This window comes from Pezoporus flaviventris, unplaced genomic scaffold (assembly GCF_033815535.1).
Source record: "Pezoporus flaviventris isolate CSIRO_AGI_PZ_B2104156 unplaced genomic scaffold, CSIRO_AGI_Pfla_v1 ptg000002l, whole genome shotgun sequence".
Taxonomy (NCBI): Eukaryota; Metazoa; Chordata; class Aves; order Psittaciformes; family Psittacidae; genus Pezoporus; species Pezoporus flaviventris.
This window is the reverse complement of record NW_026892550.1, coordinates 74,383,130-74,454,763: the sequence shown is the minus strand read 5'-3', so window position 1 is coordinate 74,454,763 and position 71,634 is coordinate 74,383,130. Positions and strand designations below refer to the sequence as shown.

Below are 71,634 nucleotides of genomic sequence, written 5' to 3'. Positions count from 1 at the left end.
TAAGCAGCTGTCTCTTTCTCCCTAGCACATGAAGTAGGGATGGGTGAATTCTCTTCTTCCTCGGAGGAAGAAGAGCTGCATCTTGGTTTTACAGTACACGAATACTTGACTTCCAGGGTAAGCCAGGGTGGCAAATGCTTCCCAGTGTACTGTTTGGATTCCAGGAGGGGAGCACTGCAAACTATAGCACAGTATTTGCCCAGCCTCCACGTGGATTTGGCTAAGTCTTGAAAGACTTTGTGGGTTATGACATTCCCCTAAATGTGCTGAGCTTTCTTTAACCTTTCATAAAACATTGTGATCTTTATGGACTGTATCATATTGTGCAGTAATGTGCTTTATTGTCCACAGAATAAGCTTTTCTTAAAGATAATTGGAAAGCTGGAAATGGCTGCTATCGGCTGATTTTTTTTTTAAATACATTATTTCTGAAATGGGCCTGGTGTAATAATGACCCTATCTGTTCAAGATTTAAGATTTGTCTTGGCAGAGAAAATTGATCCATTTCACCTTTGTCTAATGGAAATTTTTATCTGGGATTATCTGTTTATGTAAATGAATGTTCTTCTGAAAAGAGAACTTGAGGGGGCTGTAAATCTCAGTGACACTTTAGTTTCATGGGGGGAAAATTGGAAAGGATTCTAGTATTTATCTGGCTGAAATTGGTTATAAAAACAAAATTATCTTCATGTTCCTGCTGCATCTGATGTTTCCTGGAATTTCATTACCTTTTTGAATAATGCAGCATTATACCACATTCAGGATTCTCTGCCATTAGCCCCGAAATTGTTGGGGGGGGGGGGGGTGTCACTTCTAAGCATTGTAATTACCAGGCAAAGGCAGCCTGTTTGGGGCAGGGGGATTCTGATTCAGTGCCCTAATGGGCACCAATTAGCACAGCCACATTATTCATAGCTTCTGTGTGGAGCACTGAGAATACACCACATGACAGTTTTTTCTTTACCAGTTGTTTGGGTTTGGCTTTTGTTTTTTTTAAATTGAGGAGTGAATCTAATTACAGGGGAAAATGTCTTTGGCTAATCAGCTTTTGTTTACATTTTGCAGAGCAGGACTGTGAATGTAGCATTTAAAGTAAGATTTTGTACATCATCTTTAAAAGTAGTTTCACTCTTAAAGAGATACACTAGTGGGTTTGCCAAGTTTCCTCTTGAGATCTAGATGCCACAGAACTGACCGGGCTGGATCCTTGCTGGAATAGCCATGCTAAAGCACAAAATCTGGCTTGTGGTGCTAGCCATGAATGTGGCTGTCAACCATAACTGCTGTGAAATACTCCCTCTTTGCTGGCACTCAGTGAGACTGACAAAGAACAGAGAGCTGAGCTGATTCTGTAACTATTATTGTGTTTAAAAAGGCACTAGACAAGAAGGTGCAACTTTTTGGATTATTTTACAGTTAAACCAGCTGAAAGCTGCACATCGTTTCACATGAAGCAAAGCTACTTTGTAGGTATCTTTGCCACCTTTGCAGACCAAAATGGATTTTGATTTTGACATGATGCATGACCGAAGGGAGAAGAACATACACCAGACATGCATTTAACATCTGAAACTTTGGGTTGCTATCACTTACGATCACATTGCTGCTTTCCTGGAGCAGAGAAGCAGTTTGTATCTTCAGGCTGACTTCAGGGTGACTTGGGCCAAAGGCTTCAATGAAGACAGGATTTCCTCTCTGCAGTTAGAAATCACAGCTGTACTTTGATGGTGTACTGAGGTGCATCAGGACTTCTACAGTCCAGACTAGCATAGCCATTAGTACTAGAAATCATAATAAACCCAAGTTATTAAAAAGGGACAACCAGCATGGCTTTCACTCTGTGATATCTGGCAGATTTCTCCATAATCTTCCATGTCTTAATGTTGCTTTATTTTCTTTCTATCAAACTTGAGGCAGCAATGTTCCCTCCCCAAGTTCTTCTGTGACTTTCTGCTCCATGTTTCAGGCAGTCATTTCAGTTGGAAATATACATTATTACCAGCTCATTAAATCCAAAAGAAATGAAGTGGAAAATTACAGAACTCTGTGGATTACAGTGCACCCAACTCAAAATAGAAGCATGTGATTAAAACCAAAATGTGCTCCATTTAGAAAATGGATTAATAGTTCGGGGCCCAGCAGGCAAAATATCATGTGAAATGTGTTTTCAGAGTTGGACTAATGGAAATGAAATCTCACTAAGGGTGCTCAAGGTGGGCCCTCTACAAGTGCAGGACTTGCCAGTACCCATGCTCCAGGAAAAAAAAAAAAGGAAAAGATGTATTTGTAGTATAAAGGAATGTAAAGTAAGTGTAAAGTTGAGAGAGGCAAGACTTTCCTTTGCCTCCCTTAAAATGTAATGCACATCAAGTTCTTGGCAGAACTTTGAACCCTTATTTGTTTTCTTTGAAGTGAACAATAATAACAACAGTGAGAAATAACAAGTAAATTTCCAGGCAAAAGGTATCTTTCATTTTCTTTTTTTTTAAAGTGTTTCCTCTTTTTTTGCTCCAGTTTATGTAGCCTAAGCAGAATGAAAGTGGGTGAGGCGTGAAACAGGTCTTTTCCATCTTCTGTGTGTCACTCTTTAGTACTGAAGAAGAAAACAGAGAGTTGAGAATGGGGAAATGTGAAAAGACAGGTAGGTATTTTGCAGTACAAATAAAACTAGAGCTTGATTTCCTTGTGGCATTTCAGCACATCTTCCAGGCTTTGTAAGCTGTTCCAAGGTTTGGCTAAATCTCACTGTTCCTCATAAGATGCAGAAAAAAGAATTTTACAAAGTCTGGAATGAAGTGTATTAAACGCTGAAACAAAAATAAAGATCATATAGTTAACTGTACAGGATTGTTCTTCTGGTTTGACCTACAACAGTTGTACATCGATGTTTAAGTGCTGCTATTAGCTTGTGCTTTGTGTGCGAGCTTGAACCACAGAAACCATCCAGAGGAACCTTAACACACTTGTGAGGTGGGCTGATGCCAGCCTCATGAAGTTTAACCATGCCAAGTGCAAGGTCCTACACCTGGGTCGGAGCAATCCCAGGCACAGCTACAGGTTGGGCAGAGAAGAGATTCACAGCAGCCCTGCGGAGAAGGACTTGGGGGTGTTGGTTGATGAGAAAATGAACATGGGCCGGCAGTGTGCACTTGCAGCCCAGAAAGCCAACCGTATCCTGGGCTGCATCAAAAGGAGCGTGACCAGCAGGTGGAAGGAGGTGATCCTGCCCCTCTACTCTGCTCTCGTGAGACCTCACTTGGAGTGCTGTGTGCAGTTTTGGTGTCCTCAGCATAAAAAGGACATGGAACTGTTGGAACAAGTCCACAGGAGGGCCACGAAGATGATCAGGGGACTGGAGCACCTCCTGTATGAAGATAGGCTGAGAAGGTTGGGGCTGTTCAGCTTGGAGAAGAGAAGGCTGCATGGAGACCTCATAGCAGCCTTCCAGTATCTGAAGGGGGCCTATAGGGATGTTGGAGAGGGATTCTTCATTAGGGACTGTAGTGGTGGGACAAGGGGTAATGGGTTAAAGCTTAAGCAGGGGAAGTTTAGATTGGATATTAAGGAGGAAATTCTTTCCTGTTAGGGTGGTGAGGCACTGGAATAGGTTGCCCAGCGAGGTTGTGAATGCTTCATCCCTGGCAGTGTTCAAGACCAGGTTGGACGAAGCCTTGGGTGAGATAGTTTAGTGTGAGGTGTCCCTGCCCATGGCAAGGGGATTGTAACTAGATGATCTCAAGGTCCTCTCCAACCCTATGATTCTGAACAGGGTTTTGACATGACTGAGGGGACAGTATTGCAGAACTTGGTCAGAATTTCGGTTTTCCTTAGATGTGATGGATCTTGTGTCTCCCTGGCTTCCCTAGCAGAACACAGTATGCCTTCAGCTCTGCTTCCCTTCTCTGCAGCCTCCAAGAGCAGTTAACACACAATGGAGAAAGGATAAAGGCAAAAAAAAAGTGGACCATCTGTAGATGCAGATGGGATTTGTGGATGGTGTGTAAGTTGCAGTCACTGAGTAAGCAGAGATGCCCAAAATATGTCATCCACATTGACCAATCAGGCTGATAAGGGGAGCATTAGCCTGCTTGGATGCTTGTGGGTCTTCCAGGCCCACCCCAGCAACTGTGTGCTCTCACTGAAACTCAGGCTCTTTGTCACTTTTCTTCCCTGCAAAGCCAAGCTGCTTTCACTTCAAAAAGAGCTCATCAAACCCAGTCTGTTTTCCATAGAAAGTTTTTTATTTCTGTTGAGTGTCCCAGGTACATGTTGTCCTGTGTCAGGAGAAAGAAGAGCCAGCTCTGCAGTGCTGGGAGATGGTGGTTTGGCAGAGCTTTCTCTCAAAACAGCTTTGATCAGTGCTGAAGGGGCAGGTGGTTTTTCTGCACACCCATGGGCTAGTGTGGATAGATAGAAGGTGGGAAGAGGAAGAGTTAACTGCTGGTATGTGAATTCCCTGCATGAGCAGAACCTCAGTGAGGGTGATGAGCTCATGCAGAGGTCCCTCAGGTGGAAATTGTACTATCAGGATCTTTTTAAAACCTGGACAGTGTTTCATGCATCTTCACATGGGGATCAGGCCAGGGCTGGCAAGAGGATGGATGCTGATCCCTTAGCACATTTTTCATGTTCATATGCTTGCAATGGCTTCTGCTCATGTGAAAAAAGGCAACCTGCGTTCACTCCTATAAGGAAGCCGTCAAGTGTTAAATGTTCAGGACAGAAGGTGGGACAAGGCTTATAACATGTCAAGAGTACTGTCCAGGGTTGTTGAGTTGCTGAGTCGAATTATGTGCCAGTTTGTCAGCTATAGCCAAACCTGATCCCAGACCTGTCAGCTCTGCAGTGGGGTATCAGAATTTACTTGAATGATTTATATCAGAATAAATGAGATCAAAGCAAGCCATCAAGCATAGTGAGTTGTAAAGCTAGTTCAATACACTGTTGGTTGCCAAGTCCCTGAGAGGTTTTTAGGGTGTCTGAGTATGTGATATCTTTCTAGTGAACTCTCAGTAAAAGAAACGGTGTGGAGAGGAGGGTGGAAAGACAGGAGAGGAGAGTGCAGTGCAGCTGTTTTTGCTGGTGTTTCTGTGAAGCAGTGGGCAGACACTTGCCAAATGCAGCTGGAAAAAAGCACCAAGGGGAGGTTTGGCTACAGGCTGGGTTCCGTCAGAGCAAGTTTTCTTCAGGTGGGGCTTGAGATTCAAACCCCCATGATTGCTGTTAAAGGTCCATTTGGGTCGTTAGATCTTGACAAAGGAAAAATGCCAGCTCGGGTCCTGCATGGCATGCCCACCCAGCATGCCTAGGCTCTAGTTAGGCATATTGCATTTATTTGCTCAAGTATCCAAAGACAGTTTTTATTTCAGAGAGGGCAGTTGTGACTGTGGCAGTTCAGCCTTGCAAGCATTTTCTCAGTTTGTGTTTCATGCCACTTCTTTTAAATGGGCCTGGTGTTTTGTGAGCTGTAAAGAGTCTCTGAGCCTGCTTATGCAGGACTGCAGAGCAACAAACCTCCTTGTAATGCCTTTCAGGATGGCTCCATTTATATTAATTGTGTCACTGAAAATACTCCCTTTTACTTAGGGGAGCATAGTCTGCCTCACAAATCATCCGGATAAGATGAACTGTATCCACAGCTGATAGCATTTTTTTTAAGGTATGGATTTTTTCTCTGGCAACTTTAAAACAGCACCCACTCTTCACTCTCTTGCAGGAGCTGGTATAGAAAGCTGCTGCAGTTTACTGGCTGGCTCTGTTGTTACACAGCAGAAGTGGTTAGAAACAAAACCATGAGTGTGGCCTAGAGCCATTCAGAACTTTCTCTTTTCATTGCTATTACATTACTTAAGGGTAAACTCAGGTACCATTGTGTTTGGTGAAATATAGCACGATGACCATGCATTTGTTTGTGTTACTTACTCTCTGCTAGGAACACTGAAAGTGCAAGGGCCACCACTGAAATGTCCATCAGGGCTGTCAGGCAGGTTTCGCCTCAGGGAGTGTTTTGTGTGCCTGATAACCATGGGGATGTGCTGTCTGCATCCATGTCACTCATTGCCTGGCCTCCTGAGGAGAGAAACAGAGGCAGCGAGGTGAGTGGACTGATGGAGGGTGGGCAGTGAGAGCTGGGGGCAGAACTGTTCTCGACCCCTGGGGCTGCCAGTTCACATCAGAAGCTTTTTGCTTTCATAGAATTATAGAATCATAGAATGGTTAGGGTTGGAAAGGATCTTTCTTGTCTACATGGGCCTGTGATTCCCAGAGCGCTTGTGTACAGTCACCAAGCTGTCTGCTGTACAGTCACCAAGCTGTCTGCCTGCCCCCTGGCTGGCACTTGGACTGACAATGGTGGTTTGGCACTGCTGTCCATTCTTCCCTGCTGACTTGGACTGAAGGTTCCTCCTCACAGCCTGCTCTGGTTCAAGCTTCCACAGTCACTATGAGTCTTCTCCACTCCCTCCAGTCTTTGGCTTTGGGCCCTGTTCCATGTTGGGCGAAAGGCTGTAGAGCAGTACCGATAGCAGCAGCCTGTGTCAGCTTCTGGGTGTTGCTGTCCCCTCCCACTCTTTGCTACTCATTCCACCTTCCCTGGCTCTGTGCTTTTCCCCTACCTCCTCCAAAGCCCCCCTTCTCTTCCTCCTACAGCCCCTTCCTCACCCAACCAAGTCTTAGGTTCTTCCTGCTTGTAATTTGTCGCTAATCAGCTGTCAGTGTTGGAGCAATGATGAGAGGTTCATCTCTTGCTGAGGGTAATGGCCTTAAAAGTCACAGAGTCAATGTCAATGGGATCGCTCCAACTCAATCAGAGACCTGAATGAGAAATGGCCCCCACTGACATTAGCACTCATTTTGAGCCCAAGCATCTGGGCCCTAGTAAATAACCATCAGTGGGTGGGTCTGGGGGACAGGTCATTAGCCCCACAAAAAATAAATATCGTTTCCCTTGATGGCTGCGAGTAATTTAGCTCAGACGAGGAAATTTCACCCTAGATTAAGTATGATGAGCCAATATCAGTCAGAGGAGGCCAAACAGTGAGAGCTTGATGAGATAGAGGGAAATTTATATGCAGCTGGCTGAATGCAAGATGAGTTTAAAGAAATGATGTTCTCTTCCACTCTTTAGCCATGTGAAATGCCAGGCACTGTGTTCCCTGCAACCCCCTCTCCACACTCCCAGGGCTCCACCAGCCTGTGGGCAGACATTTGTGCAATGCTTGGACTATCCATTGCCATCCCCAACAGCACCAGCCTCTGCTTCCAAACAACTGGCTCTCACACTGACAGCTTTTGCATGTGATGCCTCAGAGTCAGAGCGGCCTCAGCTTCTGGAGAGGAGCTTGCCATGGCTGCGGGCTTGCACACACATCACAGCCATGGCCAGCCCTGCAGATCCAAAAACAGCAACAGGGCTTAATTGCTCTGGAGGCCCTCAAGGCCCATCCCTGTTCCCTTTCCTTTACACAAGGGGCATAATAAGCCTGCCCCTGTATGTTTGCTCTGTATGTGCTTTTTTTTTTTGTTACTGATGTAACACATCAATCTAGGACATGATATGCTCGATGGCTAATAATTCCACCCCTCCCCAGCCCCTCTTTAGTGGGAGCACACATTGGGAGTCATGTTTTCTGTCTGCTGGAAGCAGTAAGCAGGCAGCTTCTCTGTCCCTCATTGGCCAGATGTATATACTAGAGCTGTGGCTGGAGGCTGGGGCTTGTCCCACTTTGTGCCCTGAATACAGACCAGACACACTGCAGTAACTAGTTCAGCTCTCCCTCTTTGTCAGGTCTTTTAGCTGGACTCTGTGGGTGACTGGGACAGGAGCGTAGGATGAACCCGATGAGTTGGGATGTCAGAGGAAAACTGAAGCGGGCCAAGAGGAGACAAAAATCAACAGACACTGCATGAAGAAGTAGGTTATTTTATTGTAGGTATGAAACAGGGACCTGTGAATGGAAGGAAACAAGAGGCCTTGCTACAACCAGTACACCTGTTGACTGTCTCTTAGGAGGCCAGTTTCTTGGTGTTAGAGCTAAGAACAGGAGTCGGTCTAGTTATGTGGGAGAGCTGGGTTGCTTTGTCCTTTATTTCTACCTACCTGCTGCGTTTCCTTGTGCCTGAATGTTTGTCTTACTTGGCTTATGTTTTCTGTTGCCCCAGTAAAATACTTCAGCAATGACAGGCCAACAGAAATAGCAGCTGGACTGGGAATGCTGAAGGACATTTACATCTTGCAGGGTTTCCGTGCTCAACCCCCATATATGACCGTCAGTCATTTATATAATTCATGCAGAGGAGTGTCAAAGCCAGTTTTATCATAGCTGGCTGTGTGTCCCATTCTTATCTCTTCTGCTTCCCCCACGCGCCTCTTGTCGCGGAATGTCCCAGCTCACACAGCAGAGCTGGTGTGGATTTTTGAGATTGTTTAGATATGTGCATGGTAGCCTTAAGGCTGGCAGAAAGTCATGTTCTTAACAGTGGAAGGAGTTTCTATCTGACTCATGGAAGTTTCTGTGGGGAGCAACTGAAATATGCTTGGTGTATTAGTTTATTCCATGGTTTACCATGTTACTTTTTGATAAAAAATAGAATTGAGTGTTTTGTTCTAGAAAATGTTCTGAGATTTTAGCTTTTTAACCCACATCAAGGTAAAAACTATTTATCTATCAATCTGACTATTTTTTATTTTATATATATATATAAAATTATTGGAAACTCCTAAGGCATTGAAAATCTGCTATTATTATTCTGCTATTATTCTACTATTATCACATGACTCAGAGGAATAGGAAGAAGAAGAGGTGAATTCTCAACCCTGGACCTCAACTGAGCTACGGAATATGCAAAAAAAATTTTACCCACCAACCAGAGGAGCACATCATCACCTGGTTGCGCTGATGCTGGGACAATGGGGATGATGGTCACGAAATAGAGATGGACAGGTTATTAATGAGACTTCCCAGCATTGTGATGACTTGGAATAAAGCTGAAGATGGATACTTAATCAATGCAGGAGAAATTCTTACCAGCAGTGGGCAGTGGGACTTTCAAACATTAGGATACACATTTACCTGGTGATATAATATTGTTAGCTGAAGAGAAAGGCTGCTTATAGGGGAGGAAGTGGAACTGGTGTTTTCATCTAGGTGAAGCAGTATACCCAACAGAAATAAATGTGGTTACTGACCTGGGACCTCTTTGTAAAGGTGTGGAAATTTTTGTATACTTCTAGCAGCAAATGGAGCTGAAAAGTCAGCCCTAGAACATAGAGGATGTGATTTTGACATTCAGATTCTTGGTGATGATGTGAATGTGAGCCTCTCTTCTCTCTAATGCTTAATGCTTGCTTTGCACATTCTTTGCCTCTGTCTCTTGAATTTGTCCAGGTCTTAATGTAGCAGACATGTGGGTTCTGTTGCTAAATATTTTTACATGTAGTTTACACACAATAGCTTTTTCTCTCTCTCCTCTCTGTTCTGAAGAAATCAGTTGGCAGGACTTCTTGGGCCTGAGCACAGATCCCTTTGGAGGGTGCTGGTCTGTGTTTGGAACTATGGACAACAACTGTATCTCTGAGGATCAGTGCCTGGGATGGGTCATAGTTATGTGGCCTGTCTGACACTCAGCAGCAGTGCACTGGTGGTACAAAGATGGCCCCGTGCCTGCGCTGCTCCCTTGCCAAAGCAGAAATTGCCATTCCTTGGTTTTTTTTTTCTGCCCTGGTGCCCTCTCCCTCCCTGTCTCTAATCATTCTCTGTGCTGCAGTATCTGTCTCCTGATCTCTTATGTTGGTGCATGAGCAAATTGATGAGCATAGCATTGACAAAGTCCTGATGGTAGAGAGGTTGATGATGAATTGGGGGCCATTATAGCAGGTATTGTGTGTATTCTACCAGCTGACACTGAACTTCCCTTCTAATGCCAGTTGCCTTCTATCATCTGGTAAACGGATTGGATGCAGACTTCTCCCAATTAAAGGCAGTGAGGTCATATACTTCCTAATTACAAGCTAGCCCATTGTGTCTAAATGTGACAGACGTGCTTGGGAAATTGCTTTTAATGCCTAAATAAACATAATGAACTAAATGGCAGATTTGAATCCTAATTGCAAGAGCTCAGTCTCTTGAATTCTGCACTGACTTTCTGATAGCCACTTGTCCTGCTGACCACCCCCCTTTGGGGTGCTTTGTTCTTTGCATAGCAATACTGTTATGTCTCATCTGGGCCCTCACCCTTTCTCTGGGACATTGGTGTTTTACAAACATGCCGCAGGATCACACAGTGGAGAGCAGTGCAGCCCTCCTAGAAGAGGAGGAAAGGGTTGCAAAAAGAGAGACAAATTAAGTCTACACCAGCAGCCAGAGTAAGTGAGTGACTAGGTCTAGGGCAATGCAGGTAGCACAGCACAACAAAGGATACTTAAATAGAGAAACTCTGAGTATTCCTGAGGAATCACAAGTACTGCCATCACCATCCAGATGGGGAGATGTCTCTGCATGGGTGAATTCTGCTCTCTGGTATTTAGGAAGAAATCTGGACTGTTCCCAGACAAGCAAAACCAGTCACTCTTAATTCAGATCACAAGCATAATGTTGCCTTCCATGCTAAAACTTTGAGCAGGAGAGGATAAGACCTATGCAGATAATCAGGAACAATCTTTTTAAGATACATGTATGTCAAATAAGACACTTAGTGCTGGACCAATGGCAATGTAAGTGTTGTGTTTTATCTGAGGCCGAAGGCGAAAAGCTCGGTTTCCCAGGCTGCTTGCTACTTACTGCTTATATTAGTTTCTATTGGTAGTATTCCCTGCAGGATTATCTAAACTGGCTAAAGCCTCAGTTGCCATTTTCCTGTGTTTTATAATGGCTGATAATATTCAGTGCTCACTAACAGTCACAAATGCCTGCTGTGCCTGGCTCTGTTCTGCTTCTGCTCTGTTCATTCCCTAGGGCTAAGTTTGTATCTGAAGGTTTGACTCTCAGTAAGGCAACTGGGTTTGTCTGTGAAAATCAGTAACCCTCCTAATGATGTCCAGAATAGGTGATGCCATTGCAGGATGAATGTGGGCAAGTTTTGGCCATAGTCACAACTTGTTCTCCAGCGCTTGTGGTCTCAGCCAGCTGCTTAGATGTCTGCCAGCCTTGAGCAGGATGGCTAACAGGCTGGAGGCCATGCCTCCAACCATGTGCTTTGCTAATGTACAACCTGTTTTCTTTGAACCAGTTTAGACTGACATGCCACAAAGTCCTGAAGCTTTCACTTGAAGGGTCCCTCCAAACCCAGGGATTCCGAGCCCTTCCTGGCTCCTAGACACATCTGCCCAGGTATCTGCTGGGAGCAGAGCTGAATGTATGTTTGTTCCAGCCCTGTTTTCCAGCAAGGTGTCATGCTCAGTGTGGAAATGCCAGCAGAATCATACAGGTACCTTGAGTTAAACCTGAGCAGAAGGATTTTGTGACAGTACAACAGGGGAAAAGTTTTGGGGATTTGAAGCAAGGAATAGGTGAAATGCTAAAGTCAGAAAAGACTTGGGTGAGGAGAGTGGGTATTGTCTTTGTCTTGTGTCATTCATTCTCAGTGTCTGATTGTCACGTGAGCCATCCGTAGTGTATCCTATTTGATGGGTGCACAGCATTTGCTGGCTTCAAAATAATACATCATCTAATCAAACTTTCAGTTGTTCAGAAGTTGTTCAGCTGCCTTCCCATGAGCAATGGGGAGGTGATGATTTTAAATCAGTGAAATTGGTAATGGACATGGTGGAATTTGTGGTGAAGACTGGGTCCCAGGCTGTTTCAGGCAAGGAATATCATCTGGTCCATTTGAAACACTGCAGCAAGGCAACGTCTGATGGATCCTGTTTTAGCATGCCCTGGAATATGAATAAAACAGAAGTATGTGCATGACTTTAAGACTGCAAGCAGCTCTCTTGAAACCAGTGCTGGAGGTTATATGCCTGCATAAGCACCCAGCTGGACTGAGGCTTGACCTGACAGATATTTTCCTGTGGAACAGATCAGCATTATTTGCCTTGTGCTTCATTGCCTGAGTCATTTAATGCTGCCTGAACAGAGAGTGCTGTCTTCCTGCCCAGCTGTAGGGACAAGCTCTCTGGTGTGGGGCCAAGATGATTCCTTTTGCAAGCTGTTTTTTATCTTGTGAACTGATGGGTGTCAGACTTACAGTGGTGTCAAGACAGATGTGAAGTGCTTGGGACTTGCAGTAATGTACTGTGCCCTGTTGTTTTATGTTGATAGCATGCTGGTACAATTTACATCAGCTATTCTGTCTTACCTTGAACTTTAAGGTACAGCAGCTGTTTATTTGTATTTATTTACAGCAGCTGTTTATTTGTATTTATTTACAGCACTATAACTATTTGGGCTATGCTTTTGACAAGCACTCACATATTCCGTGGTGCTCTGCATCCTCTTGGACTCTGATAGACCAACGGCAAGACTAGCGACAAGACACTTGGCAGAAAATGGCCAGCTTGAGCTAGTCAGAGATGAGGTCAGCTCTGAAGGTTTGGGATACACTGCTTTTGAAATGAGATGTTCGTTCTCTCCAACCTGTGTTTTTTCCAGCTACCTATTTTCACTTGCAGAACCTTAACTGCCTTAAAGAGTGTCAGTGCTCCTTCATATGTGGTTACAGTAGATTAGTATGTACAAAAGTTACTGGTCAAGTGGAAGGTGCACAGTCTGAGTCTTTTTTGTTTGCTTTTCCCCATGAGAAGCTGGGTTAAAAGTTAAAAATGTGAATAAAATATGGGGGCATTCATAGCTAGGTGGGAGCTGTCGCTGAATCCAAGCTGCTGTTGAATCCATTGCTGAATCTGAGCCCTAGATCAGGTGTGCTGAAGCATGAAATGAAGTCTTTATTACCCCAAGATGTGTGCTATGTACTGGCATGGGAGAAGGGCTGTTTGCTGCAGCTCTGCAGAGGATTTCTGTCCTTTGCAAATGATATAACATCAACGCTGTTTATTTGGCATGAGGTAAGGACATTAAAATGAAAACCAAGTCTTGCCAGTAAGGGCTTCATTCCTAGGGGGTAGATTTAATACCATAACCAATCCATTTTAAATGACCTAGCTGCAGCAGGCACAGAGTTTTCTGGGAGATGAGGAATGCTCAGGCAGGCAAAATAAGAGCTCTGATCTCTCTCTAACTTTTTGTAAGGCTAGGTGAATTCTGTGCAAATACAGGATGCTCTTTTCCATGCTGGATGTATTTTCTTAGCAGTAATGAAAGTAAGATTTCCTTGATAACTTTGGAGATGAGTCTTCTGCTGTGCTGCGGACTCCTTGTGTGAGCTTGGGTTAGTCACTTAGGTCAAAATCCTCAGGTGTATTTACACATTGACAGTGGTTTTCTGTGGCATGCAGGGGCTGAAGTGCCTTTGACAGTCTGGGTCCTACTCTCTTTAGCTTCATTTCCCTGGCATACTCGAAATTTACCCAGGCAATCCTGCTCCTGTCTGAGATCTGTGTTTTCCTCCCTCATCAGAGTGTTATGACAATAAACACAGCAAAGATTGCAAAACGCTAACTTGATAATAGGAGCCATATAACTATCTGACATGGATAAGCTGCTCTTTTGTGCATGTGGCTGGTAAGAAAAAGTGTTATTTATCCTTGCAGCATCCTCTGAGAGTCAAAAACTCTCTCTGGGCTTCACCTTTAGGCTGATTACTGTCAGCCCCGCAATCATCCTCTGCTTTATTCCCACATGCTGTAACCCACACATTAACTCTTTTTCTCACTTGAATTTATTTAGTGGCCACTACCTCCTTTTCTGCATCATGTGTAGGACCCTTGTTTTTATCTCTGCAGAGCCCCATTGTACAAAAGGAAGTTTGCTGTTTGTTTTCAGTTCATATGGTCACTCTGAGCCCCAGTTGACCTCTCAAGTACAGACTCTGGACTGAAAATCAGGAATTAGCAGGCTTCATCTTCTCCTTTGCAACCAACTGTGAAGAGCGTCAGCAGGAGGTTGGCTTCAGGGAGAGGCAACGTATTGGAATGCATTGCAAAAGACACTGTGCAAGAAAACATGGCTAAGTAAATGAATTATTGTTTTTATTCCTGTAGCTGGAACTTGCTTTCCAGCAGGGTTGGAGGGCCCGAAGACCCTGCTGAAGGAGAGACCTCTCTTGGGTGTTGTCTCATGCAGATATTTTCATTCCCAGGTGTCCCATTCTCTGTGAGTGGCACTCGTGAATCCATTTTCCTATGCCCTGTCTGCCTTCTCTTGAGTGTGTCCTGGAGAGCTCCTTACCTGGGATAGAGGAAACAGTGGGTACCACTAGTCATGAGTCTTACTCACGCCAACAGTGAAGGTTGGTGGTAGCCATGGTGGTGAAATGCTGATGAAAGGGGTAGCATTTGCACCTCTGGAAGCAGCTGAAGTTTTAGCAATAAAGGCAAAACTTGGCCTGTAAGTGACAGCAGGCTCCTGTGCAGGGAGTCGAGAGGAGTTATCTGTAAACTCTTCCAGCACTGTATGAGTTTGTGACCAGACTCAATGGTGTAGACCATGCCCACTCAGGGATAGATAGAAGTCATTACTGACACCACCATCAGCGTGTGGATGCTGGGAGAGGGTCTATCTGATATTAATTCTACCTTACTAGTGTAAGGCTACATTATGGTTGGGTATTCACCTGTTTTGTTTCTGTATTTTCTCCTATAACCGATCTTTCTTTTCTAAATGTTTTCACATACTTCAGTAAATATATTTGTCTTGTATTTATTACCCTGTGCATGTGTGCTGTTTGTTCTGTTACCTATTTTGAGTGCCCTACAGAACACTGTAAGTTTAGTCTCTCCATCCAGAGAAATTGTTTCCAGTTTTGGATCCTGCAATGCCTGTTTTAACTCCTCATGCTTGACAATAGTGTAAAAGCAACTGTTCAACTCAGATCTTGATCAGTTCAATTTTCAAAGGAATGCTTCAGAGCATGCTGTTGGTTTTAAGACATTCAGTCCCAGTGACATCTTTATGGCTTGCTTGTAAACAGAAAGGTTTCCAATAGAAAACCCCTAATTTGGCCAGTTTCCCTCTACACCTTCAGGCTGGATTCTGCAATCAGATACAAGCTTCTTAATAAAGCTGTTGTCCCCAGGCTGAGGTTTTACCTAAGCAGGTGCTATATGAAGTCTGAGTATTTCAGTGCTTGTCCCTGCAGCAAGCAGCCTGCTCAAAATGCAGGTTACCAAACATTGAATCCAATAGCCAGCACAGAGGAAAGTATCCTGCAGAAGGTAAGAGGTCTCAGCTAAGATATTCTTAAATTTCAAGTGCTGCTATCGGCAGGAGAGCATGGTAGTGCTGTCTCTACATGTCAGCTTTAGGAAGAGACTGCCTGTCTCCTGAATCGCTGTCCAACCTAACAGCAGATCATCCTGTTTTTGAAATGATGGCATTTTAATCAATTGGAAAAAGCAGCTTGAACTGGCAAAGTTCCTCTTCTTTCTCCCCCATTTTTTCTCCCCTTTCCAGCACTCTTTCAGTGCAGTGAAACCATGGCCAGAAAGATTTTGCAGAGAGCAGTTCCAACAATATTCTCGCCAGAACCCAAACACCCTCCGCTCCTTATTTCTGCCAGCAGCAAATTTTTAAGAGTGATTTATAAAGTCTCAGGCCTGGGGGCTTTGTAATGGAAATGCTGACAGACCCTTAACTGTAGCATTGTGAAATGCAATGCTGTAATGCTGTGACTAATATTCATGAATCCGCCATAATGCTGGGTATTATCACTCATTACCATTGTAAGAAAGGGGTGATTAAACTAATAGTTATTGAGAGACATTGCTGGTGACAGGAGGCAATGATTAGAATGAACTGACTTCAATATACAATTTAGAACTGGGAATAATGGGATGTGGCAGGAAGCCAATAAGTGAACATGGCCCACAGCTCTGATCAATGAATTACTTTTTCTCTGCTTTACAGCAGTACATGGTGTTTAATGAAAAATCAATAGCCCCCTGTAACTCAAAACCTTAATCAATCCTTTGACCTGAAGCTTTCCTTTTTTTTTTCTTGTTTCCCTTCCCTGCCTCCCTTCCCAGAGAAGATGTCTTCAGCTGACCACACAGTTCAATTGCAGGTACAGTACTTCACGAGGTTCACAGGAGGAACCTGACACAGATCTGCTGCAATTGATACCAGCTGCAACAAGTATATTTGTATGGAAATGAGGGTTGTATGGATGAGGATGGACTTGGTCAGATGTGGCTGCAGCCTCGCCATCCTCCTGCAGGTCCACAGCTAAGATTGGAAGGTGAAATGAGAACTCTTTGCTTCTGCTTTACCCTCTCATCACTAGCCACAAGGAGTTTTATGGCTATTAGTCCCATGTAGGCCCAGGGCAAGTTGAGAATTGTTGGCCCTTGTCTTCAGGCTGCAGACACTTGTGCAACCCAGAGTTAAGACACTGTGCTGTGCTGGTCCTCCCATTGGTACACACTTGGGCAAAGCAGGTCCTTCAGATTCAGCAGAGCTCTGTTGGTTGACACCATTGGATCTGACCTGCTAAACCTCCACTTCATGTTAAACCTCACTTCACTTTAATGTGAATTAATTCAGCTTTGTTTTGAGGACAGAGATGGGGGCACAAGTGAGAGAAAAACACTGCAGTTGAGTTTCTTTCGGTCAGATAAGTCAGAGCCATGCTTTTGGCAGGTAGGTGGGTTGTGTCATCAGTGCCTTAGACCTCCTGTGCCTGTCAAGGCTGTCAGAGGGGTTTTCTATTGGAGTTTTGCTGTGAAGTAGAAGAGGTGTTGCTGGTAATGCCATCTATCCAGGGTCTCACTGGGCTAAACTGGTAGGAGGTGCAATGTCGGGCTTATGTGCAGTTGCTTCTGAACAGGAAGACAGTCTGGTGTGTTTCAGCAGTGCCTTGTCAAAAAGGATAGTGAAGCTGATGAGCAGCATGTCCATCCCAAGGATAACCCATTTCTGTGAACCAGTAATAAAACCCTACTCTCAGCAGAGTCTGGAAAGAACAGATTTTGGAAAGCTACGGTTTTATTTGAGAGCTACTTGAGCAAGGGTTTGTTCTTTTTGTGTGTATGTGTCTTTCTTCTCCCTTGCTGGCTTGCCCTAGTCTTGTCATCAACTACCAGAATCAGACATCTTCTCCAAGGAAAGAAAATGAAGCATCAACAATGGCAAAGACCTGTGTACTGCAGGATTGTTCTTAACAGCCTGTTCCTGGCTGGTTTACTCAGCCTACTTCTAAATGATTCAGTGACAAAATGTCACCCTTTTTCATTCCAAGAAAGCTCATAAATGGGAAGGTTTTCGCTCGTAACTTAAGCTCTAAGATACCATCTCAGTATGTTAGTTTTGGTCCCTCCTCAAGCACTGACTAAGCAGTTTTCATCCTTGATGCATTAGAAAGATAAATGGCTTAAGCTAAAATTTACAGCTTTTCTCTGGTTCCTCACTCCCCAGACCCACCCCTACCCCCCTTCTATTTGTTGTAGCACATGAAGGAAAGAGAGCTAGCATGTCTCTTGGGTTTGACGGCTCCCTTCTGCTTCTCTGTCTTCTGTGGCCGCTGCTTTGCCTGTTAGCTGAATGGCTGATTTCCTGGCACAGAGACAATGCCAGTCCCTTGGCGGGGAGCTATGCACACGCCGTATTGCCAAGCAACACTTTCCCATGGGTTGTGTGTGCCACAACTCTTGCTTGGTGTCATGTGTTGCAGTCTTTGAACTTTTCTTTCCATCCGGTGAAACAGTATATGACTCAGGACGGGAGAGTGAGTGGGTAGAAATGGGATCTTGGTGGCAAATGCTAAGATGGAGGGACCAGGTTTGCTCTGGGGCACAGCCTTAGTCAGAAAAGCATGTGTGTTTTGGTCTGTTTCAGAGCTTTGGGTGAAAGATGGACTGTAAAAGAACATTCCATGACATAAGCATCAATTGCTTCCCTGTCCAGTGACCTGCTGGGCTGGCATCTGTCACTGCACTTTGCATGCCTGGGCTGAACATGGCAGGTATGGCCCTGTAGGCAAGCTGACCTTAGGGGAAACCCAAGCACTCTGACAGCTCTACACTACTGCTTAGGTTCCCCCTCTTCATTCTTCTCTCAACAGTGCTTTCCCTAAAATGACTGGTATTCCCTGTGTAACATCTTACTGGCCTCTTTGCATTGAAAATGCAAGTCTTGGTTTGAGGAAAACCTCCTTGTATGTACAGACTGCTATAAATTCTGGTAGCCTGAGTAGTTGCACTGTTGTGCTGTGTCCATGCAAGCTAAGCAGTTTCTGCTGTGGTTTCTTTTCTCTCCCCTAGTTCCCAGAACTTGTTGCTGTTTATTCTGAAGGAGGACCGGACAAGGGCTTTGAGATTTGGCTTCAGGAAAGGTGATGCCTTTGACACGAGAAAAACACAAAGAGTGAAGCCAACTTCCCTCAAGAGCTTGCTCCCTGCTGCCACCAGAGCCACATTTGTGGCTACGAATTGTCCACCTGGTCACTGGAATGGTGTGTACCAAGTACCACCTCAAATGCAGCAGGGAAGAAGTAATAATGCCACTAGTAATGGCTTTGTGGGTCAGAGAGGCAGTGAAACTCTCAGTCTGGATGTGGCAAACCTCATCGTGCTGATGGAATGAATGAATTTGCAATAACACTGCAATTGCTGCAATGGCAGCTTGTCAGACGGCTGCTGGAGCAACGAGAGCTCTCAAGCTGTGGTAAATACACTCTGCATCGCAATTCTCTAACACACTATGTCCTATCCCCAGCTCCTTTGTTAAACAAAGAGAGCCAGCTCCTTGCTGGTGTAACTGGGGTAGGGCTGCTGACTTGGATGCACGAGGGCTGAAGTCTGGCCTGCTTCTCTGAAGTCTCGCCATCAATCTCTTCATCTCTTCTCATGCCATTTCAAGATGAACCTGTATTTGTACCTTCTGCTGCGTGACTTAATTGATTTCTATTTTTTTTCCTAAATACTATTTGTTAATTCACATTGTGTATTTGGCCGACCAATTATATGCATGGCCATATTGTGTGACTGTAGCAGTCTGGTGCAGTGCAAGGAATGCCACATCATGTGAGACGCTTCATCTCCATGAGTAACCTAGTCACTGTAGTAAATGAATACATGAATACAGTACACCCAAAAGAGATTAAATGCATTGACCGGTTCCTCTAGTCACCACGCAAATGTCATTCTTTTTTAATTCTCCCCCCCGCTTCTTGTTTTCCTGACACCTTTTGGTCCTCTTTTCACTTCTCCCCTTTTCCCTTAAGTAGAGATGACACAGATCAATACCTTTGATGGAAAGTAATAATCAGGCCTATTAAGTGACAAAGGTTTACTCTGTAACAGCTGTGCTGGCGGGAGAGGAGAGCTTGTCTGACTAATGAATCATGAAACAATCAGGCAGTAGCCATTTGTGTTTAGATCTGTAAATATGGTGTGGTTCAAGTGCCAGACCATCTCCAGCACTCCAGCTGGGGGCACAGATGGTCCACATTCAGAACAGCACAAGTGTAAAGAAAAGCTTCCCCCCCCGCCTTCCCCCTCTCCTCCTCTGTCCCATACTGCCCCTCTCAAAGGAGCAGATCAGCTCGCTTGAGGATAAGCTTCTGTTGGGGGCAGGAGTCCTAACATTGGCCTTTCTCACTGAGCAGCTCCCAGCAAAGTCTTTGCTCCATTATTTGCCCAAGGCTAAAAAAATGCTAGGAAAACCCTCCAATCCTATATGCCATATATAGATCCAAAACTCCTACATTTTGGACTTTTTTTTTTCCTTGCTTTCTACCATTTTGATTTCTTCTTCATGCTGCACTGACAGATTTCCTTCTGAGAGGCATGATGATGTCAACATGTTAGGTCCTAGAGGGCAGCAAGTGGCACATCAGGGATTCAAAGATGAATCGCAGGAGCATGGGCCCAGGGGGAGAGATAAAGTTGTCAGGAAGTCCACGCTGTTGCCACTCTCTTGACTTGAACTGAGACTGCTGCCTCCAGTGCTGGCTCTTGGTGCAGCTCTTGGCCTCTTGCGGGAGGCTGGGACTCTCACCTGACACTGAAGATGCTTCTGATTTCCCCCCTATCAAGAGCTGGTAATGAATCTCTGTTCAGAGTTTTCTCAAGGCAAGGCAAACAGCAAACCAAGTGTCCCTCTTTATGCAGCATAAAAGGGGTTCCATGTTGACAAGTTTCACTGTGTTAAACATGGTGAATTAGACCTGGTTTGCTGCTGTCTTTTACACTGATGGCACTCCAGAGAATCCAAACAACGGGGACAGCATCATACAGAAATAACAATTTCAGGCCACAAAAGTCTCCCTTTAATTTGCGTGTGCTGGTGGATGCTTAATTGCCATTGCAAGTAAGCTGACTACTCTGGAACATTCTTTTTCTTCCACAGCATGTATAGGTGTTTGTATGTATGTGCACTTGTGTGTGTTTCTAACTATGTGCAATACATTTGCCTTCTGTCAGCTCCTTATTCCCAGCCCTTTGGAGCCATACCTCAGTTAGGCTTAGTGAAAGAGGGTGATGCTGCAGTGGGGCTGTTGCTATTGCACATATGTATTCTTTGGACAGGCTTCTGATTTCTTTTGCTGCTAATGGGTAATTTAGCAGAAGATGAAACAAAGAAATAGCTTTACGTATGGCATACCAAGATGCACTGGCTGGTAGAAACAGGGTGAGCGTACAGCTAACTGATTGCCTGGGAGTAGCCCTTTTTGTGTGTCTGAGACAATGTTTGCGTAACTATATGTCTGTCTTTACCAGGCAAGGATTATGGGATGTACTTGAAAGCATTTAAAAATGGTTTTGTTGTCTTTTTGTTGTCTTCTAACGGGGGAGATGGTGGTGGGATACCATTGTCTGCATAGGTCAGTGAAAGGAAAGGATGAATGATGAGCACTGTGATCTGTTCTTCAAACCTCTCTGAAGAAGGCAGTACTGGCAGAAGTGAGGGCATGACTTGCCATTCTTATTTTAGTACTTATTTTGGGAGTATCAAGTCAGCTAACATCTCTGCTCTCTGCTGATTTCTTTTACAGATTGCCACTCCCCCAGAAACTTTCTGGCTGCTGAGGGAAACATCCTTCTAGAGCATGCCTTTCCAGCGGGTCCCGCCTGAGGCTCCAGCTTTGCCTAAGCAATCCTGAATGATTTTGCGCTTGTTCCGTGCTACACCTCCCGTGATTATTCCTGCTCAGACAGCACTGCACTGCAAGCGTGAGTCAGTGAATGCATTTCAGTTGTTAGTAATTTATGCTCATTTCACTCTTGCGGTATAAATAACAGGGCACAAGGCAGTGAAGAGACTCATCCCTCTTTTCATGTGAAAAAAGCAGATAAGTTTTCTGTGCTTGCATTCTAACTGCATCTGACCCTCTTGGCAGCCTACATGGGCCAGAAACACATAAAGCCATGTGGTGTCCAAAACCTCCCGGGTAGGTCACCCCACCAGCTGCTTGATGGTTGAGACATGTGCAAAGAATGGAGCACACCACAGGCACTTGTCCTGTAAAGTCTGCTTTCTGCTGTGCAGTAGGAAAAATATCTGAGGGGCTCAGTGAACGGATTTCTGCTGGCAGGCCCACTAGTTGAAGTTGGTCTTCTCTTCCCTACAAAGGGTCAGAATCTAGATGACATCATGAGCACTCCCTGCTCAGTACAAATGACCTAAAGTGTGGTGGAATTCAGTCACCTGTGTTTTGGACTGCCTGAGGTGCACTCTGTGAATTTAGTTATGCTAAAGGACTGTACAGACCTGTTTGAATTGCATAAATGTCAGCAAAGGAGGGTGATAGCTGGCTTGGCTTGAGATGGGTTTTTGTTCCTCAGTGTCCTAGTGGGAGGCTGGTTTGGACTCTAATCCTCTTCTGTTGTGAGTGAAAAGGGCTTTGGTGCTGATGTTACTGCAGACCAGCATGTCTAAGTGCAGTCCATTCACAGAAAGTTCCTGAACCCAGAAACAAATATCTGTATCTCAACTGAACTGGGGAGGAGTGTATTGCACTTGGAAAAATACTTTAATTCAGATGCCTTTATAAAAAGGCTATTTGAAGTGTAAAACGAGGCCAAAGTAAGCAAAAAGCCCTAAAGAGAGGCAGGAAGACAGCAGAGTCTCTGAGGTTCTGGGTAGCCATATGGCCAGAGGTACAGCTTCTTGTCTGACAAGGGCTCGGCCCATGACGTTTGCCCTTGCAGGGCTTTTTCATGAGTGTTTAAAAGTCCCTCATCCGTGATAACTCAGAATGACATAGTCTGAAATAGGGATAAAGGGCAAAAGGGGAGAGGGAGTGCACCTTTTTCTTTTTCTTTTCTTTTTTTAAGCCATTATTTGGAGTGGACAAAGAAGCAAGTTTGCCAAAACCCAAAGAAATACAGATTTTTTTTTGGACTTCAACAATAGTACTATTCTTTCCAAAAATCACATTATGTCCCACCTCATTTGAGCTGGTGAATGGTTGTGTCATGCAGGAAGGTGGATGAGAGAAGAGAGCCCCCAGACTCTTTCAGCTAGATCACTGCAATCAATAAAGCTCACAAAAGTAATTATTCTGTGATTTAAGACCTGCTCTTCTGTTTTCAGTATTATTTGCTTGCACTGATCAAAATGCTTTGGAGAACAAAAGGAAGTTTAAACTCATGTAAAAATAATTTCTCCAGGAAGTGGTTTTCATCCTGCTCTTGTTCAGTAACCCTTCTTTCCTTTCTTCTTCTTCTTCTTCTTCTTCTTCTTCTTCTTCTTCTTCTTCTTCTTCTGGGGAGGAGGATAATTTCTTTTTCTTTTCCTCAGGAGCAAGGCTTAATTTTGCATTTTGAAGGCATCTTCATAGAAAACGTGACTGGGGCCATGCGCAGCTGGCTTGGGAAAATTGAGTTTCAACTGAAACTTCCCTGCTATTATCTTGACAATCTTCTTATTATCAAAGCATGCAAATATTAGGTAGGACAATGAGTGCTCCCAGCAGGGAGGAACAGAGCTTGGCCATCAGAGGAAGGGGGCCACTAACAATTGTGCTCCCTGTTGCAGGAGCCATAATAATTTAATATTCTCATACTGGGAGTCTCCATATTCTTGGGCCTGCAAAGAGCCACTGAGCATGTTGTTTCCTTTTGGCCAAACCACAAGGGCCATTCCTTGAACATTTTGCAAGACTTCAAATAGAGGATCATGCTGATAATGACTTCAGGGCAGTTTTTTTTTTTAATTTTATTTCTTTTTTTAGCCTAGGAATAAATGATTTAACTATTAAACTCAGCCAGGCTTCTAGCTTTCGAATATGATTTATTTCAAGGTTGTGTTAAACTTGTTAGTAGATGAACCATTTTTCTTCTTTTGCCAACCTGCTTAGCAAAAAATAGGGAAGACAGATTAGCTAAATGTCATTGACTTGGTGTATTTGAAGTGTCACATATTGTAATCATTAACTCCCAGCTGCATTATCTGGGTATGAGGTTTAGTTTTTAGGCTGTGTTTATTCTGGGCTACTGAAATACATCAGCATATAGCAGGACATGTTAAATGTCTCATTTTAAAGACAAATAGCTTGGCAAATTGGTCAATTAGGTGATTTTAACGGATGTTCATGTTTCTTTGTACAAATGTGCTAGCTCCTACAGGAGTCAGACATCAGGACTTCCATCTTCCTGGAAGACAGGCCCTTTGAAACCAATTAGTTCTATATCCACTTGAAGTCCTGTTCTGATGTGCAGAGGAGGAAGTGTGCAGAGAGGGGGCTAAGCCTGTCAAAGCTGGCTACTTGAGGTGAAGTAGCACGTGAAGCAACAGCTCAGTCATTTCCAGCTCTCAGAAACCTGTTTGTTGCTTTTACGTAGAATACCAAGGAAAGAGAGTCCTGGGACAAAACTGCTGTCTTCATTAGGGCATTGATTTACCTGTTTAGAGTATCAGAAAGCTCAATAGCAATTTTTATTGATCAACTGAACTAAAGGAGCAGGGGTGATATGTGAAGAATTGCAGGCAGTAGCTGCCGCTATCTCATCATTTAAAAGCTGTTATGGGGAGTTACCTCTTTCTCTTCCTCACCTTGCGTGCATGTCTGTGCATATACAGAGTGCACAACATTTTGCAAGTAGATATGCACCTGGAAAATGTTAAAGATAGTTTAGGCAAAGTTCACCAAGAAATATAGTGTTACAGTTTTAAACACATGCTGGAGATTCCCATGACCACAGGGGTCCTGCCTCTTGTTTAACAGCGTGGTGGTCTGAAACATCAAGGTCAGAGTGCATCTATTGGTCTGTGTATCTATTGTCTGCATTTCTAACTTGGGCTGGTGAAAAGGATTATCATGTCTGAGACAACCTTCTCTTCCAAGCCTGCACCATTTGAAGCCTGCTCATGAATTATTATGGGGAGATACTTATGCTGGGTGGCCATTTAGAGACAAGGAAGAAAGGCCTCTTTCTCCCAGAGTGGGTACTGGGAGCAAGGTTTGGGTTAAGTTAGCTGGGGCACCGGGGTTAGCACCCTTGATCTTCTTTTGTTCAAAATTGTGGGATTTTTGGCATGCAGAAAGCCAGGGTAGGGAATTCCTGCATTTCCACAGGGTTTACCAGTGTCCCGGCAGCGGGGATGTCAGCCTCTGTCTCTACAAGATTGCCGTTCTTTTTTATCACAAAGGTAGGACTTCTCCTACCTTTGTGAGAAGAGTAGATCACACTGACCGAGGTGAACATGGGCTTGCAGGACGTGGGGTGATGGAGACCATGTGGAGAAGCACTTGCAGAAATTTGTCTTTTTTGATATGCCTGTTGTCATGAAGAAAACATTTTGCAGCTTGTTCTTGTGAGTTGCCATGTTTGCCTATCCCTGTTTGACTTTGGAAGTCAGTGAAGGCATAGCTGGAAAAAGAGAAGGGGGTAGGTTGTTGCTGCCAAAGAAAGGAATGCTTGAGGAAATTGAAAAGCAGGATATTGCTTACAGGAAGAGATAATAGGCCCTTTTGTACCACTGACCTTTTCCCTTTGTTACTGTCTGTAACTGAAAACAGTTTCAGGCAGGAAGTAGATTTTTAGCTATGGATATTGAGTGTTGCTTCAAGGAAGTCACTGTGGCTGTCTGCAGTGTCCCCGGACTGCCCAGTTCTGCAGTCCTATGGTCAGGAGAGTGTTTTTTTTAATGTATTTATTTATTTTACTCTGTGTGAACTCTTCACAACTTGATGGGGATAAGGAAGGCATTCCTCCTGCAGGCAGGTTTCTCTTGCAAACCATCACAGCAGATACCGTCTGAACCTGCTGTCTCTGGCTGGCTACTGTGGCAGGCAGGATAGCAGGCTGAAAGGACCTCTCCTCAGCACTAGCTTGTCAGTTTCCACAGCCTCACAGCATAGAACAGCAGGTTGAACTTATATTAAACTCCCCACGGAGACTGTCAGGGTTGCATTGCAAATGAGACTTGTGCAGGTACGTTGGAAGTTAGTTGCGTTCCCTTGCAAGTGACTTCTGAGGGGGAAACTTGCTGTATACTGATGAGGGACACAAGGCTATGTTAAATTGGTGCATTATACTGCTCATAGCATGTAAATTGGGGTACAGTTTGGTCCCTTGGGTCCAGTGGTTTGATCCCGTAGCAGTGAAAATTAGGATGGTTGATCTCATTGTAGAGTGAGAGAATGCAAGAGGAATTCAATAAGGCTTACTAAGGGATTTCTGTTTGCTTTACCACCCCCACCCCCCCCCCCCCAGAAGTAATTCTAGACAACAGTGAGTTTGAAAAACATTCCATGTACTTAGACATCATAGTGATGAATTTGGTGTAAGCATCAAGGGAAGGCAATGTGCAAAGGATGAAAAGAGGCACCCTAGGCTTACATGCAACCAAATCACATTAAGCTGAAAGAAAATCTGTCCTAGTGCTTGAAACATAGACCAGGATGGAGGGAGAGGAGAATTGCAGCAAATCTGACATACTTTTGTGAGTGTCTTCCAGTGGGGTTTGGAATACATGCTGCTGCTGTGAGGGTGGTGAGGCACAGATTGCCCAAAGAAGTGGTGAATGCTCCATCCCTGGCAGTGTTCAAGGCCAGGCTGGACAGAGCCTTGGGTGACATGGTCTAGTGTGAGGTGTCCCTGCTTGTGGCAGGGAGTTGGAACTGGATGATCTTAAGGTCCTTTCCAACCCAAACCAGTCTGTGATTCTATGATTCTATGAGCATGTGAGAATGACTGGAAATTCCTTGAATGTTTCTCAATCTGCATGTGGAGTCTGCTTTGTAAATCATGGAATTGTTTTCAAATCCCCAGCAGATGCCTAAGGCACTGCTGGCAGGGTAGGGGTTAACTGGGACATCACCTCTGGGTCCCACTATTTGGGCTCATTTGCCATGGTGTGGCTTCCAGCCCATATCAGAAACTTGAAGATGTGAAAAAGATGGAGCGAAACCAATGCAAAGTGGGCTTAAAGTGACTGCTCTTCTAAATTACAACTGCTCAACTAAATATAACCCGAAAGTAGAATTTATGCTTTGCACTCCTCTGCTTTTTTATTGTGGTGAGAGAAAAGCCAGGAACTCAACGGGCTGTAACTTTAATAGGTCATTCCAACCAGTGCTTACCTTTACAAAATCTTGATAATACCAAAAAGACAATGCAGCGATCAAAAGCAGTGATGAGATTTTTTAGCAGCATTAACCGTCATGACCTAGCAAAATGAAAGAAAATGGTTTAACAGAACTGTCAGATTCAATATAGCTAATAAAGGCATGGATAAATGTTTATTACATACTGGAGACAGATCATTTCTGTACAGAAATTGAGGATGACCTTTACTGATAACTCATATCTGCCTGATATCCTGAATAAGAAAAAGAGAGGGGGAGAGAGGGCTGCACTATGGCTGATATTTATGAAAGGTGGAAAAAAATTACAATTTGCAGATGATTATTTTTAGGAAAGGGCTCTCAAGAAAATAAAGATATGGAACTGCTCATTCTGCAGAAGAGATTTCAGTCTCTGGCTTGGCTGTGTCAAACTTAATGAGTTTGTCTGACCACAGGGGACTGTTTAGGAGACTTGATTTTCATACATTTTGTATCTGTATATATTTGTGTGTGCATGTGCCTGTGTTCAGGGGAGTACAAGTTGAATTCATATTGATTTTTCTCTCTGTTTAGGATGTTCCACAGTTACTTGGGTAATGCTGCTGTGAGCTGTCTTCCTGCCAGCCAGGTTTCTAAGCTGAGTTGAAAGCAGACTTCCAAGAGAAACCAGCTTCCAAAAACTTCCATTATGAGTCAGTGGTCAGACCTGTGGAGGAAAATCGGAAATTCAAGCCATTTATTTTGGACTATAAATGCAGTGTAAGCTTTTTGAGGCAACTTGCTCTCTTCCAGTTCCATACAAAGAAGCGCTTGAATATTTGAGATGCAGGTAATTGCAGTGCTGAACCTGTCAAATGAGGCTGCAGCAGCCCCACCTTATCTGACAGCCCTGCAAATATGGGAGTCAACAGACAAGTCACTGGGCTGCCTAAAGCACCAGGGGGGCAGTAACCCAGTGGGTGGGCTAGCAGAGTTCTGCCCGCAGGGAAATCGCTTTAAACACAGCCTTTTTTCCACTCTGCCTAGAGTTCAAGCACTGAAGATGTTCTCAGTGTGATGCAGAAATTCATATGCTGAAACCACAGCTGTAGCCATGAGGGCTGGCCTCTTCCAGAGCACAGGAAGCATCAGCAGCTGCCTGTCAAAAAACTGCCTGGAATGAGATGTGAGTGAAATCAGAATCAGGACTACTATATGCAGTTGATCATAAATAATGCTGTCTTGGTAATGGTTGCCATTAGTTATGAACTTAAATCATTTCTAGCGTTTCCATGTTGGCCAATTATGCTACAGAAATTATCAAGTAATCCATAGCACATTAGTTTTCTGTAATGCCATTGTTCAGAGGTACTCAGGTCACCAGATCCTCACCAGGATGAATTATCATTGCCCTCTGAAGCACAATGGTGCTGTGCTGATTTACACTGGCTAAAAAAAACTGTCGCTTTGTCTGCTGGAGTTGTAGCAGGAGCTAGTTGAAATCACAGCTTTGCAGGGAGACTCTTAGGACCCACCTGTATAGAAATAATAGTAGGTGTGTTTTTTCTCTCCCTGTGCCGATGACTTATTAGATGACAACAGTAATTTCTAGGTCTGGTGGTAGTTCAACAGTAAACTGAAATTGTACTTTAATAGTGCAATTTAAAGGTAGGAAAAGGAACACGTAATTAATGGTTTCATCTGACTTCAGAAACAGAGAAACATATCAGATAAGGACATTGCTTAAACTAGTGCTGATGGGCAGCTTAAAACTTGCTTATGGACTTGCCCTGCAGCTTATTCAAATGCCTTTAGGTTTGATCTTACAGGGCTGCAAAGGTGTGGTAGGACTGTTGTTTGCTGATGGGCAGATACGGTTATTGTGCTGTGGAGACACCTTGTTGTAAGCCTCAGCAAAATGAAGCAGTACTATTTGTTACAGTCCCTTGAATGCTCCTTGTCTGTTGGTTGATTTCTTCAGAGAACCACTGACTTTTCTGTTTATGTGAACTTTCATTTGTCAAGTGATTTAGGAAATAATATCCTTGAATGCTAGGAGGTACTTCCATGCTGGTAACCTTAAAATCCATGGTACCCGAAGTGTTTAGATATTTTGCAGCTTCCACACTAGGCCCATACACCCGCTGTGCTATTTTGAGTGAGAATATCACTCTTCACACTCTTTTTGATGAGATCTCAAGCTCTGTCTTTGTTAATTGTAATAAAATGAGTCAGCAGTCTGAGTGCTTCAGCCTGGTGTCTGAAGATCTTGTAGCCGGGTGTAGGCTCTGTGGTTTCAGAGAGGATTGTCTTAAAGCAGAAAATCTTGGGGGAATTAGTTGTTTTAAAGCTGGCTATTTTGTCAGAATCAAATTTATTTCAAGGAGGAACAATCACTCTAATGGCTGAGAAGAATGCAAAGATTCATGGAGGTATGAATAGCTGTAAGATAGCACAATTGCCACATCAGAAACAATATATTTGTAAAGTTAATTCCTCTTGAACATGAAAAATCTCCTTACACTTGACCCCTCTGTATTGCCTCTTCCATGCTTGAACTCTCCTTGAACTTTGAAGATCCATCTTAAGAGTATGATATAGCCATCTCTTTTGCATCTGGTTGTTTTAGCTCCAATTTGCAGCCCTAAAATGGCAATTAGGGTGATATATTGCTCAAGTCACCCAACATGGATTAGTATCGGGATCAGCGCGTTTATGCATGGGAGTAGTGAATGGAGACTACAGCTATAATTTTAAATGACTTGATTAATTCTGAAACAACACTTCAGAGTCCATTACATCCAGCAGGTGTTGGGGTTCAGGCTGTACTTCCGTTGCATATTCAGGCTGCCTTCCATTCAACAGCACCAGCATGTTACATTTATGGCCTTTTCCTTTTTGTTTTGTTTCTCTGTCTGTGTGTCCAACATTCCTTTCCTCCCACACCCCTCTTTCCGTAAAAGTTGAATGGCCTTTGGGGGCAACTTGGATAATAAATCACCCAGTGGGATCCAGATTGCCAAACTGTAGCATATTTCTGGATTAAAATCTCTGGGGACATGGCCTGACTGCTGTCAGGGTGAAGGCTATGACTTGTTGGACAGCAAGACTGGTTTTTGGCTCAGGCTTTGTTGAGTCTGCATGGAATACCTGACCACATTAGTATAAATATCGCTGTTCTCTCAGAAGTAACTTTACTTGGATTTCTTCTCTTACCTCAGTGGTGGATGCTGGGGCCCTTCTCTCACCTTTCCTCTCTGTGTTACCTGCCATGGCTCCCTTGGAGAGCTCTTAGGAAATTGGGAACTGGTCTGGGATATGGTTACGTGAAGTGGGTTATGTTTTCAGGTGCTGTGCAGTGCTGTAGTTCCCAACCAAGACTAGACTTGTCCTAAAAGAAAGAGGATAAAATGATTTGCCTAATCAAGGGGATCCATGTGCTTTTGATCTTGGAGCTGTTACCACACTATGCAATTCTGTGAATGTTGATGTCTACCGTGATCTGCATTAGCCTGAAAGCAGGATGAGGAGAGGGAGGTTTAGCATGGAAGTGTTTCTGCTGAGGGGGCTGTGGGTCAGTATGCAGAGAGGAAGAAAATTACAGCAAACCACAGAAATCTGCTGAACTTGAGGGGTAACTGAATTTGGAGAAAAGCCATGCTGAGAACTCTTCCAATACATCACTCTGATGGTAGGAACAGTCTTTTGTAATTATCAGTTGTCATGTGGCTTTATTATGTGCTTGCTGCCTTCACTGAAGTCTTTGTGGCCTGATCCTGATGCTCTCTGTGTCTTGTTTCAGCTGGAATAATTCTTCCAGTTTGCTGGAGTTGAGGCAAATGGAGCGGCAGGCCAGGCAGCCACTGCACATCTAAATGAGGCTGTGTTCAGTCAGGCACCATTGAAAGGACTGCTCCATGGCCAAGGTATGGCTTCCCATGAATAAGGGCACAAAAGCTCGGGGCTAATGAGAAGCACAGCATTAGAGTGTTTGTTTTAAGAACAGTGGCTCATTCTGCAGTCTGTGGTACCAGGCAAGAGAAATTCTGTCTGGGGTCAGGAGTCTCCCAAAGGAAGTTGCTTCTATTTGCAATGAATATGTAACTCTCTTGGCAGAGATGACAGAACATGGGCCTGCTCTGAAGTCCATTGAAATCAGTAGAAGCCTCTCTGTGTGCATAGAATATCCATAACAGGACAAGCACAACACTTGGCTGAAGTACATAGAAGGAGCTACTTGGAGAAATCCACAGGGAGGAAAAAGGTGCAGAATGTGTCCTCAGGCTCTGCTGGAAAGTGTTGCTCTGCTCAGACCCGCTGAGTGAGCAGAGGGGTGATTTGTGCAGTACTCTATAGGAAGTTACGAGGGTTTAAACCTCTGTGAAGAAGTTTTCAGAGAAATACCTGGCATGGCTTGGAACATGCTAAGGAGTGGTTTGGGACTGTTGTGGATTTGGGGTTTCATTCCTGTAGGAAAAGATCTAGTGAAAGGCTGTTTTTTTCCCTTGATGCTTCATGAGACTTCAATTTCCTTTTTAGGGTAGATGGGCAATAGCATAGACTGTTCTTTCGTGGAAATAGTGTGTTTACTATGAGAAGTTTAAGTGCTTTGAGAAAGAAAATGGCTTTTAGAAAACGGCTATAATTCTAGAGCAATGGTGGGATTTCTTTTACCCTGAAAATGGAGTTCGATTAAAAACTGAAATTGAAACGTGCCTAAACATTTGTATTGGTTGAAATCTGACCCTTGAAAGCTGTGAAGAGCTAGGAGCAAGCCTGGCCTGAGTCTTAGGAGCACATATCTGTTAATATAATCTTTTCTGTGTAGTAACTTTACTGAGCTGAAGTGTTGGGTCAGACAGGGAGCTTCTGGAGCTGCCTGGGGCTGTGTATACTGTGATAACATAGGTCCTTGCCAGGTCCTTCTGTTTCCAGCAAGTGAAACCTGTTCTCTGACCAAGAGAACACTAAATAGCAGTGGAATAGGGCAAGACAATCTTTCACCTCAGGGCTCCATGGTAAGTGCCCTAGTGTTTCTGGGGCTCATAGGCTGACAGTTTTGCCTTACTTGCCTGCATTAAAATGGAAGAGGGAGAAATTGCTGTTCTTTATTATCAGTGGCGCAGGAGGGCCTAGAGGGACAAAAACTACTCTGGTACATTACTGTGGCAGCCAGCAGCAGAGGTGGTGATTGACAGGGTCTTGTCTAATGCCTGCTCTGTTCAGGAGCCCATTCTTTTTGAAGCTGTTCCTGACCTCAGCTGTTTTTCTGTGCAAGCTGCCTGCCAGGTGATGCTTAGTGGTCAGCATAGCCTCTCCCAGCCTCACTGAGTGAGGGGACTGCAGTGCAAAGGCACAGGCTGACTGCAGGCAGCCAGTGCAATACTCAAACCACGGCTTTATTCCTATCCCAAATCCCATTTCTCAGCACTGTCAAATTTTTCCCTTGTACAGAAGCGAAAAGACAGTTAAAGGGACTTTTGGTGACATCCCCCCTGTTTAATGAAGCTTAGAGTTATGGGCAAGTGACTCAAACTGCCGTTATTATCTGCATGAGTGACTGAAGGCCGATGGTCTAGCAGCGTGCAAAGAGCTCCTCTGCAAATGTGCACATTGATCATTCCTAATCAGACCAACCAGGTCAGGGGTGCTTCAGAGATGGAGAGCACTGAAAAAGCTGACAAATGAAGCAGTGGAGCTTGGGGGTTAATGCAATATTCAAGCAGAATGAGGTATTCGTTTTCTTATGAGCTTGTCACTTTTCCTTCCCTCTGACATTTTGCCAGAGACTACAATGAAGAGGCAGAGTGAGTGTGAGAATGTATGAGAGCAAATAGTCCTAATGGGTTGGGGGGAGGAGGAGAAAATCCTACAAGTAGATCTAAAGAGCAGAAGAAAAAAGGCCATTTTTCCAGCTCTTTACACTCTTTCATAGTAGACCACTTTTTTTCTCTTTTTTTGAAAGGTGATTCTGCTTTAGGACTGTTTATGTTTCTGCACCCAACACTGCAAAAAAAAAAACCTGTTCAAGCTGTATTGTTTCTAAATTTAATAAGTTTAGGGTGCTGCTGAGGCCAGAATTGCATTCTTCTCGAGGCAAGCAGACTATGTTTAGCATGGTAAGAAGTGAGGAGCTGTGCTGGTACAGTGTTTGGGTTTTTTTCAGAACCACTGTACTGAAGATTGTGGACAAAACATATGCCATGTGTCAGAAGCATCATTCTTGCCTTACATGGGCTTCTCGTAACTTTCTGGCTTCTTAATCATAAATGCCTCACCTGAGGAATTTTAAGTACCTGCTAAAACCTCACTGTACTCCCAGTGTGTTGCATGCTGGAAGCCAGGTGCAATACCACAACTGTGCTTAAGTGGCATAAATGGTATCTACCAGCTCCTGTTGTATAACTGAACAAACCAGAGCACGAGGTTGGTGGCTCATTCCAGTCATCTCTGCAGGGCAGGAGAAGGACTTGACAATTCCCTGTTTTCAGCTCTGTCCTCTAAGCCCTGGAGTGGTCAGGTTGGTGCAGGGGAGGGTTTTGTACTATCTGAGGAATGGAGGCACCTTATGCTCCAGGGAACTCTTAGCAAAAGCCTGCCTGGAATTAACGATTTGTGAGATTGATTTGGTGCTCTATAGGTTAGAGGGACTTAATGCTCTGAAGAATGAGAAAGCCTTGAGAAATTAAGGGTCAGAGCTCCTGTAAGATCTTCGCTGACTCAATAATTACCCTGGCATTGCGACACTGTACCTGATGCTGAGGTCAGCTGCTGTCAGTGATGAGACTCAGAATGCTCAAGAGCTGGAGATCTGTTGCCGATCAAGGACCAAGTGCTTATCCTTCATAAATTTGGCCACTCCTTCTCTATACAGCTGTTGATTAGGAAATCATTCCTGAAAAATCAATCCCACTTTCTTTTTTTTTTTTTTTAGTGGAGATTCTTGCCCATCAGAAAACTTCTCACATTCTATTTCATGCCTCCCCACTCCTTTTCCTAAGCATTTTCTTACTCTTGTACTGGCAGGTATTTCTTTTTCCAACTATCAGGTATTTCAGAGTTTACAACAAGGAGGCTGTGAATTGGGTTTGGCTATTTCATCACAGATGCAAATAACTCTAAGCCTGCCTGGCAGGATATGGCAGTTCTTGACTGGAAAAGACATAGAGGAAACATGAAAGTTTTCCATTTCAGGCTGCTCTCTATCATAGCTTCATGATGAAGTTGGAGGGAGAAATGGGAAGGAGAGGAGAAGGAAAAGAAATGTATTGCTGTTTGTCTTGTTCCTTTGGAGTGCATTACAACTCCAGTTCAGCAGTAATGAGATCAGCCTGTTATCTTCACTAAACTTTAGGCTGCAGTTTCTAAGGGTTTGGTAAGCACAGCTCAATTGATCTCATTGGAGCTGTGTAACAGCAACAGCAACAACATGTGACGCACCAAACCCTCCGAATTGTTTTTCCTTTCCCCCACATACTGTGAAAAGCACAGAAGTTGAAGGAAGGCCTTTTGGGGGAGCACTGGGCTGGGTATCAGGAGATGTAAATTCTGCTCTCTTCTTTCTCACTCGGGTGATACGGGACCTGGGATAAACAGCTAATTTATTCTTTTTTTCCTTCTCTTTTGCACATCATTTCCAGATGTTCTTTTTTCTCCGATTTGTTTTGACTATCAGTTCTCTGAGGCTAGCAGGATTTCTTACTACATTCCTTTTACAGAGGGGCTTTCTTCTGGCTAGAGTCTGTCCTGAGGTACAGAAGAACGCTATTTGTTAATGCCCGCAAGGAGAACTGTTTGATCTTCCTGCTCCTTTAAGCAGGACTGCAGTCTGTTGTCTGCCTGCAACGTTGGGTGGTTGGCAATGTTTTTCTAAGACAAGCTCTCTCTCCTCATCAAGCTTCTGTCTTGGAGATTCATGTGAAGCATTTCAGTTTATTCAACCTTTAATCAGATGCCTGACCTATTCTGAGCAGTGCTCAGCTTATGACCTCTTCCTAATAAACAAGTTTTAAACAAGCTGCCACATCAAATTTTTTTCTCAGAAAACAAATGTGAGACAGCAAGGGTTGCTCATCATGCCAGACAGTGCTCTTTGCCAGGACTCTTTTCTTCCCCCCAAGAATTAATTGATGCTTTTGTCTCCCTGAAGAGAAATTATGCCATTTCTTTAACATCAAGAGATCTGCTGTTCCACAGGGAATGAGGTGTATTTAAATAGGCAAATTGTGCTTAATGACTTGTCCTGAAATGAACACTGTCCAAGGCACTTTTTTCTGCTTACTTTTCAGACTTACGTGTGATTTAAATGGTGATGGTAAACACTATGGAGGTCGGGACCACTGATGCTTTGCACATCAAGTATTTAAGAACCTGTCATTTACCATGAGAGACAAGGAGGGGATTTGGAGAACTCCCTGTCACGCTGCTAGGGCTATAGGCCCTGATTCTCAGAGTAATGTAGGGTGCAAGTCATGTTGGGGATCTCAGTAGCTTGGAGCTGGATCTTGATATGATTTTGGGTTTGGAGTTTTTTCCTCTTCTTTTTTAGATCTTAATAAGCAGTGGAACTGGAAAGGGAAAATGAAGAAGATAGTGATTTTTTTCAGTAACTGCAGTTGTCTTGACCAAAATTGCTATTGTCTTAGTACCATCTTTGGAACACTTTCTGGTAGCTTTCACAACAGATGATGAAGCTCAAATGGGTAAGGGACTGAATTCCACACACCATGAGGGTGAGCATTGCAATGGCAGGTAGCACAGACAGGATGCTGTGCCTCATGTCCCTTTTCAGGCTCCAGGCTCCATTTGTGACTAAGCGCTTCTTTCACTGCTTATCACCTTTTTCCCAGTCAAACAAAGGGGAAAAATCTTGAGGCTTTGCAGTGCCATTCCCTGCAAGCATGGTATGCTAGAATAGCTTGGGGCAAAGTATTATAAATGTTGGTGATTAGGATATGAGTTCATTAGTGTTTGGGAAGACAAGGCCTGGGAAGAGCAGAAACACTGGAAACGAACAGAGATAAATACAGCAAATTCTGTTACAGCTGGTTGCTGGCATCATGATGCAACTAAGCATTACTGCAGGGAAAGCAGAACTGATATTGACAAGACTTTGTCTCTGCGCTAAACAGTAGAATCACAGGAACACCACTGTTTGCTGATCGTGTTGATTTGTCAAACATTGTTTCTTATGGCTCTGTTCTCCAGTGTTTCTGTAAGAGGTGTTTCAATTAGCTTAAAGCAGAGGCATCATCACAGATGCTGTCAAGCAAGTTAATGTGATTTGTCATGGCCTTGATGACACATGGACCTTGTCCATTGATGAAGCTTAGTGCCAGTAAACAGGACTAGCAGTAACAGTTCCTACTTACTTTCTTTTCTAGTCTCTTTAGACTGTAAAACATTCCAAGATGGTTTGGTAGTAGTTGAACATGTCCCTTTCCTCTGCTTCTTTACGTGATGCTGAAGAAGTCCCAACAATGGAAAACCAATTTAGTGAAAAGTTAGTCCGTTTGGTCCTGCTTTGTGACACTTTGAGTCATGTTAGAGGAGTGCATCCTATAACTTCTTGTAAGTAGCTCATAGGACAGGCTGAAAATGTGCAAGGGGAAGGTAGGAGCTGTGTGTTTTCCTCTTGGGAAAGGACATTGTTGAGGGAATTGACCTTAGGCAAATTATTGCTGCTCCAGCGTGACTTGCCTTCTCTGTTATGAGAGTTGTCTGTGCAGAAAGGAGCCTGCAGTGTTCCTGTAGTGCTCAGCACACCTGAGGCTCTCCAGATACTCCAGTCACCACAAAATTTTAAGCACAACTTGATTTTCTTTAAATTAATCACGATTGTTTCTAGTTTATCTTGAACACTCTAGACTGTGGCTGTTGGTCAGATTAGAAAAGTATTGTTTTCAGACTTCATAGGGTTTAAGAAGCTTTTGCCTGTGTTTTTCTTAACTGGACTTCAGGCAAGAGTTTAAAAGGGGGAAATGCCTGGAACCCTCTGGTAGTTTTTGCTCTTTCCCACTTGATGGCCAATTGTGTCAAGTTCAAGAACCATTTTGTGTCTTGACATCTAGAGGTCCTTGGTGAGAAGCATGTCTCTCTACCTCCCAAAGCACAGGTGCAGAAGTGAGACACAAAACACGCTGCTTAGGGCAGGGCCCTTTCAGGCAATACCCTGCTGGGTCATAAATCATTTTTTCTATCACTCAAGTTTCATAATCTCTCATTCCCAATTGAAATAGAATCAACTAGGTTGGAAAAGACCTTTAAGATCAAGTCCAGCAATTTCCCCAGCACTTCTAAGACCACCACTAAACCATGTCACTGGGGGCCTCATCTACACAGTTTGTGAATACTTCCAGGGACGGTGATTCCACCATTCCCTGGGCAGCCTCTTTCAATGTCTGACCACCCTCTCTGTGAAGAAATTGTTCCTCATAGCCAGCCTAAACCTCCCGTAGTGCAGCTTGAGGCTGTTACCGCTTGTCTTATCACTCATTACCTTGGAGAAGAGACTGACATCACCTCACTACAACCTCCTTTCAGGTAGTTGTAGAGAGCAGTAAGGTCACCCTGAGCCTTCTCCAGACTAAACTCCTCCCAGTTCCCTCAGCTGTTCCTCATGAGACTTGTGCTCCAGGCCCTTCACCAGCTTCATGGCCCTTCTCTGGACCTGTTCCAGCGCCTAAATACCTTTCTTGTAGTGAGAGGCCCAGAAGGGAACACAGGGTTTGAGGTGTGGCCTTACAAGAGCCCAGTATAGGGGGAACAAGGGATGATGCACCCATTAGGAAAGTAGGAACTGTAATGAGCAGCATCCCTTGAAACTGCGTCTAAGAAAGGAAAGCAATATATAGCAATGTTTTCTCTTTGCTCAGTTTCCATACCTATTTTTGTTTCCTTAAAATGGCTTGGCACCAGTTTATACTTCATATTTATTATTGTCTTATTTACATTAATTTTGAATGCTTGTTAGAAATTTGATCTCTTTCTAGTTTATATGTTCACTGCCCAATAAAGCAATTAAACCTCAGCTGCTATGCAGGAGAGAGTGAGCATGAGTCAAATCCTTTTCCCAAGGACTGTTCTTTTATAGATTGCTCTTGTATCCTATTTGCCTGGCAAGAATTGAATTACACTGAAGAAAAATACAAGTATTTACTATTTCACTTGGGGATGGAAAAACCTAGGAATCCTTCAGGTTTCCCAAAAACTGGAATTGCTGATAGGGAAAGCAATAGCTGTGCTTATTATCCCCCTGCTATTCTCAGCATGTACAGAGCAAGATCCATGATCATCTTGCATGACCTCATGCTGCTCACAGTCTGACTTCATAGAATCATAGAATAATTAGGGTTGGAAAGGACCTTAAGATCATCTAGTTCCAACCCCCCTGCCATGGGCAGGGACACCTTACACTAAATCATATCACCTAAGCCCTCGTCCAACCTGGTCTTGAAGAGTGCCAGGGATGGAGCATTCACAACCTCCCTGGGCAACCTATTCCAGTGCCTCACCACCCTAACAGGAAAGAATTTCCTTCTTATATCCAATCTAAACTTCCCCTGTTTAAGTTTTAACCCGTTACCCCTTGTTCTATCACTACATTCCCTAATGAAGAGTCCCTCTCCAGCATCCCTATAGGCCCCCTTCAGATACTGGAAGGCTGCTATGAGGTCTCCATGCAGCCTTCTCTCCTCCAAGCTGAACAGCCCCAACCTTCTCAGCCTATCTTCATACAGGAGGTGCTCCAGTCCCCTGATCATCCTCGTGGCCCTCCTGTGGACTTGTTCCAACAGTTCCATGTCCTTTTTATGCTGAGGACACCAGAACTGCACACAATACTCCAAGTGAGGTCTCACAAGAGCAGAGTAGAGGGGCAGGATCACCTCCTTCGACCCGCTGCCCAGGATACAGTTGGCTTTCTGGGCTGCGAGGGCACACTGCCGGCCTATGTTCATTTTCTCATCAACCAACACCCCCAAGTCCTTCTCCACAGGGCTGCTCTGAATCTCTTCTCTGCCCAACCTCTAGCTGTGCCTGGGATTGCTCCGACCCAGGTGTAGGACCTTGCACTTGTCATGGTTAAACTTCACGAGGTTGGCATCAGCCCACCTCACAAGCATGTCGAGGTCCCTCTGGATGGCATTCCTTCCCTCCAGTGTATCAGCTGAACCACACAGCTTGGTGTCATCGGCAAACTTGCTGAGGGCGCACTCAATCCCACTGTCCATGTCGCTGACAAAGATGTTAAACAAGACCGGTCCCAACACTGATCCCTCAGGGACACCATTCCTTACTGATCTCCAGCCGGACATTGAGCCGTTGACCACAGCTCTTTGTGTGCTGCCATCCAGCCAGTTCTTCCGGACAAGTGCTGTTGGTGTTTTTGCAGAGGTTCAGTTAAGTTGCTCTAGAGCTGCATTTTCATGTTTTTTAATCAAGGAAGATGGCAGTTTGGGCAAAAGCAATGATTTCTGTCATCCTTCTCTGCAGATTGGCACTCTTTAGTACCCCGTAGCCATCAGATGGCATTCCTTTCAGTGGACTGTCTTCCTCATAGACTCCAGCCATCTTTGGTTGTCTCAGGTGATATGTTTTGTCTGCACTTGCTCTTACCTGCCCTTACCCTTGTCAGTAAAGTGCAAACACAGTCTCTGTGGAAAATGCACTTGGAGTTCCCTGTACAGTGCAAGCTGAAGAGAAAAATGACTGAACAGTTCATGAGATTGAGTTTCTTGCTTCAATATGCACCACACCAAGCAAGGGAGAAACCAGTGTGAGAAAGCAATGAGCTGGGACTACTGAAAGGTGTGTTCATAACAAAATGGTACCAACGGGCCAGCTTACTACAAGCTCCAGGCTGATGCAGAATGTGGTCTGGTTTTTGTAATCACACAGAGAACAGGAATGGGGTTCTGGGTAAGTGCCATTTGTAGACAAATTAATACATTCAGGCTGAACAGAAAGAAAAAGCTATCATTTTCCATGGGAGAAGACCCCTCCAAAACCAAGAAAAAAGCAACTCCTGTGAAATGCTGAGGGGTCTGCAAAAAGGCTGGCACTTTATGAAACAAATCTTGCTGATTTTCTTGGGGGTTACAGTAACAAATTCCTTAGGTGCTTTTCAAAAATTTTCTGTAAAGAATCTCTTGTCTGATTCCATACAACAAGTGTCTGGCTTCATTCACAAAGACCTGCTCTGTGAGTGATCTCTTGACAGGATTCATTTTAAGTCAGGAGAATCTTAGGACTTGAAGATTTTCAAGATTTTCCAAAACCTGGTGTGAGTACCTATTTAATTGTACTGTTAAAGAACAAACTCGTTTTTCAAAACAATTATTAATTCATGTAAAATTGACATCTTAATATTTATCCTCACTTTTTTGGCAAGGATTAGGCAGTGGGCATTTAAGCGTCTTGACTGCACAGATGAAACTACATCGTACAGGCTTAGTACTTGATTGAGTCTTGATCCTAATTCTACTGATTTAATAAATGGAATTCATCATTTTGCTTCTGTTATTTCAGAAAAATCCTGGAAAATTCGAAAGGTGAAAACCTCCACAAGCCCCTACTGAAAAAAAAAAAACCCACCCAAACCTCTTCCTTTCGAAAATACTATAAAGAATGAAGAGTATAAGGAAACTAAGCACTAACAAAAGAGCCCCCCAAAACCTAATATAGTAGAGTGAAAATGTTCCTTTTATGTTTAAAGGGTACTTTTAAGTGTTTTGAATTAAATTATTTATGATCTGTTAAATTCTGATTTCCAGTTCTACAGGTTATTTTTTCACTTATTACTTTTTTACTTTTTTTTTCACTAAGTTATTTTTTCACTGAAGTTTTCACCATGTCCTTGAACAGGCCAGAGTGTTGTAATCCCCATATAACCAGCCTGTTCCCTTCCCCAGTGTCCCAGTGTTGTGGCTGTGACAGCATACAGTGATCAGCTGTAAAAGCAATTGAAAGGCCTCACAAGCAGGAAGGGAAAAACAAATCATCTGTTTGAACATCTTTTTATTTTAGGTTTCTTCATTACATTTCCTACTTGACACAAAGGAAACAACCTGCATTTCCTGATGAAGTAGTCCCAAGCCTGCCCTGAACTGCTTGGGTTTACTCTTCTTAGTAGGGGATGAGCTGTCCCCTGCCTGCTGGAGTCGAGCCTGCTGGAGTCGGGTGGTTCAAACGCTCCTGAGGGACAAAGCTGCACCTGTAGGCCCTAAGGTGTGGAAGAGTATGGAGACACCAAGTAGAGGCGACGTGGCCCTGAGGTATCATGAAGGTGCTGTGTGATGGTGAGGTGTTGTGGGCTGAGGCCTTTGGTGGGTGAGGAATGGCATCCCATGAGCAAAGGCTGCAGGACAAACCAGTGAGTTCAAAGCAAATGTGGCTGTGGTCCACGACCTATGTGTTAGAAATGGCTTGAAGCTTTTGCTTGTGCAATTTTAGAATAAAAGCATTTTAACGTTTGTTTCAATGAAAATGCTGAAGATCTGTTTTTCTCCTGAAGTCTATTTTTCCAATGCCATGTTTATTTTTGCTTTTAAAGGTGGACAGCATTCATCAAAATGCTGTTTTTCTCTGAAATTCATTCAGCAGATCCAAACCTTTAAGGTAAATGTTGAACTTGATGATCTTAAAGGTCTTTTTCAACCTAGCTGATTCTATGATTCCTGTAATCAAGATGCAAGCCATATAATTTCATTTTGTCAGTCTGCAAGACCAGGGTAAGTCTAAAGACAACTACCATGGTGTGGCTGTAAATGTGCTTTTATACTTCCCCACAAAATTTGGTATTTCTTGGTTCAGAGGAAAGAGAAAGATCTCCCAGTGCTTTTACTCACAGAAGGCCATTTTTATTAAGGTCTTGTCACTGCTTAGCATCCTTGATGGGGAGAGCACATCCTGCCTGAGCAGATTTCAGGAATCATAATCACAGAATGGTTTGGGTTGGAAAAGACCTTAAAATCATCCAGTTCCATGGGTCCCTTCCATGGGCAGGGTTGCTTCACACTAGACCATGTCACCCAAGTCTCTGTCCAGCCTGGCCTTCAACACTGCCGGGGGTGGAGCATTTACCACTACTTTGGGGAACCTGTGCCCAGTGCCTCACCACCCTCACAGATCTAACCTGAACTTCCCCTGTTTCAGTTTGAACCCATCACCCCTTGTCCTATCACTACAGTCCCTAATGAAAAGTCTCTCTCCAGCATCCTTATAGCCCCCCTTCAGATACTGGAAGGCTGCTCTGAGGTCTCCATGCAGCTTCGCCAGGCTGAACAGCCCCAATTTTCTCAGCATGTCTTCATAAAGGAGGTGCTCCAGGCCCTTTATCATTATGAAGGGCTTGCAGTACTGTTCCTGTACAGGCAGGGAAGCAGAGTCATGGGGAAAGAGATGGCAGCATGTTTTCGTACTGAGATTTGAAGAAAGGAAATAATTGTGAGTATATCAGTTACATGTCAGTCATACTGTCTGTTTCAGTTTTGAGACATTCAATTGTACTGACTGGTGGTAAAGAAGATGAGAGTGTTAGGGAGGCTTGAAGGAAAAAAAAAATTAATGGGAGGAAGCAAGGGGGAAAAAAAAAGCCCTGTCCAAGACAATTTCTGGCAAGCAGTCGGGTTCTTGGTGCAGACAGATTGGCTGATGTTGATTGTTGACAGCTTCTGCAGCTTGCTAATTACAACTGTAAAAAAATTCAGGTGAATGACAGTATCTTGAAATTTTAATTTTGCTTTTTTTTTAATTTTGCAGCTGCAACTGTTAGTTGGCTATAGCCATAATTGATGGACACTGCCAGTTGCTTAGACAGATGGAAATTAATACTTGTGTTACCATTAGAGCTCACTATCACAGTCTCATTTTCATTAGTCTCCTGCACTGAATTGGTGTGTACAAGACAGTGTATTCAGAAGGAGCAAACACAACTCCTACCTGCAAACCAGCCAGTGGTACCACATTCTGTGTGTACTCACTGTCTGTCTGTGCAAGGTTGTGCACCTTTAGATGGTGGGCAAAGATGATGAGACTGGATTAAGAAAGAGTCATTGTTCTGGGTTCCTGTGTGAGCAGTGGGTTAGGTGAGGCACCTGAGAGTGGCTTTGTGGTGGGTTCCAGTCACTAGGCTGGCTTTGGAAAGGGACAGCAGGGGTGGCAAGGAGGTACCTGTGCTCAGTGGTCCCCTACACAAACTGTATTCAAATAGGGGTAGTTTTCTAGTACTGTTTTCTTAAATCTGATGGATGTGGGAAGCCTTAAAATGTGTAGCAGTAGCTGGGATTTTCCCACTGTTGCCAAAATGTCCCTCTGCCTTACATGAAAGAGGAAAGGCTGCAACAAGGCAGAATTGTTGTGCCTGTTTGCACTGAAGACGTGTACTTGGGGAAGATATTTACACGTCTTCCAACACCAAATGCACCAAGTGTATTACCTCCCAGTAAGGCTGGGAGGGATGAACTGTGACTCAAGGGGGCTTCCCTGCAATGGCAGCACTAGAGGTGGCTTTCACACACAAGCAGGTTCTGCAAAGTGTTCTTCAGTAACAGTGTTGGTTTCTCAGTATTTCCCCTGGCCTTCTCTTGCCATGAAATTTTTTTTTGTCTCTTGTAAGCAGAGATTCTCTTGGGTCCTGAAGCCTCCATCAGGAAGTAGCAATAGAGTTTTTGGCATTTTTATTTTCCCTTTCTTTCTTTTTCTGTATGTACTCTAAATATTTGAAAGGAGCAAGTACTTCTTTTTCTGTGCTTAAATTAATTGAGACTAGGACTGTCAGCTTCTGTCCTGAAAAGTGTTTCCTGGAGATGAGTGTGCAGCTGCAGATGTTACCAAAGCTTAGAAGAGAAAAATGAGAGAAATACTTGCTTTCCAAGATACTGGAGCTGTCTGTTGAACATAGAGCAGGTCACCTGTTTACTAGGATGGTGCATGTAAGAACAGGCCCTCTGTTTTTCCTGAGCTTCTGGGAAAGTTTAGATGTTGTTTAACATTACCATAATAATGTGGGAATCTTTTAAGGCTTGTGTCAGAGTTGATGGAATCTTGTGGCTTAACTTCTTAATTGTCAGAAATGCAGGTAGTATCGTCTCTGAGTTGTAGCTACCTGCACATCATGTGAGCTTGGAACTAATAGTGGTTGCAAGGGAAATGCCTAGAGGTAGGGTAAATAAAAGCAGTTAAGAATCTCAAGTAGTACATGGAGAAAACAGCAGTGGGTTGAGGTTTTCCTGGGTAGAGGTGTGAACTTCTAGGTGGAAGAACGCTCCTCACCTGCAGTGAGGGAGAGCTGCAGAAATATTAGTCAAAGAAGTCACTGAGACACTGGCTTTTTGACGCAGAAAGTAAATTCGTAAGTTCTGAGCCCTCTGAAGCTTGCTTTTAACATTTTGCAGAACAGTTTGCTTCAAGCTAGTGAGGAAAATCCATCTTCCCTTGGTGTTGAGTGAAAGCAGTGAAGCGGGACTCCCTTCTTCCCTGGAGGCGTTTGTGAGCTGTATTTAGAGGTAAGCTGGCAGAACTGATCACAGCTCAGTTGGAGGTGCAAACGTATCCACTTGCTGTTGTGTTGACCTCTTTGGAGGGGAGGTCCTGTGCACCTCTCTTCCCATCTCTCCTTCTCCTAACCCTGCTCCATGACCAGACTGATGCCTCAAGATCCACGAGGTCTCGCTGGTAGTTCTGACCTGAGACCTAAAGTGCAGGCAACAGCACGGGAGATCTGTGCTGCCCTGGTTAGCAGAGCTGTGTTGGAGGTGTAGTTGTGCACTTGCATGTTGCACAGGAGATGTTCATATGCAAAAGTAAGGTTGTGTTACCTACTGGTATGCCAATTACTGGATATTAATGGCAGGATAGCATGCACATGCCTAAACTGGGAAGCAGAAGGTTAATAGATGAACAGCACCAGAAGATCCCATTTATCAGTTTCTATTTATCTCTCCTTGGGAGGTGGCAGGTTTACAGTAAATACCTTCTGTCCTCCTAATTTCCAAATGATGGGGATAATGATGGAGAATGGTGAAGTCATTAACTGGGACAGCTTCTGTGCATCACTCTGTCAACCACATCTCTCAAAGACCTGCAATGAGAAGTGATGGGCCCCAGCTGTTCACCAGATTCTCTTCCCTTCCCCCTCCCTGTTCTCAACCCCAATTATAGGCTTAGCAATTAAAAAGAGGGGAAAAAAGAACCCCCCAAACCCAAAAGACAAAAGCCAGTCCCTTCCTCTTCCACTGCAGTGATAGGCCAGCCTGCCCTGCACTTTGTTATGTGTGTGTGTTTGCGGGGGGAGGATCGAGTCAAGTGCAATGGTATCAGTGTCAGTCAGGCAAGGGTTCCAGGTGAGGGGAATGGGTAACTGAAATGAGCACAACATGGAAGCAGGTTGTGCTTCTGGGACAGAGGCGTTGCAGAGAGTACAGTGGCCGGGCTTTGCTTCTAGATGCCACTGCTTTCAGGTGTAAGTTCTGCAAGGCAAAAAGGTGTCCCTGAAACACAAGCCAAGGTGCAAATGAAAGTTCACTTAAGTAGATTGTTGCTTTGAAAAGCTTATTTTTCCCTATGACATTTCTTTGTAGCTGACTTGAGAGTTAGGGGGTTTTCTATTGCTATTTGTTCTGCATTTGGACAGCGGCTGTGACTTGATGTCTGTTTCCAGAGAGAGGTTTAGCATTTGTAACAGCCATGCATTCATCCAGTGAGTACCTGTGATTTATTGCTGGCCTTGTTGAAAGCACTGCATTTCTGTCTGTGAGAGGTGGGAAAAATCCACCCTACCCCAGGGGCAATGGCGGTTTTCATTACAATGAGAAGGGAAAAAAATTACATGTGCTTTGTCATATGTTCACAGTATCCTGGTTAATCCTGAGCCTGTGTACAAGTGTCTTCAAAGCTGCTTTCGAGTAATAGCTCTTCAGTGAGCTGTCTTTTTTTCATGCTACAATTCATGAATTAAAGGAGTAGCTTTACCTGTAGAAAAGCTACTGGCACTTGCTGTGGCCTTGAGTGTTGTATAATATGGTGGAGCCATGCAGACCTGCGGGTCATGCCTTTTGCTCTTGATTGTCAGCCCGGCCTCCTGCCTTGGCGTGTTTTGAAAAGAGAGGCCTGCCTGAAATACAGATTTCCTCCGCATCCACTATGTGTCAGGCTCATGAAAGAATTCTTGAGCTATGTGAGCTTTATATCAGAAGGGTTCATTAACTTTCAAATGTTTCAATTGAGAAATTTCAGAGCTCTCAGCAGTAGACCAAGGTGGCTAGCTCAGCCAAGAGTGTCTCCTGGCAGTCAGGTACAGATGTGATTGCTAGTCAGAGCACCGTAAGAAACCTAATAGTGTCCCAGGAAGTGTCATACTTGAGCTGGAGAGACTTAAACCAGATAGCCCAGAGAGACTGTAAATAATTTTTATTAGGTTTTAAGAGATAGGAGCATAGAGGAGCCTTTAACTTGTAGAATAGCAGGAATTCAGTCTACAAGGTTGCAGAGCCACATATTTATGTGGTTCATTGTGTTCGTTTAGCTGTCCTGGGAAATATGACAGGAGGAAGGAAAATACAGTTGTGGTGAGAGAAAGAACTCTGGTACTGGCCTAATTCTGAGCAGGTGATTGACTATGTTCTTAAGTGCTTTGGGCCAGGGTACGTCATGATGCTACATACTAACGGAGGGACGTTAGTTTCTGGCTAATGTCTCTGGAAATGTGGTATCTGCACAGAGAGGTAGATTAACACTGAAAGACAATGGAACTTTTGAAAATGTGATGTTAGACAAGGTGGAGAGTAAATGTTCCCTAAACATTTCTTTATTTTCAAATCCTAGGTACCGCTCTTTGCCATATGGACCCACAGAGATGTTTACATTGCTCCAAACTGGTCTGGTAGCTGTGTGTCAGGGAGTCTTCTTCCAAGGGCTTAGACTTGGGTTAACCACCTCTGGTATCTCTGGGTTAATAATTTTATTGTGTATCTTCAGTCATAAATATTTAGGCCAGGAAAAGTGGAGTTTGATTTCATGTGTAATAAAGTAGGTTACTCTCATCAGCTTTACACTGACTGTGCTCAAGGATTGACATCTGACTAGTCTGTTCTGCAGCTTTGGTTTAGATGTGTGAGGAGGTGCCAGTTTACTGGGATTCCAGAACAAACTGGAGGGTGGGGGGGTCGAGTGTGTTTTACAGTGTTATCCCTCTTGTTGGGCTGCTTTTCAGTTAGCTGGCCTTGCCTAGGTTCTTGTGCAGACAAGCTAGCTAGCACTTAACAAGGAAAACAAAGTTTTGGATTTCAGCCCTCCTGTGTTGCCTTGGTTTCCACAAGAGCACCTAGCTGGAAATCAGAATATACCTCATTGCTGATGTCTCAACTTGCTGCAATGCGTGGCTGTTGGGTGTCCTGTGGTACCAATACAGGAGCATCAGCTATTCCTGTGGCTAGTCTCTTGGTTTTGACACCTCGAGCATGACACAAATCAGGCTAAACAGAACATGCAGTATTAAACATCTGTTGACTTCTAAATAGGGAAAATGGTATTACTCACTCTAAGCAATCTGTATGATAATTTCAGGAAAACATGAGGTGGCTGTTCTCTCAGTGGAAGAAATAGCTGATGGATCTTTTTACATACATAAACTAGTGGTAGGAAAGATGTAAGAGCCTAGTACAGAGGGAAGTTCTACTTCCCTGAGAAATGTTTGATAGAATCATAGAGTGGTTTGAGTTGGAAAGGACCTTAAGATCATCTACTTCCAAGTGTCCTGCCATGGGTAGGAATACCTCACCCTAGACCATGGCCTTGAACACTACCAGGGATGGAGCATTTACTACATTTCCTACTTCTTTGGGCAACCTTGGTGGAGAAAATAAAGGCAAGGCTAACTGTCCACTGCTGGGCATTTGTTTGGTTAGAACAATATCTACAGTTCCAAATCATGGGGAAGATGAATGTTGTTACAGATAATGCTGTTCAAGTGAAAGAAATGTCACTGGAGCATTGTAATGTCTATCCAAAATAATTTTTTCAATTATGTGTAACATACAGCAGCGGATGACTTAAAAAATTATCCTAGCTGACAGCACGAAGGCAGCAAAATCTTATATTCAAGTCCATTTTTATAGGTTCAGAGTGTACACATTAACCCTCTGACTATAGATGGTTTGGAGAAGACAGAAGTGGCTGTTCACGGTGAGTATTTAGCGCTTGTTTCAACTTGTCTAACTAATTGTGTTCCAGCACTAGCTATTGAACACAGCACAGCTTTCAGAGTGGGGTGAAGCAGTGCATGTCTGCAGAACATTATGGATGCATCTAATGCCTTACATTGGTTAAAGTGAACTTTGGCTTCCAGAAGCTTTGTCAAAAAGGAAGTTATTTCCTTGAATAATTTTCCTTGAATAATTAAATTTTTAGTATCTCTGCTAAGTGAGGTATTTGAGTTTGGGTTCAGTAGGATGTATGTGCTGTAAGTGGTAATGCTTACTGGATGTGCTATACTCAAGTCTGGGAGAATTCAACCTGCTCCAGTGTCTCACCACACTCATAGTGACGAATTTTTTCCTAATATCTAATATCTAAATCTTCCCTCTGTCAGTTTAAAGCCATTCCCACTTCTCCTGTCACTACAATCTTTGGTAAAAAGTCCCTCTCCAGATTTCTTATAGGTCCCCTTTAAGTACTGGAATCTGCTATGAAGTCTCCCCAAGGAAAATAACTGAATGTGACTTGGCTGTGTTCTAGCAGGTCCACACAAGTTGGTGACAGACTTGGGAGCAGAGCCTTCCTGTGTCCTAAGATCACATTTTGTTTGAAGTGTGTTGTTAGTTTGCAAAGTTCTTAGTAAGTTACAGAATCTGTCAAAATTCTGTAGATTATTTGAACCTGTGGATGGCCACAAAGGATTCAGCTCCGTTAGGTAAAGCTAACACTACTGAGAAGTAATGCCTTTTATGCTTGAAGTCAGTAGAGTCTGTTTAAAGCAGAGGTGGCTAGGTATCCAGTATATACCACTGACTGTTGTAGCTCAGAAGGGGTGTCAGATGCTGCATTTACCATAGCAGTAGGGTGTGTAAATTCCAAGAGCTTCTTTGAGATTCTAAGGATCCGAGGCTTCTACCACTTGTCTCTTCCAGAAGAGTGCTGTTGTGATCAAAGAAGTTCTTTCCTGTGAGAGTGGTGAGGCACTGGCACAGGTTAACCCAGGAAGTGGTGAATGCTCCATCCCTGGCAATGTTCAAGGCCAGGCTGGACAGAGCCTTGGGAGACATGGTCTAGTGAGAGGCGTCCCTGCCCATGGCAGAGGGTTGGAACTGGATGATTTTAAGGTCCTTTCCAATCCGAACCATTCTGTGATTTTATGATGTTTTTTTGCTATAAAGGAACCTCCCACTTGCTGATCTCAGAAACCACACACTGTAAACCCTTCTCCTCCTGCCCGTTATGCTGACTCCTAAAAATCCTTAACGTTAAGTACATGGTAATGACCTCAGCTTTCACCCAGAGTTGTATTTTATTTGCGGTTGCTTCTATTGCTATATTTTCATTACTCTGTGTACGTCTTTTCCCTTCCTTTCTTTGCTCCTGTTAACAAAGGAAACGTGTGCAGTTCTATCCTGCTACCATTTTATTTCAGATAAACCATCTGTGATACAGACCTCAAAGCCAGAAACTCTGGCCACAATGTTCTGTAGACTGTACATACAACATTTCGGGGGTAACTGCTGTAAAAAATGGGCAGCACTGTGGTGCAGAGTTCTGCCTTCCCATTCCAAGGTTTCTGTCTTACTTGCATCATGCATCAAGCATGTAACATGCAGTTCAATGGCGGTTGCTTTGGCTGGCTACACAGGCTAAATGTAAGAGCATTTCTGTCACTTTTGCTGTTCTGGCCACTGCTCTTCATCAAAGAGCTGGAAGGAAAGCTCTCATTAGAGAGGCTTTCTCTCAGTTGTTCAAAAGCCTCCACTTGGCTAATAGAGGTTTTAGAGAGCTCTTGCTTCTGGTTAGGGTTGCTCTACTTGACTTGATCTAGACCTGAGGCAGAATGGAAAAAGGGCAGGCTTAAAATAAATTATGTCTGAGTAAACACAATTGCTAGAGATGTGCAGGATTTTGTTCTGTAAGGTGGCTTAGTGAGGGAGTAAAAGAGTTGCCCTGCTATAGCAAAAACCTGCTGGTATGCATGTGACTGAGGAGATTGTTGCCAACTTGTATGTGTCATGGTTTAAAACCAGGCAGAGAATTGAAAAGAATGCAACTCCCACGGGCTGAGATAAGAACAGTTTAGTAACTAAGGTATAACACAAATCACTACTGCTACCACCAATAATAACAATGATAAAGGAAATAACAAGGGAAGAGAATACAACATTTCACCACCAGCTGACCAATAACTCGCCCCCCCCCAGCCCGACCAAGCACCGACCCATACCTCCTCCAACCCTGCAGTCCCAGCCCTTCCAGGTAACTCCCAGTTACATCCTCGGCATGACGTGCTGTGGTATGGAATACCTCTTTGGCTAGCCTGGGTCAAGCGCCTTGTCTCTGCTTCCTCACGGCTTCCCCTCCTCCCTGGCAGAGCACGAGCCTCACAAAGTCCTTGGTCAGGGTGAACATCACTTAGCAACAACCGAAAACATCGGTATCACCAGCACTGTTCCCAGGCTGGAAGTCAAAACACAGCACTGCACCAGCTACCACGAAGGAGAAACATGACTGCTACTGCTGAACCCAGGACAGTATGTGGAAGAGGGAGTCTATGGAATGAATTAGTGTTTTCCTGTCTGTTGCTTGCATGTCCAGCAGTCAGAGCCCAGGCATTGTGCTATTGGGTGTGGAAGAAATGGGAGTTCAAGGCAAGTTGTGTGGCGGAGCCTCTATGGAGTCTGAATGGAGGAAGCAGGTAGTTGAAATGCCAGGTAGCTGATCCTGGTGCTTAGGCACCAAGGCTCGCTGCAGGCTGAGCAGTCTTTACAACTGGAAGCACTGTGTTTGTGGTCCTCATTTTCTGTAGAAAAGGAAAGGTACCAGCCTCTGAGTGCCTAGAATAATGTAAGAAGCTGCCTAGAGAAGGGATGCAATGAATGCAGGTCACCTACTGAATAGGGTAGAGATGGAATCCAGATCCAAATGGAGACGGAGCAAAGGAGAAAGGGGAAGTCAGTGGGGTGTTGATCAGATGTTTGCTGAATTCCCATATAGCATTCTCAGTTGGGCAGGCTTTCTCAGACCTATCACACTAGGTCTGTTCTGTCAGGAGTCAGCACAGAGATGAAGGGATGGATCAAGAAAGGAGACAGAGTATAAGCAATGTACATGATCTCCCCCAAGGGACATGTTAAATTTAAGTTTCTTTGTTAATAGTTTCATAGCATATTAGTGGCTGACCTTGCAGTGAGGGTATATAAGTACTTTCCACCTCTCCTCTTTCCTTGCTTTTTGCTTTTTATCTTCTTGCAGAGCAATAAAGATGCTTGGCTCCAGAGAGCTCCTACAGGAATTAAATTCTTAAGACACAGCATCACTCTGTGGAGAGAGATGGAGGAAGTTATGAGGACAGGAATAGGAAGGAGGTTTGTCAGAAATAATTTTAGGATTGATCAGAGCAGGATGGGAGGAAGGGGTACTCCTGAACAGGGTATGCTTGTTTCAGGAGACGATATACAGCATCAAAGTCAGAGTGCTTGGAATCCACAGTGCTGGGACCTCGATTCTGTAAGAATTGGCCCCTGCTCGGGGGTGCCACTTTTGCACAGAAAGAAAATAAGAACTAATCACTCTTCCTATGTACACAGTCAAGGAGGGCTGCAGGCTCCATTTGATTAGGGGAGGGGCTCTCCCCACTGGGTAGCAGGAATGGGACTGAAACTTGGGTTTCTCTATGCTCTAAATGGAGCTATAAATGCAGCAATGAAGGGAATAGCTCTCTTGGGGTTTCTCTTGATAATGTTGTGTCTGCTTTGGTTTAGACTCGTGTCTACTACCAGTGGTTCCATGTGGGATGCTCCCAGTTGAGGGATCTGAGGCTCTGCAAAAGAGGGTAACAGAATGGTTATAGAAAAATAATAATTTATGACCTGTAGGCCACCACCAAAGGGAAAACATATTTTCAGCTCTTCCAAGGCACAGGCTGAATCTTCACCAGGGTAAGTGCAATTTGGTGTCCTTTCTGAACACAGGCCAAGGACAAGAGTCCCAGTGGTGCCTTTAGTCACACCATGTACCTTAAACACTGTGCTGACAGCAGATCCTTGGGTGAGGACCTCAGGATTACTGTGAGAAGATGAAGGTGGGACCCATCCAGGGTAGCTGCCATACCAATGTCTGCCAGCATCTTCCAATGCCACAGTGGCTTCCAAGTGTAGAACTGTGCCTAAGGATGAGGGTTTCTCTGTCCTATGTCTGCTGTCCATCTTTTTGTGTTGAGGGGACAGGGACCTTTGTTTGAATGGCAGAGGATCTTTAGACAAGCTGTCTGCATTGATATACAGAGATGACTTTATGTGTTGGAGATGGAAGGTGTGGCTGAGCAGGGAGGGGCAGCTATGGAGGTCTCCAGTGACCAAAACACAGGTTTGCTGATAGGTTTGATTGAGTGAGTGATGGCTTGTCACACATGAGAGATGTCTGTATGAGTGCTTGGAAGAGAAACCCACGGGGAGTTGTTAAACTCAAAAAAGCCATCCTGAGCTCAAGAAGTCACAGAGTTACAAGTTCTTAAGGGCTGGGAGCGTGTTCTGAGTAAGTGTCCCCATGTGCCTGCTTTATTCCTGTACCTTTACAAGGTGTCTGCTTCTGGCCTCTGTGACAGCATGCTGGGCTAGGTGGTTCTTTGGTGTGAGCCACAGCAGATGTTCTTCTGGAAAAAATTACTGTGGAGATGATTTAAGACTAAAAGAGCCCTGAATGCTTACAAAATGCATCCATTGCTTCTTAAAGACTTACCTAATTTTACTGGTTTTTGAAAGAAATCAGAGAAATCTGTGGTCTTGGTCTGGGGGGAGGTTGTGGAGGGGGGGGGCAGATGTGTTCATCACGAAATGGATGTATCATAAGGTTTCTTCTGAATTGGTGAAATGCTAATGCATTGTTAAATGACAGCCTGTGGCTTTGTGGTACTGACTGCAGGGTGCTAAGGTCAGGAATCTAGGTGGCAAAGTAAGCTCTGTGCTCAGCTGAGGAAGGAGAGTTGCCTCAGGTGTAAGACAAGAATGTTGCTGTTGTGCTATCAGTCTCTATGTTATTTCTTACTGTCCTGGGTTCAGCTGTAACAGTTATTTTTTTCCTTCTTAGTACCTAGTGCAGTGCTGTGTTTTCAACTTTAGCCTGAGAACAATGTTGGTAACACACCCATGTTTTCAGTTGTTGCTAAGTAATGCTTACCCCAATTAAGGACTTTTCAGTCTCATGCTCTGGTGTTTAAGACAAGGGTTAAGAGCAGTCAGCTAATGCTAAAACTTACCTTTTGACATTTGAGTGTATGCTGCTGTAAATAACTATGTATACTCAAAGAGACTATGTCTATTAAATTATGGAAAGCTTAAAGAGGAAACAGAACAGGGTTGTGCAGAGGTAACAGAGTGTGGAAAATAATAAAGTAGCAAAAAAAAAAAAAACAAAACCAAAACAGGTTGTCTAAATGTCATCTCTGTTGAGATACATTTTCCTTTGGTTATTTTTTTAATTACTGTTGTAGTCTACTGGACTGTGGTAAGTATAGTGTGTCAGGAAGGAGATAAACTCTTAGTCCAAGATGGAAAAGAGAGTTTTTACTTCAAGAAATTCTCAATACAGAACAGTACTTCAGAAGCTCTAGCTTGTAGATACTCTAGAGGCTCCTAGAGACCCCAGTTGTGAGATTCAGGGTAAGAATGAAGATCCTGATCCATGTCAAGATCTGCAGTTATTTTTCTGTAGGACAGGATTCAGTCCTCCTATATCTAAAGTTACTTAGATGGGGGAGCGAAAGGTAGGGATCAAAACTATGAGCTGTATGTGAATATACCCCATCCTGCTAGCATGTGGGTTTCTGTTCAGCTCGCAGGGTTGACACAGGTTGCTTTGACTTGAGAGGTTTTACCTGGCCTGGGCTCTTTGAGGTAAAGCAACCAGGCTGGAGCAGAGTCTGCTGTTGGTCATGAGTTTCCAGCTCACTGCTTATGCCTTTATTGCTCTACGCAGCTAATTTTGCAGTCACCCCGTTACACATCTTCATAAATGAAGCTACTGCTGAGGTCAGAGGGCAGAAGCTCATGTGCAAATGAACATTCCACACATCCTCGTTACGTTACACATCCTCGGACCTTTGAGATCAGCTCTAACAAGCATAATGCAACCAGTGCTTTAGTTTGTCACATGCCACTGGGAAATTAAATGTCTTCCAAGCACTTGTCACTTAAAATTTGCAGTGACATTTACCGCATTTGACAAAACGTAAGAAAAAGAGGTTCCAATTAACCAGAACATCAAACACTGTAGATGGTGCAGTTTATTTTGGAGGCATGATATTCAGAAAGGTCAGTCTCAGGCAGATAACCTTGGCCCTGTGTACCATTTGCTGTGGCTAATGAGCACTTAGCTCAGTTACATGATGAGTAAATTCTTGTTGTACAGTTAATGTATGTATGTGGAGAAACTGTCTTTGCCCTGTAGAGGTGCTGTGTGAAAACTCTGTAATGTGCTGGAGCCAGGTGGCTTTTATAGAGACTGTTGAACAGAGGGGTCAGAGTTCAGCACTGTAAAATCCTGTGTAAGTTAAACTGGGAATACTACTTTTTAAATACAAGCTACAAAAAGTTACATAGGCCCTAATAATCATTGGAACATCGGTGCTTGTCCTCCCCAGTGCAGCAATGTAAGAGTTAGTGCTGTAAAACATAGATTAGGAATTATCTAGCTGGTAGGTGATGCTTAAAATAGCTTACTACTTTTTATATATGCTTAATAAAGTAAAAATAAAGTGTTTATTCCAATAGTGTAATACTGTGTAAGGCTCCTTTAGCAGCTATATGCAGGATACACGTGTGATTTAAAAATCAAAACTGCACTGAGGTTTGGGTGTGGTAGATGGAATTTCACTTTTGCAAATGCGAGCAACAAAAAAATGGGATGAAGGCAATGGTAAGAGCCAGGAAGATCTTCATAAAAGAAGTTTGGGTGTTTTTACACATCCTTTAAAACATTTCTTTTTTTTTCTATGTCCTAACAAACCCATGTTTTCACCTTGTACTATAAAGGTTTTTAGATGTGCTGTAGCCCAGTTCTGTTCTTCTGGTTTAAGTAATAGATGACAGGGCAGTGATGCTGCAAATGACAGGTCTTTGAGCTGTTAACTGTTAATACTATTTGGGTATCTGAATGCTTCTGTTCTTGGCAACTTCTTGGGAGTTCTCATTTGAACACAAATGACAGACAATTCAATGTGCTGCTGGGATAATTCTAAACTTTACTTCTTTAAGAATTAAAGATAAACCCATATTTTCTTTTAATACTGTATTTGTTTTCCTTCTTTGAGCTTGGCTCCCTGTAGGAACAGTTTTGGAGGGATGTTCAGTGCTTTAAAGTCAAATACTTGTGATTTACTGTGCTGCTAGGCAGGATTCTACTCAGTCTGCTTTCCACTGGGCTGTGCTTGATTCCATGGACTGGTGGGAGAGAAGGAGCAGTGACAGTAAGAGAGAAAGCTTGTGCTGATTTAAGTTTGGTGGGAGTTTGATCACTGGCCAGAGCAAGATTAAGATAGTTGTCTTCAGTCTATGGGAGGAAAAAAGATCAAGAACTTGGAACGGTGGAGCCTAATATTGTCAGGCTTTTAGCTAAAACAGGCTTCCTGGGTCACAGTGTAAAAGAAATAATTTCTTGAAATAAACACAGGTCTCTTCATACTGAAGTCATAGCAACAAGATGACCTCACACTGCAACTTTACTCCCCCTTCCTTGTACTTGTTGCTTCAATTTCCTACAATATGTTATTCTTGTTGTTTGGAATCATGGGGAGGAGGGAGAGAGGGGAAACCAACCTGTGTAAAGATTAGCTTTGAGTTATTCCATCTGTGGACTCTTAATTTTGTCATGAAAACAGAGAAGCCTGGCAGGAAGCTAGCTTTTGACTGGCTTCATGTATCCTCTTGTCTGGAGCTGGGTAAGAAAGTGTGGCATTTAGAATGAAAGCAAAAGCTTCATTTCTGGAACTCTGAGTGTTTGCCCAATTCTTTGGCCATCTGTTTTTGTTGACAACCACCTCTTCGTGTTGTGCCAAAGTTATTTTGGCTTTTAGAATCTGTATATGCATGTGTGTATGTGTGTACATGGTGGTGTGGTTGTGTGTGACTGCATGTAGATCATTAGGGCACTACTTACTGGGTGAGACTGCGGGAAGTTGAATGCACAAAAGCAGTTATTTTGGGAGAATTGGATCACCATGAGGAATACAATGACTAATGCTGGCTTCTCTAAGAAGTCCTCAAGTCCTATCCACATTGTTGTCCTGTTTAAAAGCTGCCAGCTTCCAGTAGCATTCCTTAAGTGGCTTTGGTTGTGTTGCTGCTGTTTTGAACATGCAACTACGTGCCTCAAAGCTCAGTACTGGGTTTAATAGCACTGACGGAATGCCCAGCATCAGACTGAATAGCAGGTGGTTCTCTGTGCTGCATGGTGCTAGAGTGGGGGCCTGTTTGGTGGCAGTGTCATGGAGGTGCTCAGTCACATTAGCCCCTCCTTGGCTTCACTCATCTTCCATTTTTGATATCAGTTAGAAGGGTAAGTACTCATTCCTGTATCCTTCATCTGCTAATTATATCCACTATTGGTATATATTGGAGATGCACCAGAACAGATGATATTCAGAACTCCATCACAGAATTGCAGACGCATTTTGATATTCAGCTTCAAAATCTAGTGTGAGACACTTGTGCTTCTTGAGCATGTTTGATTTTGGATCTGCATTTTCTCTGCATTGTAATACAAATTCTCTTGTTTTCTTTCAAAAGCCATATCTAGAAACTGAGAATTCATTTTCTACTGCTTTCCACACTTAGCTTTTCCAGCAGTGAGTTGTGAACTCTTGCTTGGCATGAGAGTAGGGAAGAGTAACATATATAGCCTGTGACAGCAGCAAAATGAGGCTAACAAATATCCTACCGAGGATGCAGTGTGACAGCTTCATCCATCCAGCTGAATTTGCATTGTGAGTATGAAATAGCTGTGTGTCATGGGCCACTGCCATTGCACACAATCATTTATTTAATAACTCAGTGCACAGACGTTAAAGGGGAGCCATGCAACAGCACATCATTTTGTTGAAGACAAATAAGGAATTAAGATATGGCAACATTTAGGAAAATCTGGTTTGTACTATTCCATCAGCATAACTTTAATGTTCAGCCAGGCAATGCCTCAGGTGTAAAATGGACAGTTTTTAATGAACAGTGGCCAAGGCATGGAGTGCAGTGTCCCTGGCTGCTTCCCAATGGTGGTTTCCTTTGTGCTGAATATGAAGGTGGCTATTTAAAAAGATCAGCTTATTGCATTGCAATGTAATGTATTAGAGTTAGTTCTGCAACTTGCACTAGGTGTTTTCTGGCACATGAGCCAGGTAGGGTAAGCCTCCTTAAGATCTTGACTATTACTTTTTTTTTTCCTCTAGAGAAAGACAGACTTGTTCAGCCTGAAGAAGAGAAGGCTCTGGGGACATGTTAGACCAGCCTTACAGTATCTTAAGGGGGAAAACAGGAAACCTGAGGAGGGACTTTTGACATGGGCATGTAGGGAATGAACAAGAGGGAATGGTGTTAAACTGAATGAGGATAAATTTAGCTTAGATATTAGGAAGAAACTCTACTATGAGGGTGGTGAGTGTTTCCAGCACTGGCACAGGCTGCACAGAAAAGCTGTGTCTGCCACATCCCTGGCAGTGTTCAAGGCAAAGCTGGATGAAGCTTGGAGCAGCCTGGTCTAGTGGAAAGTGTTCCTGTCCATGGCAGCAGGTTTGGAACTGAGTGACCTTCAAATGTCTCTTCCAACCCAGTCCATTCTATGATTCTCTGATAATTCACACAGAGTTGATTGTATTTGATGAAATGCCAAGTGCTGCAATTCCATCAGAAGGAGAGCTAATTTTAAGTCATGTGGAGTGCCTTGAAATCAAGGTTCTTAAATTCATCCAGAGAGGAAAAATGGAGAAAGTAAAATTCCTGAAACAGGGGTCATTCTGAAAATATGTTAATAAGTGTGAAAGAAAATGCTCTGTCACCTTAGATGTGTTCCCAGGAATTGCCTTCAACCCATGTGTTTCCATGTGTAAATAAGGTGTCAAAGGTCAATGAGGTTTGTTGGCATGTACAAACACCTCTAGTGAGTGGTAGTGCAGTTGTGAATGGACAGTGACAATATCTCAAAACCAAAATTTAGGAAGGCCAGGCCTAAATTTAGGTATGGGCAGTTTGTCACACTGAGAAAAGGGAACAGTGGCAGTTTTATTGATGCATAAACAGAGGGTTTTATTGTTGAGAAAATTGTAAAGGAAGTTAATAGAGTCCAGATGTGAAACTCTGAAATCTTTTGCTTGCACTTTAAAATAGTGGTTTTTCACTGCAGTTGGAATAAAGGATTCTTCAATTTTCTCATCAGTGGGAGTCTAATTTTAACAGTGTAAAAAAGATTCCATGTTGTCTGCTATAATAGTAAGTCATCAGACTAACTAGAAAGGAATGCTAAAGGTTGTCGCTCCCCCTTAGCATCAGCAGTGCTAAAGCTTTCCTCACAGCCAGGCCAGCTCTAAACCTTCAGTTCTTATTTGCAGCACTCAGCTGTGTGCATGAAATGTCTCCTGGGTTACTTTGCTTAATAGCAGTTTAGAATAGAAGGGCCTCACAAGTGAGGTGTTCAAAGAATTGCTGTTCTCGAAGGCCTGTAGAAAGGCATACTGGAAAACCAGAAAAATACCAAGGGCAGAAGCTGCACAGAACAGCTCAAGAAAAGAGGGATGACTGTTTTGTTGTGTTTATCTTCACTGACATAACACAGAAAATACAGGTTGCTGTTGTTATTTCTACCATTACTACCACAGCTGCGTGTACAGGCTGGCTGCAGTGGTTACTACTTCCTTGCCCTCTCTAAAATTAGGGCAGCCTAGTTGCAGGCTCAGTAGGTAAGCAACTGTCTTAGTCTTGGTTGGAATTGGATTGGCCACTGGTGGCCTATTTATACCTGAAATACACAGGAAAGATCAAGAGCATGTTCTGCAGCTTCTGAAACCAATACTGAGTATTCAAACTGTCTGTTGGTATAAATGGATGCCACCTCATGGATTTCAGTGGCATATCATCCACTAAATCAAGGAGAGGAGGTGCCTTGGAAGGCATGTAACAGAAAGGAAATGCTCATGCTCAGTTGTGTGTAGTTCTGTGTTGCTGTTATCTTGTGATATTTAAGGCAGATTTTGACTTGAGGCCAATGTGTGTTTGGCAAGATGGCTAAATAGCTCAAAAAAAAAAAAAATCTCTCTAAAAGCACAAGAAAGTTACAAGATACTCTACTGGCAGGAAACAAGTCTAATTTAGCTCAAAACAAAGCAATGTGGAAACTCTTAAGAGTTTTGCTCCTTAGCATAATAGTTTATTTATCCTGCACAACTTGTCTGCAATTACACATTCTTTCATGAGTCGATTTCTAAAGCAGAGCAGCATGGACGAAAAGGGTGAGAGCTCTGTCTGCCAGTTAGGTGGAAGGGCAGTAAGTATCCCTATGCATTCTTTTGGTAGAAGCATTTTTCCTGTGATTTTTACCTTGAGCTTGCTGTCAGTGGATTTAGGTCCTCTGCTCATTACTGTAAATGAATCCAGAGGCATTTTTTTCTAATCTAGTTTCAGATGTGGCTTTAGCTGATGCTGCAGATTAGGTCTCAATGTTAAGATTTTGTGCTGTTTGGCTCATCTGAGGGGAGGTACTTTATTGCACACCTCATCCCAGAGACCTGTGTTTTATCCCTGTGAGCATCGAACCATGCATAGCTAACATTTTAACTCCTTTAGGTGCAAAAGACGGGGAAGAAGCTGATCTCAACTGCCAACTCAAAGGAAACAAAAGATAATGTGAGTCATACTGAATGCCATTATCATAATAAGGTTCTCCTCTGTAGTGCCCAGTGGCTATAACTTCCCTCTCACAATGTATATGTGTCACAGGGCATGTGCTACATTGGCCTTCCTATCTTGGCCTGTTGCTAGTAGCAATGCCATTACACTGCAGTTTGCTTCAGTGCTGTAGGAGTAGCTTGGTGTATATGAACAAAGGTGGAGAAACAATGGAAAGCCCCACTGGGAATTGTTTTGGAAACAGATTTATAGTTGTCCAAAGAAAACAAAACTGTGTTTTGCTCACAAGACTCAGGATTTGCAGTTTTAAAAGCCTTTTTGGTTTCTTCACAGCTGTAATTCCTGAGATTTATCAGTCTATTTGGAGCATTTTTGTCCTGAACGAAGTGTCAGAGATGGCTGCTAATTCTGGCTAGAAAGCTTGATTTAGTTAGTGGAAATCCTGCTTTGCATTTGCTAGATGCTTTGTGGTATATCAGAAAGGTTGCTTCTTGGTTGAGGAAGTCTCCAGGACTTGAAAACCAAATCTCCATTTCTTCCAGAGGGATAAAATTATACCAATGCGTGAGGACCTTGATAATTTAGATAAGAGTTTTACATTGTTTGTCTACACCACACTGTTTTTTGTCATCAGCTGTCTGATCTTGTTAATGATCTTTTTTGTAAATTTTAGGCTAGATTTGGACTAGATTGAATAGATAAGTTATGACAGACCTGAACTACAGCTCAGTTCTGGAACTTGTAGAGCACTTGAGTAATGTGGTGTCCTTAAACGTGTGAGAATGTAGGCACAAAGGGTTGTATGAAGAATAAGAGCATCAAAATATAAAAGTCTACTATCTCCTTTGACTACATAAGTGAAATCAATGGAGAAATATGCATGCTGTGTCAGCTAGAATGAGTACTAACATAAGAGAAAGCACATGAGCAAATGAATTTAGGGGAAGGCACATAAATCCTGTCCCTCAGACTTGTTCATGGAACATCCTGAGTTTCTGTGTTGGTCAATAGCCTGATCTCTGGGATAGTCTGCTTTGATGGTGTTCTGCTGCTGCTACAAGGTGTGACTGAAGGAGGTGAGCCTGTCCCTCTACTCTGCTTTTGTGAGACCCCGCTTGGAGCATTGTGTGCAGTTCTGGTGTCCTCAATATAAGAAGGACTTGGAGCTGTTGGAGCAAGTCCAGAGGAGGCCACGAGGATGATCAGGGGCTGCAGCACCTCACGTATGAAGACAGGCTGAGAAAGTTGGGGCTGTTCAGCCTGGAGAAGAGAAGCTGCATGGAGGCCTCAGAGCAGCCTTCCAGTATCTGAAGGGGGTCTGCAAGGATGCTGGAGAGGGATTCTTCAATCAGGGATTGTAGCGGGTAGGACAAGGGATGATGGGTGTAAACTGAAACAGGGGAAGTTCAGGTTAGGTATAAGGAAGAATTTCTTTCCTGTGAGGGTGGTGAGGCACTGGCACAGGTTGCCCAAAGAAGTGGTGAATGCTCCATCCCTGTCAGTGTTCAGGGCCAGGTTGGACAGAGCCTTGGGTGACATGGTCTACTGTGAGGCCTCCCTGCCTATGGCAGGGAATTGGAACTATATGATGCTAAGGTCCTTTCCAACACAAACCATTCTGCAATTCTATGATTCTAAGTGGATACATAAACACTCTTTCATTTCCTCTTTCTCACGTTTTCTTGTATGGTAGGAAAGTATAGGAAAATTATACACTGATGTTATGTGCTCATGCTCCACATCACTGAAATCCATCTGTAAATATAGAACTGTTGCCACACATCAGGTCTGTATGCTGTGTATTTTGCAAACAGCTACACCTACTCACCAACAGGATGAGGCATCGGGGCTTTGATTCTCAGGATGCTGTGCGTACTTGGAGCCTGCAAGTGTGAAACTGCAGTCATTCCAAGGCTGACTCGACTGATTTGGCTAAGCGTTACTGTTAGCAAGTACTTCCAAGGCGTGGGGGGAAAGGGGTTTCTGGTTCTGAATGGGGAAGGCTTGATGAAGTTGCAAGGCAAGCTACAGCAAAAGCTGCAGGGCCCTTGCGGTGTTTGTGTGGGCGCATGCCTGTAGATGAGGGCAGGTGTAAACTGCTTGGAAAAGCTCTGGCTCTCCGTATCTGCTGTGTCCTATCGGGATATTGATATAGGTTCATCCTGGTTCTCCTTCATGTGATGTGTTGTAAGGGTAAGTGTGTGTTCCCCATCCTCCCTCCCTCTTCCTTTTCCCTTCCCCACCCCCCCACAAGCTGGAGGGCCAGAAGGTGGGGTGGTACCTCAGGATAATGGTAGCAGAAGGCGAAGGAGGCAGACAGCTGGCAAGTTCTGCCCCAATATGCTTATCTGAAAGAGGCAAGGAAAAATGCAGAAGATGGGATGCCTGAATGGCCCACTTTGCAGCAAAAAGGAAGATTAAAAGTAAAATTAGTTAACATCTTGCTCATTTCAAACCACCACACGCCAGCTTTTTGCTCCATCCCCCCCTTGCCTTTTCTCTGTGGCTTTTCAGAAGGGAAGTAGGGGAAAGGCAGGGAATCTGGGACTGCAGAAATCGTTGTCATGAGCAGCACTTCTGAAAGACTAAGCTCTCCAGGGAGTCTTCCTGCAGGCTCTCTAAGTGATCTTTTTGAGACAAGGCAACTGGTCCAGACAGGCACTCAGCCAGAAGCTTTGGTTCACTCTACTAATACAGTATCACATGAGTGTTTGGGAGTGTAGGGTAGGAAGAGGCACAGGCAACAGAACTGCTCAGTCTGATGCTGGAGGGAAGCTCTTAACCATGACCTTTTGGGAATGGGTACCCTTAGGGTAACAGAAGACCTTATTGAGATGTTGAGTAGGGGAGATCTTGCTGCTGTCTACAGCTGCCAAATGTGAGAGGGCAGAGAAGGCAGAGCCAGACTCTCCTGGGAGGTGAGCGGGATGAAATGGAGCACAGGAAATTCCAACTAGATGTCAGGGAAAAATGAATTCCCTGGGAGTGTGTTCAGGCATTTGAAGAGGGACCTGGAGTGCTGCTGGGATCTCCATTCCTGGCCTTGGTCAAAACTTAAATGAATAATTCCCTGAAACAGATGTGTGTGTTTACTTGACCAGCTGCTGCTTCTTTGGACAGTCTGATCAACACATCCGTAATTTTCAGGATGCTGCAAGTGTGTGGTGGCTTGGTTACACCATTACTACTGGGAGCATTGCTTGAGTTCCCTGAAGAATGCGGTAGAGATGGCTTGGGGGATGGCTTGGGTTACTCAGCTACATGTGTGTATGCTTTGAAATGTGAACTAGTTCCATCCTCTTGTTTTTTTTCTCGCTTCCCTATTACCCTTCACCTGACCCAAGCATATGAATATATGAGGTTCACATGGAGTATGCCTTATTTCATATATTTCTCTGTGTACCTCTGATGGTGTGGGGAAAAGAATACATTAACAATGGGAAGTTATTTAGTGCTACATGGAGCTAATTGCTTCTAATCACTGCTTACATCAGTCTGGTTTTATGGTAGACAACAAACCTCATCAATGGATTTGCTCATTAGACATGCTGTAAATCACAGAGCTGCTCTGGCACCTTGCATATTGTGCTCCCATTAGCTACGCTGCCTTTTCATATAGCCTCGAACAAAGGATAGTAGTCAGTTGAACATGGAGAGATGCATTGGACTTTCCTCTTGGGAGTGCACCAGGGAATGATCCCTTTGAAGTTCCCTTGTAAAAATGTGCCAACAGGCTGTTGGGTTTAGGTGGGAAAGCATGTGGGAAAGCTGTCAGAAGCTTGGTGAAGCAGCAGCACGGTGCACAGCCGTGGTTAGGAGGAGTTCAGACAGATGTTTCCATAGCTCCTTTCCATGGCTCGGAGTGGGGGGATAACACATCCTTGGGCTGAAACAACACATTTCAGCTTGGGCTGAGGCAGCAGTGTAGGTAAAAGGCACAAGTTGATAATTCTTAACACGGAAGAATGTAATTTGAAATTCAGACTCAACCTAACGTTGTTTGCTTTTCATTCACTATTCAAGAAGCTATCCTATAGCCCTGTTTCTTGTGGTGAGGGTCAGCACCAGGTAGTTCCCGAGGAGTGTGAGAGAATGGCTGTTCTGGTGTTGAATAGCCTGCTCAAGTGGAAGTTATTGCTGAGTTGGCTGCTGTCACCTTGGTGAAGGAGACCTGTTCCACGGAGGAAAATAATTTCCTATCTGAGCAAATTCACTTTGTCAGTTAAAAGAAGGCATCAGAGCTACAGTTTGTGTTGTGCTTGCATGAAAATTCTGCATGGTTTTGGGAAGCTGATTTTGTTGCATAGAGCAGTTACAGAAAATTCCTTGCATGAGAGTAAAGGGAAAGAAGAGTGGTGAGTTTTGCAGGTTAAATAGCAATGTGGTGGGAAGAAGTTTGTTTTAGTTAGCTGAATTAGTGATTTTTTTTTTTCTCTTTGGTTGTTCCAGTACATGTCAAACAACTAAGAGTAACTTGTTCATCTTCAAGTTGTATACTGGGTCACTTGATTTCCTTCTTCCTGATTAAAGCATGAATAAACGTTTAGTCTTTCTTAACAAAGAATCTTTTCTGTCACTTCAGTTTGTTTCAGCCTTCCCCAGTAATCTGAGGGTTTGTGCTGCTTTTTTTCTTACTATTAGCTTAAATGGAGTGTAAAATGGGAGTATGTGGTTCCTTTATGTTACTTTGATATAACTTTCTTACAAATTAAAATGGCCAGTCTGTAAAAGTGGAATTTAGGTGGACAAGAGAGTTCAGAAAGGCCTTTGCTGAAAAAGATGACAGGTGCTTTGTTTTGTCTTGGGATATGTGATCCACTTTGCTCATTGGAAATCTCTCACGGAGGATGGCATTTGCCTTTTCCCTTAGCAGTGCCTTATTTCCTCTCCTGTATACCTATATTAATACATGTGTCTCTTATCAGGATCTCTTATTCTGCTGGCTATGTTGAGTGCTATGAGAACAAATCAAAATTGAGAGCAGCTGCTTTGCCATCAGATGTAGGAACACTGCTTGGGGTGGCATAACAGTTGCTATTTATAAACTGTTTGAAAGTACGGTCACACTCATCCACGTGGCATCTCTTTGGGACACCCCATCCTCAAAAAGAAGAAATTAAAATGCTTACTGCAAATTAACTTCTCATTTTGTCAGGCAAGTTGTGTCAAGAAGATTTGTTTTTCTTTTGATGTCTTCCTAAGAAATAAGTAGAGTTTTGTAAGAGGTTTTGGCTCCTCTTTCTCAGGAGAAATAGAAGTAATTATATAAAGAAACAACGTTATGTTGATTCAGATGTGTACTGTCACTCAGCAGCCCTGCCAAACTCAGTATCTGGTGCAGCATGATGAAAAGATGTGGTTTGATGAATGGTGTGTGTCTGGGCATCCTATTAGAGCACATCCACCCTGGGAAGATTAATTGGTTCGGATTGTGCCAGCAGCTTTCAGGACTCAACATTCCAGGTTTATCTCTCTGTCTTCCACATCAACTATAGTGTATGCTCAAGTCCAAAAACATACAGGTGAATTAAACTGTTCCTTATGGATAGATGGAGGCTTTGACTGTCTTCTGCAGCTCCTGTTACCAGGACACAGTGGTTTCCAGGACAGCATAGGAACCCCCAGGAGTATTAGTTGTGGGTAAGAACTCTTCTGCTGCATTTCTGGCTATTGTTACTGGGTTTTTCTTCAGTCTCTATGCTCCCAGCTTTCTGCTTTCCTAACACTCACAGCAGGTGGCAGCCTCAAGCATGCAGAGCTGGGAGACTAGCGCTGCAGAAATCCTGAGGCTTTCAAACACTGGTAGTAAGGAGTGGGGAGAAAGGGCCTAAACAGAATTTGCTTCTTGATTTTCTAAATGTGCAGGTTTTTTGAAGCTTTTTAAGAAACTGCGACCAGGAGAATGAGCACCTTGATATTTGTTTGGCTTTTGTTGTTGGTTGGTTGTGTTTTAATGATGTTGGGCAGTGTAGAAACTGATTCATACAGCACAGTTGTTGATGGCATGAAACTCAGGAGTCTGCTGAAGAGTAGAGGTGGACGTTGGAGGCACCAAAAATTCTGCTAGTTCCTTTCAGCAAGAAATCTGTAGATGGAGCATTTCGGTATGGGTTGGAACAGGGTGGTGAGGTACACTGCAAACAGTGAAGTGTGGAGAGCAAAAGGGACTGGTGCCTAAGAGGAATGTATTTTATACAGGAAGATATAACACAGGAGAGAGAAGTCTGAGGGGAAGGTACATGAGCACGCTGTATGGATAATAGCAAGTAAAGAAGCTAATCTGGTCACCAGCCAGTGGCAATTCCCGGACGAGTGGAGATTAAGGAAGGGCCAATGCATTGTATTCCATATTCCTTGTGCTCCTAGGGCTATCTGAATAATTGATCAGTTGTCAAAAGGTCTGTATGGACAGGCTTGCTTGTTGTGTTTGCCTATATAAACACATAATGTGAGGCATCCCTACTTATGGCAAGGGGTTGGAACTAGATGATCTTAAGGTCCTTTTCCAAATCATCCTATGATTCTGTGTATACATCCCCCTTCTCAGGGCACTTGGCCTGTGCAGTGATAAGCTGCCTGTGAGCTCTGAACGTTACACACCGCTCTACAGAGGCACAGATACTTGGAAACACAGCTTCCTGTCATGTTGGTTGCTGTGCACTGAAGCAGAGAAGCCTTGCTGCAGTGTGTGCATGTGTGGATGTCCTCTGCCTCCTGTACCCTGACTGTACAGTTTTGTAAAGGCAGGGAATTGGGAGAATGACAAGTGGTAGCAAGGGCCAGCAGCTGGTAGAGGCAGAATAAAGAGTAAGAAAAAGCAAAGTAGGAAGGTAAAAACATTGGGGAAAATAAGAGGGACTTGAAATAGGAAATATGTGATCAGATGACTTGGGCTGTGGTTTGTGCTGTGGCAGCTCTCATTCAATGGCTAATCTGAGATTGCTTAGCACCTCAGCAAAACAAATAAGCTAAGAAGCCAGGCGTCCAAAATCCAGATCTTATCTTCTCTATTAAGTGTATGAGAATCTAACAGGTCCATAAGGCTCTTGGAAACTACACAGGGGCCAGAATGGTGTGAGTGGGGGCTGAAGCTGCTTATAGCAGTACCTCTTGCTCCTAGTTCAATGTTTTAAGAATCCAGCTGTGTGTCAGGAACACAGTGGGAGAGCCTATGGGTACTTGAGAGTGAGAGAGGTAAGACAGCACAAGACCCTAGGTGAAGTTAGTGGTATACTACTTGTGCTCATGCCTCTGTTAGCTGGCTAGTTGGGTTTTTAAGATGGGGAAATTCAATATAGACCTAAAGAAAATGAAAATACCTAGGTTATTTTGTGAGTGAGGCAGTCTGAGAAAGATGTGCTTGAGGGAGAAATGACATAATCATAAGAGATGGTGGTAACCATTTTGGAAGAACTGAGGCTCCCAGCCAAGCTGTGAAAGCCTATGGCTTGTGAGCACATGAGATGACAGTGTTCAGTGAGTTCTCTAGTTGTACTCTGCCATTCCATTTTGTATATCCAACTGTCTTTCTGCATTCACAACTATGCGGTTTTCTTTAATCATCCTGGCCTAGAAGGATCACAAGGCCACACACAGGGAAAAGCTTGTTCTATGAGTACTGTGAGAGTTTTGAGCTGCTGAACACTTTGGAAAATCGACCAGTTAATTAGTTGCCTGATTAAGGAATGACTGTTGGGGAAGGTCCCCATGTGCTTAATAGAGTTCATGTAATGATACATAATCCAGCAGAGGGTAGGGAAGGATAAAAAGTCGGGGCATCAGAGGTTTGCAAATAACGCTGCAGCTTCTGCAGCTTGAGTTTTCTGGCAAAGCACATTCTCGCAGCCAAAAGCATTAAAAGCATTCGATGTTAACATCCCTCCCAGGCTGCTGGATTTAGCAAACCTCTGGAGTTGTTTTTTTTTTTTTTTCTTTTCTTGTGTCTTTCTGTTCTTTTCCCTGGCCTCATGTCAGGCAGTCTGGACTTTTGGAGAGAATTCCTCTGCTTCTGCATGCAGAGCTTTTGAGAAATTGCTGCCTGCACTGATGTGATGTCCCTGTCCCCTGCTCCTATTACATGCGTTTTCAGTTTAATAATTGTGTGTGGATGGCAGATCTGGTGCCAAAGCCCTCTGCACCCAAAGTCATTTGGTGAAGGAGTCCATTATGCTTGTGGCTTGCAGTGATAAATTCCCTGTGATGGTGGCAGCTCACAGCAGCCTTCTCTCGTAATGGCATTCTGCTCTTGTTGGCAGGAATCCCTAGGCAGGAGACACTGCCCTGAAATAGCAGAAATGATGAGAACAACAATAGCTAGACAGCTCTGGGAGACCAAAAAATCATGGAGGGATTTGAGTAATTCCTTTTTTTTGGGATCATTGTGCTGAAAGAAACTTGTAAAGGAAATGTGAATTGAGTGTCTTGATGTTCCCAAGGAAAAAAGAAGTAGTGGACTAACCAAAGAAAGAGATGCGTTCCTAAATTAAGTTTTCCAAAGTAGATCAAAGCGATGTACCTGTAGTACCTTTGTAATTGCAGAAAAAAGCCTTTTGTAACTTAGGCATAAAGTATGTGGCAGGGGGTGAGGGGGCCACAGGTGACACATCCGAATCAGGAGCAGCTTCCAAATGAGGTACTTTGTCAAAATCATCTTTCCTTTGGTGTATGGAACTCATAGGAACTGCACACTAACACTTGGATAGGTTTGTGCCACATCTGTGCTAATCTAATTAAAGCAGTACAAGCTGCTTGTCGTGGCCCCGAATGAAGTAGGGTCATGTCTTTTATCTGTATTTTACGAATATAGTAATTAGGGCATAAAATAATAATCAAGAAGGACATCCTAAGTGGAAATAGTTTAGTAAAGTACTGTTAAGAGAAGATCCTGAAATACCACTACTGTTTCCAGAGACAGCTAATCTGTATTTATACATGAGAAAAAGATTTCCCAGAGGATGGCTGGAGAAAGAGCTCATATGTGGACCAAAACATCTAATGGAGACCTTACTGTTGTTTGTTCCTCTCTCCTTTGTTTCTCATCAGGTTAGTTCAGTTGGCTCATTCTGTGGTAGTAATGCACTTTGATTTGTGTGGTCAGGTCTGTTGCTCACAGACGCGTGAATATACAGTGCTCTGTATGGCAAATGAAAACGAAGCTTTGATGATCAGGAAATGGTTAATAGTGAAGAACTTGGGGGAACAGGCACTTGGAGGGTGTTATGCTACCTGTTTCCTAATAATTAATTTTAATTGGCTGCTTATCTATTTGTACTGCAGAAGTGGTGGGGAGTCTTTGTCACAGACCTGGGTCCCAAGCTGAGAAGTGCTGTGAAGAGGACGGTGCTGACAGCCTGGTCTGGTGAGGGACCACAAAGAGATTGGTGGTGGTCTGAGAAAAGAGAACTTGGTCACTGAAGGGAGCAGCAGAGTTCCCTTGCTGACCATTTTCTGCAGGCTCCTTTCATGATCCCTGGGCAGTGCACAGGAGCGCTGAAGAAATAATAATTTCATCAGCTATTCAGTGTATTTTAAAGACTGTTCTGCACACAGCTGCAGAGAGCAGCACAGGCACACTTCTTTGCTAACTAATTTATTAAAAGTGTGGGTATTTCTTTCAGTGTGTTATTTGCAAGTCCCTTGCTCCTCTGTCATTTGCCCTTGGCTGCAGTATAACCATAAAACATTTACTGCGAAGCCATGAAGAATCCATATGTCCATTTGATCTGTCAGGCCACCAAGAAACCGGGCTTGTGGGGTAGCATAAGGATATCTGAAGGTGACACATGCAGTCATTTGATGAACAGAGAGGCAGAAGGGGGTTTCTGGCAGCCACTACCTTGGCATTGACAACTTGTGATGGTGACCAGGTGGGGTGTGTTATCTTAATAGTCTGGAGCTCTTGTGAATTATTTGCTGATAGATGTAAACAGCTGTTATTCTTGGTAATGGAAAGCAATTAGAAACATCTGTACTCTTGGCGATGAGTAATGCCTCCCATCTTCGCTGCTCCCAAGTGCCAATTGGAAATAAGTACATCATCAGGATGGGGCTAGCAATTCGGCACTGCATTACGGACTGATGATTAGTACTGAGCTGTGACGAACAAGAGGTGAAGCACAGTAAAATGAGCCTGTACCTGTGCTTGCCACACAGGAAAAGCCAAAGGAAATTATTGATTTGGTTATGCAGAGAGAAGCAAGCTGCTTAACACCTCCCTATTCAGTCTTCAGGTAATGGGATGGTCAGGAGCCTTGAGCTTTGAGGGCTTATGGGGCTGTAACTCAAGATCAAGCCATGACAAAGTGCTGTGCTGAGGTACCAGTCTGCCATGGTTTGAGGGAACGGCACATATCGCTAATGCCTCAGGCAAGCCTATATGTCCAGATCTTGGAGCTTATCCACAGCTGTGATGAGGTGGTTGGTTTGCAGGCACTTGAGAAGGGAGAAGACCAAGCGAGACAGAACAACTCAGGATCTGTCAGTAAGGCTTCTCCAAGAAATGCCTGAAGTTTAGAAGACCCTGACAACAAAAAGTGACTAATAGCACCTTGAATCCTGTGTTCAGTTCTGGGCCCTTCACTACAAGAGAGACATTGAGGTACTGGAGCAGGTCCAGAGAAGGGCAACGGAGCTGCTGAAGGGCCTGGAGCACAAGTCTGATGGGGAACGGCTGAGGGACCTGGTGGGGGTTTAGTCTGGAGGAGGGAAGGCTCAGGGTGGACCTTATTGCTGTCTACAGCTACCTGAAAGGAGGTTGTGGTGAGCTGGGGTTGGTCTCTTCTCCCATGTAACAAGTGACAGGGCAAGAGGAAATGGCCTCAAGCTGCACCAGGGAAGGTTTACATTGGATATTAGGAATAATTTCTTCCTCAAAAGGGTGGTCAGACATTGGAACAGGCTGTCCAAGGCAGTGATGGTGTCAGCATTCCTGAAAGTGCTCACAAACTGTGTAGCTGAGGTCCTCAGTGACATGATTTAGTGGTGTCCTTGGCAGTTGGACTTGGTGATCTTAAAAGTCTTTTCCAACCTAGTTGATTCTAATGACAATGAAGTGTCTTGTGCAGGGAAGCTTTTTTGGCTCTTTGGTGACCTCTGAGGTGTATTTTCGAAGCAACTAGGGCAGGAATCTTTTAGGTGGTCTTTATTATTCTTTGTAAACTACAACAAACTCATTGTGGCTTCTTGTGGCTTCTGAATCACAAACTGTCGTGCTTGTTTTTCACAGCTGGGGCTAAATGAGGGCTGTTGAACAAAACTGAAAGTAGGGATAATTTAGTAGAAAATCCTTAGCTTTCCATTTTTGAATGGGTAATTTTTATTCATGATTTTTCATGGGCTCTGGAAAAATAAGAAGCCAGAAAAAAACCAGAATCTTCGGGGGAAAGCATCTGTTTTAACCCTTCCAGTAGAAAAGATTGTTGCAGGCTGCTCTTGGAATGGTGTGAATCTGATTATTTCTTAAGTTGTAGTTTGGGAGTTGAGAAGAACTGTTAGTATGGATGAAAGTATTGGAAATGGGCAGCAGAGGAGCATGCTAAGTAAGCTATTTGTCCTTTTCTTGGCATATGAGTTAGTTCTCCCAGGCTTTGTGGGTTAATTCTCCACCAGGAAAAGGTGTGATGTGTGGAAATAATTTGGCCATTAAGTTTATGGGGTCAAGGAAAACCAGGAGAAATAACTTCTGCATGCTGTATCTTCACACATAGCTGGGGAAGACTTCCTTGGCTGCTGTGTGGTATTTTGCGGTGGTGAGCTGACCATCTGAGGATTCTTCAGATCCTGATGAAACAAGTGAAGGGTGGTCTCTTGGCTTTGGGCAGTACTGGATCATCTGTAAGGAAGAGAGAAACTTTCAGGGTTTGTCTTTTGGTGCCTCAGAACTAGGTGGATGCATAGTTCCTATCCATGCCATGTTCCCAAGCTTTCCTTGAGGTTCCAGTGTTGTGTCTTCATTTTGTAAGTAAGTGTTCATGAAAAAGGGGGAGTGGAAGAGGTGGCGCTGGCC

The 71,634-nt window shown here is 43.7% G+C and overlaps 1 long non-coding RNA gene across 2 annotated transcripts; it reads left to right on the top strand.

The window, feature by feature from the left end:
• The first annotated feature begins 18,333 nt into the window (after positions 1–18,333).
• On the top strand, positions 18,334–49,671 carry LOC133264036 (uncharacterized). 2 transcript variants are annotated; one of them, XR_009741598.1, is made up of 4 exons: positions 19,776–21,226; positions 27,142–27,733; positions 43,941–44,051; positions 49,172–49,671. It is a non-coding gene; the product is annotated as an uncharacterized LOC133264036 (long non-coding RNA). The 2 variants fall into 2 exon arrangements; XR_009741597.1 differs by lacking the exons at positions 43,941–44,051; positions 49,172–49,671 and adding an exon at positions 18,334–18,504 and having other exon boundaries at positions 21,049–21,226; positions 27,142–28,804.
• Positions 49,672–71,634: the final 21,963 nt, after the last annotated feature.